At 42.0% G+C, this 60,948-nt stretch overlaps 1 protein-coding gene and 1 non-coding gene across 2 annotated transcripts; one reads left to right on the top strand and one right to left on the bottom strand.

Moving 5' to 3' along the window:
• Positions 1–16,655: 16,655 nt before the first annotated feature.
• On the bottom strand, positions 16,656–16,774 carry LOC136886917 (5S ribosomal RNA). Its single transcript, XR_010861881.2, has one exon. It is a non-coding gene; the product is annotated as a 5S ribosomal RNA (ribosomal RNA).
• Positions 16,775–29,854: 13,080 nt separating this feature from the next.
• On the top strand, positions 29,855–60,593 carry LOC136886202 (macrophage migration inhibitory factor). The gene is given in 4 exon segments (XM_067158935.2): positions 29,855–30,016; positions 58,884–59,030; positions 59,032–59,057; positions 60,401–60,593. Coding segments are annotated over 4 exon segments (378 nt in total). The 5' UTR covers positions 29,855–29,908; the 3' UTR covers positions 60,498–60,593.
• Positions 60,594–60,948: the final 355 nt, after the last annotated feature.

The raw sequence follows: 60,948 nt of genomic DNA on the forward strand, positions 1-60,948 counted from the left end.
ATGCGCTGGCCATGAGACAGGACCTCCCCTTCCAATCGAACGATGAGGGTACGTGTTGTTCAGATGCTCAAAGTGGGCTGCTGCACAGTCGTTTTGAAACCACATCCTTTCGTGGACAATAAGGGGTGCAGTCTCCAGGAACTGTCGCAGCAACACCAGGTAACGTGGACCAGTCAACCGGGGAGGCAGCGAATAAGGAGGACCTATTCGGTGATCTTGGACAATGCCCGCCCATACGGTGACAGAGATTTTTGCGAGAGTGCCGCAGAACTGCTTGCACCGTTGGAATACATGCAACGAGACAGGCGGTCGTCACTTTGAACAATTAGCACGAGCTACGTTATTGTTATGCGGTGTGCGCTGTATATGTCCATAACACAATAAATATGCATTGCCGACCATTGGTCCCCTATCTCAACATAATCGGTAGTGGACCAGACTATCATTTGTTTCAATTTGTGACAGCCAGCCTGTATACTGTACGTAGACACCCGACACGTATAGGGCCTACTCTGCGCAACTAGCTTCGAGGCGACTCTGTACCCAAACAGTGCGCAGTAGACTCCACAATGGGTGGGGGAATTGTATTCAATAAGACCCCTCAGGGCTCCCCTACTTCGATGACATCACAGAGTCGTTAGAGTTCGACGAACGACTTGGGCTTGGACAGGAGATCAGCGGTCCAGAACTTTGTTGCTGATGAAGTGCGAATTGGTTTGCACCCTGATGACAACGCCGTGCACCTTTTGGAGACAAGAGGGGAACGTTACAATTAATCGTTCTCAGCAGAACGTCACCTACAGGCTGGAGGTTCAGCCAGGGCCCGAGACGAGGGGGCGCGGGACCAATTCAATAAAAGTACTTTTTGCACAATTAGCATAGACAACCACTGTACAGTTCCATTACTTTGTGTGCATTCTACAACTCGCATTTCTTTACAAGAAATAGTAAGTTGATGCATTTAAATATCAGATGTGGATTTTCTGAAAATGCTTAAAGTTTAACTTTGTATGTAACATGAAAAATAAATGGAATACAACACAGCTTTGAAAAATTATTTTCGTAATGAACTGTATATCATTGAATCCTGATGTCGCCTATAGGATACATTATTTTTCGGCAACTTCTCCTTGAGGAAACGTAAAATTGAATCTAGTGGCAATTGTGGTGAAAATATCCAAAATTTTGGAAACCTTTTTTTTTTCTCTCGGGACTCTCGTAAACCACGTCCATACGAAGTTTTTGCTTCAAAAAATCGTTCCTGTCACATCCCTGAATATTGTCCATTCCACCTGGACCACTCCTAGAAGATGGTTGCCTATTTGTGCTTCCTCTTAAAACAACCACCACCACTGGTTGCCATGGTTACAATAGATGACGCTATTTGCAGATAGACCACAACTCCAACCACATACCCATGATCCAACAAAATTGCCTTGCACTGTCTCCTTAAAAGGTGCCAACACTTGTCGTGACATAAGGTCAACAGAAGGTTGGCTGAACGTGTTACTGCGACACCGCGGCCTTCCCTATGTCGTATGGAGGTAACCGAGTCACCTTCGAGCATCTAAATAAGGTACCGTGTAACCTTCTAGAGGGCCGAGCGAGGAGCTTCCAGCAGGTCATCCAGGTCTACCGGCATGCTGACCTTGAGAGACTCAGTTCAAGAACAATGATCTAACAAGCTAGAAAAACTGCACAGTGCTTTGTCGAGTACATTATCCGAAACAGGGGCGTAGGCAGGGAAGGTTAATGGGGGTTACACCCACCCCGCACAGAAATTTTACAAAAGAACTGAAACAAACTCAATGTGTTGGCACTTTCTAACATTCACAGAGACGTAAAACCAACAAATCTCTTGTCTCCATTTTTAAGAAGCCTCGAGAGTTGGATTTTAGATTGCAATGTGAACATATCATTCGTAGTAAAACTGTTGACCTTGATCGTATTGTTCTGTATATTAATGTACGATATTGCAATCTGAAGAGCCTCCGTGGCTCAGACGGCAGCGCGTCGGCCTCTCACCGCTGGATACCGTGGTTCAAATCCCGGTGACTCCATGTGAGATTTGTGCTGGACAAAGCGGAGGCGGGACAGGTTTTTCTCCGGGTACTCCGGTTTTCCCTGTCATCTTTCATTCCAGCAACACTCTCCTTTATCATTTCATAGCATTTATCACTCATTAATATAAATCACCTTGGGAGTGGCGACCTCATTGTAATAACAGCCTATATATGTTTCATTCATTACATCCCTGACCCGGTCGATGACTGGAAAACAGGTTGTAGGTTTTCATTTTCATTGCAGTCTGAATAACAACATAATTCACTTGTACCAGGCGACGCTACTGATCCGAAAACATAGAAATAAAAGAAGTTATTCATCATCAGATTCATCCTGGAAAAAAGTGAGGACCTATCTGAAAGAAGGCCCATAAAGAAAAATGACGTTTTGAGATATTTGCTATCAAATATTTAATACAAGTTTTAACGTTTTTTCAAATGTGTGCATATCCGATTTTAATAAGATGTAAGATTTTACGAATATATTACTACATATTTAAAATGAGAAATATAATGATAGTATTAAACTTCCGCATGGGGGCTCTTTATCATAAACCAATAAATAGTAAGTGATTTTAAAATAAGTTAAATATTATTATTTAATTTGTAATTCATTGCAACAATATGGCAGTGCACATATTTGGATGTTACAGTCTCTTACTCACTTGATGATTTGAAAATGAAAATCCTCACCTTTTTCCAGTCAATCAATCAATCAATCAATACTGATCTGCATTTACGGCAGTCGCCCAGGTGGCAGCTTCCCCATCTGCTGTTTTCCCAGCCTTTTCTTAAACGATTTCAAAGAAATTGGAAATGGGTTGAACATCTCCCTTGGTAAGATATTCCAATCCCTAACTCTCCTTCCTATAAACGAATATTTGCCCCAATTTGTCCTCTTGAATTCTAACTTTATCTTCATATTGTGAGCTTTCCTACGTTTAAAGACACCATTCAAACGTATTCGTCATTCCACGCCATCTCTCCACCGACAGCTCGGAACATACCACTTATTCGAGCAGCTCGTCTCCTTTCTCCCAAGTCTTCCCAGCACAAACTTTGCAACATTTTAATAGCGCTACTCTTTCGTCGGATATTACCCAGAACAAATCGAGCTGCTTTTCTTTGGATTTTTTCCAGTTCTTGAATCAAGTAATCCTGTTGAGGGTCCCATACGCTGGAATCATGCTCCAGTTGGGGTCTTACCAGAGACTTATATGCCCTCTCCTTTACATCCTTACTACAACCCCTAAACACCCTCATAACCATGTGCAGAGATTTGTACCCTTTATTTACAATCCCATTTATATGATTACCCCAATGAAGATCTTTCCTTAACACCTAGGTACTTACAGTGATCTCCATAAGGAACTTTCATCCCAGCAATCCAGTAATTAAAACTCAGAGAGCTTTTCCTATTTATGAAACTCACAACCTGACTTTTAACCCAGTTTATCATCATACCATTGCCTGCTGTCCATCTCACAACATTATCGAGGTCATTTTGCAGTTGCTCACAATCTTGTAACTTATTTATTACTCTGTAAAGAATAACGTCATCTGCAAAAAGCGGTTCTGGAATGGAATGAATGAAGCCTCCATCTAGCGGCGACGATAGGCATTGTGCCGGCTGCCGAAGCTTGTCACACTCCTCTGGGGCAATGATTAATGACTGACAGATGAAATTAAATGACATTGGAGAGTGTTGCTGGAATGAAAGATGACAGGGAAAACCGGAGTACCCAGAGAAAAACCTGTCCCACCTCTCTGCTTTGTCCAGCACACATCTCACATGGAGTGACCGAGATTTGAACCACGGAACCCAGCAGTGAGAGGGCGGTTCGCTGTCGCCTGAGCCACGGAAGCTCTTCACTTGACAATTTACTTTCACAAAATATTGTATCCAGTCGGCCTCTGCGGTGTAGTGGTTAGTGTGACTAGCTGCCACCCCCGAAGGCCCGGGTTCAATTCCAGGCTCTGCCACGAAATTTGAAAAGTGGCACGAGGGTTGGAACAGGGTCGACTCAGCCTTGGGAAGTCAGCTGAATAAAGAGGGGTTCCTTTCCCTACTCAGCCTTCCTCGAAGTTGTTTTCCGTGGTTTTCCCACTTCTCCTCCAGGCAAATGCCGGCACGGTACCTAACTTAAGGCCACGGCCACTTCCTTCCCTCTTCCTTGTCTATCCCTTCCGATCTTCCCATCCCCCCCACAAGGCATCTGTTCAGCCTAGAAACTTGGCAATTCCCTGATCGATGGGAACATGTTCTAGTTAAGACTTTTGAAGACTTGTCAAGTACTGCAAGTGACTTGACAAGTAAACTTGTGAAGAATTGAAAATTCTTGTGAAGTCTTGAATTTGAATTCCCCCTCAGGCCAGCAGATTTGTTACGGTGAATGTGATGTGGAAAGCTGCCGTGGCCTATGACAGAAACCGTCCCAGCATTTGCTTTAGTGCAGGAGAATGGAAAACCTGGAAAAAATCATTCTCATGACAGGCGACTGTGGGGACCAGCATCTCCGACTCCCGAATAGGGATGGGTTGTGATTTCACGACCTATGATCTTATCACTGCGATTTGGTTGGAGCTGTGTACACCTGTGACGGAGCTCACGAAATCACCACTCCGAGGACCGACCCGCGACCCTGTGACAAGCGCTACGCGCGCGTACACTCCGAAAGTCGATCATCTATCGCCGCGACTAACACCGCTGCAGTCGCAGCACATTCGCTCGGCGCTTTTCCAATTCCAGTCTGAGTGTGGAAGTGCTGCTGGCGCATGCATATATTGACGAAATATTTTAACACCGTGATTGTTGTGATTACTGTGAATTACTGTTGTAACTCCGCAGTCTACAAGGTAATCCTGAATTAGTGCCGCATGTCTGACGAGAGAAGGAGACTGTTTGGGATTGTTTCACTTCAACAGAGAATGCGATATGTGTAAAGAGACATATTCTTAAAAAACGTTGGTTTCTTTTCAAAAGCTGGAAATCATTTAACTGAACGTCGTAACCGGCTCAATGAAGAAAAATGTCAACAACTGTTATTTCTGAATGTCAAACTGAAGCTTAGTGACACAATCAGTACGTTTACATGTAGCATTTGAGTATCTTATTGAATCCGCCAGGCAATATCGACGTATATGTGTGGTATTCCAATTGTAATTTGTGCAATAGATGGAACGCACATTCCAATTTTACCCCCCACCCCCAACAGAAGGTTATCGTGATTTCTTTAATCGCAAGGGCTGGTCGTCTTATAATATGATGGCGTTCGGCCCCGCGGTGTAGGGGGCAACGCGTCCGCCAGTCACCCGGCGGCCCCGGGTTCGATTCCCGACCGGGTCAGGGGATTTTAATTGTAATGATTAATATCCCTAGCCTGGGGACTGGGCATATAAGTCTCTGGTAAGACCCCATCTAGAGTATGGTTCCAGTGTATGGGGCCCTCACCAGAATTACTTGATTCAAGAACTGGAAAAAAAAATCCAAAGAAAAGCAGCTCGATTTGTTCTGGGTGATTTCCGACAAAAGAGTAGCGTTACAAAAATGTTGCAAGTTTGGGCTGGGAAGACTTGGGAGAAAGGAGACGAGCGTCTCGACTAAATGGTATGTTCCGAGCTGTCAGAGGAGAGATGGCGTGGGAGGACATCAGTCGACGAATAAGTTTGAGTGGTGTTTTTAAAAGTAGGAAAGATCACAATATGAAGATAAAGTTGGAATTCAAGAGGACAAATTGGGGCAAATATTCGTTTATAGGAAGGGGAGTTAGGGATTGGAATAACTTACCAAGGGAAATGTTCAATAATTGTCCAATTTCTTTGCGATCATTTAAGAAAAGGCTAGGAAAACAACAGATAGGTAATCTGCCACCTGGGTGACTGCCCTAAATGCAGATCAGTAGTGATTGATTGATTGATTGATTGATTGATTGATTGATTGATTGATTGATTGATTGATTGATTGATTGATTGATTGATTGATTGATTGATTGATTGATTGATTGATTGATTGATTGATTGATTGATTGATTGATTGATTGATTGATTGATTGATTGATTGATTGATTGATTGATTGATATTTCCTCACATACAACACTACACTTCCGCCATTCCACTTTACACGCAGAGTCATATCATATGGTGCCAGTACGGGCAAAAGATCCACAAGGATCGACGCCCCACACAAACAGCATTAAAAAAATAATAATATGATGGCAGTTGTTGATCATTTATACAGATATATATATAGGCCTACTGGCTTATTATATTTGTTATATCGTCAGAACAAACATGGAGTGTGTGCGCAGTCGTTTTCAATACGATCCGCGTTTACATGGAACTCAATTCGAACCGAGTACGATACGATCCCAGGAGTCCCCGTTTACATGGCGTTTTCAATACGGGAAGTGTACTCAGATCGATCTGAATCCTGCATGTAAACGTACTAATAGACACACAATACTTGAAGTAAGGTTCCTTCCCTATTAACGTTATAGCCCATGCACGTGTGAAAATATGACTGTAAACTAGTTGACTAATTTTGGAGTGGGTGCTGATTACTATATGCTCATATAATTATATAATAGGAACATGAAATCATTATGCATAAAATTCAGGTATCTGTATTCCGATGTAGCCTATAACCCATTTATGTGTAGTTTATATTACATAGAGCCTATAAATAAATACGTTCAAGTTTTTTTTTTTTTTTTTTTTTTTTTTGCTAGTTGCTTTACGTCGCACCGACACAGATAGGTCTTATGGCGACGATGGGACAGGAAAGGGCTAGGAGTGGGAAGGAAGCGGCCGTGGCCTTAATTAAAGTACAGTCCCAGCATTTGCCTGGTATGAAAATGGAAAACCACGGAAAACCATTTTCAGGGCTGCCGACAGTGGGGTTCGAACCTACTATCTCCCGAATACTGGATACTGGCCGTACTTAAGCGACTGCAGCTATCGAGCTCGGTGTTCAAGTTCTTAAACTCTAACCTGAGATTATATATTTTACAGATGTATTTAATGTTTCACGGTCTTCTCTTTGTTTCGTAGATAGATATATAGAACTAGGTGTTTATGAACACGGAACAACGTAAAATAAAATCACAACTGTGACATAAGTACAGCTTCTCGTCACAGTAACTTTCCCGGAGCAGAGTAGTTCGGAATGGTGACTAGAAATCCTTGTCACAACCCATCTCTACTCCCGAATGTAGGAGAGCTTTTCAGCCGAAGATTGCTCTCCTCCGTGTATTTCATCTTTATACCTAACTCAGTACATCACAACAATATTTTACTTCTATTTACAGTACGACTTTACAGTAGATGGATACGTCCATTACTGACCACTATTAAGCTCCATCTTTGGAAGCTAAGGAATTCTGAAAAGAAAAAAAGTAAAAACATGTCACTGTCCCATAGCATGGAACACACAAGCACTCTTCGAGAACAATTTCATATAATAGGCAGTCTTGAAACATTCTGTAAATTCCTCAAGTTTTCTTTTACTCGCACGACATAGCTCATCCCCTCAGGGAACATCCTCAGCTCTTGCTAGGTACGTGCTTAGTTCCTCATGCGTGTGTACATGTGTGTGTAGACAGTTATTTTTTTTCTTTCTTTCACTATAATTACGGCTAAAAACCAACGAGGAAATCCCTGCAGCTACAGTTTCGCTAGAGAAAGTGAACGTCGCCTCCGTGCCTTATGTTTCTGCTTTTTGGGGCCTTAGAAATATGCACGTTACGTGATCAGCTGAAAGACATTCCCAGAACAGGACTTTCTACGAAATACATAATCCCGGATGCTTCGAATGTGTAGTGCTAAAAATATTTGAAGTGTAAGGGTAGGGCGACAGAGAGATTCAAAAGGTTGTCCAGAAACTGACGCAGCCCGTAGAGGGCTCGAAGTACAATATTCACACGATTACGGATGATGTTATTCAGTATAGAGTAACAAATAATTTACAAGATAGTGAGCAACTGGAACATGACCTCGATAATGCTGTGAGGTGGACAGCATGCAGTGATATGATCATAAACGGGGTTAAAAGTCAGGTTGTGAATTTCACATATCGGAAAAGTCCTCTCAGTTTTAATTAGTGCATTGATGGAGTGAAAGTTCCTAATGGGGATTATTGTAAGCACTTGGGAGTTGATATAAGGAAATATCTTCGTAATCACATATTTGGGATTGTATATAAAGGGTACAGATCTCTGCACTTGGTTATGATTATGAGGATATCTAGGGGTTGTAGTAAGGATTTAAAGCAGAGGGCATACAAGTTTCTGGCAAGACCCCATCTAGAGTATGGTTCCAGTGTATGGGACCCTCACCAGGATTACTTGATTCAAGAACTGGAAAAAAAATCCAAAGAAAAGCAGCTCGATTTGTTCTGGGTGATTGCCGACAAAAGAGTAGCGTTACAAAAATGTTGCAAAGTTTGGGCTGGGGAGACCTGGGAGAAAGGAGACGAGCTGCTTGACTATGTGGTATGTTCCGAGCTGTCAGTGGAGAGATGGCGTGGGAGGACATCAGTCGACGAATAAGTTTGAGTGGTGTCTTTAAAAGTAGGAAAGATCATAATATGAAGATAAAGGTGGAATTCAAGAGGACAAATTGGGGCAAATATTCGTTTATAGGGAGGGGAGTTAGAGACTGGAATAACCAAGGGAGATGTTCAATAAATTTCCAATTTCTTTGCAATCATTTAAGAAAAGTATAGGAAACAACAGATAGGGAATCTGCCACCTGGGCGACTGCCCTAAATGAAGATCAATGTTGATTGATTGATTGATTGATTGATTGATTGATTGATTGATTGATTGATTGATTGATTGATTGATTGATTGATTGATTGATTGATTGATTGATTGATTGATTGATTGATTGATTGATTGATTGATTGATTGATTGATTGATTGATTGATTGATTGATCGATCGATCGATCGATCGATTGATTGATTGATAGGTGTAACCTTAAGGTACGGACAATTTCTCGGGACACATCCCGCACGCGAACAAGAAGAAAATATGTTATGCATATGAGTCTAGAAACGCTGCATTTCCATGTTAGAACTCATGTTCTACAACTCTGCATAGTATACATTAATCGTGGGAAACACACGTTGAATCTCGGTATACGATGCAGAGTGTCTTCGTGCCCCTATCCAGGTTCCTTACAAAGATAACATTTTCCCCCATATATTCACTATGTGATGCCTTTGCTGGCGAGATGTAGTGTTTACAGTGCACTATGTCTTCTGGTATGGGCTATATCAAATTTGTTACCTTCATTGACTTGTCTCAGTCTCATCCTTGGCTTTGACAATATGAAAGTGACTGAGGTATGAACGATGTTAGTAATACCATTACTTATGCAGCCAGTCCCTGCTATGAATGGTGTGAAAATATCGCTCATAGGGTCGGGTGGTGCATGCATTTCAGTGGGCTTGGCAGACTGATATGTAATAGCAACGGCTGGCTCGGTGAGGAAAGCAACGGGAAACTACCTCACTCCTCATTTCCCTAGTACGCCTCTTCGGTGACGCCTATGCTATTTATGACAACTGTTGGCGGAGCTGCAGAGGATCAAACCAGCCTTCGGGCTGAATACCCAACATACATCATTGTGTTCCCACGTCGTTCGTGCCTTAATAATTGTCGGTAGTTGACAGTTGCACAACGACTACAATGTCAAACGAAAGTGTAAATTGACGGAGCCGCTTCAAGAAAAGTAAAATCCAGTTTGTGAAAGATAGGTTAGAGATACAGTGTGACGCGGTACGTGAAAAAAAATTCATTTTACCTACCTAAAGCTAGGAATGATAAAGGAAAGCAATTTAAGCAAACCGCGTTGTCTTATCACCTAATTATTTTATTTGTTTAAATATTAAAAGAAATACTTCGCTGAAATTCGCACAAAATGTAATTTGACGCAGCTAACGGATTTGTACATCGCCACAAGTACTGGAGATCCACGGAGCAGTGTCTGGAGAGAAGTCACGGAAGCTTGTGGGTATGGCGCGAGTAACAGATAATGCACTCTAGACTACAAACATTAGTCGTGGAAACCGTGTGAGTTCTCTGAAACAGATGTATGTCCCACCCCAAACTTCTGATTTCCAATCGCCGCTACTGGAGGTACGGACAACGTCTCAAGTAATAAACAAGGGTTGTCACTGTCAAAGAATTGAGATAAGCGAAGATCATTGGTTTGGATAGTTTAGGACATGGCGTGGACAAGACCACTGGTCTGAGGGCAAGCCCAGGTTCTAGCAAGGCCCGGGGTCCTGCTTAAATGCGACAAAAAAAAGTTAGAGTGATACTGGCGCATTCTATGTTCCACAGTGGTGAAAATGTAAATACTCAAGATTGACTTACCTTCATTTCCGCGGGGGATACAGTGTGCTCGCTACGAGTAGAAATTTCACTTCATCACTACTTACTTCGTAGACGTCAAGGATGGAGCAATCGCATCCGGCGCACGCCATAACTATTTAAAACTGTGCAGTTTTCTTATTTTCATCGAAGGTGATGGCAGCCTTGTGGGCACTTCAGGTGCACAGGTTCCATGGCACCATGCTGGCCTTTGGTCACAAGGGTCACGGGTTCGATTCCCGGCACAGTCGGAAATGTTAACCATCATTGGTTATTTCGCTGGCACGGGGGCTGGGTGTATGTGTCGTCATCATCATCATTTCATCCTCATCATGACGCGCAGGTCGCCTACGGGAGTCAAATCAAAAGACCTGCACCTGGCGAGCCGAACATGTCCTCGGACACTCCCGGCACTAAAAGCCATACGCCACTGGCAACTGTTGCCACTCGATTGATTATCAAGTTCAGTGTGAATTATTACTTATGAAAATGTACAACAGTACAAACAGTGAAAACTATTTCTGAAACATTGATGTACTCTTGTTGTAATATAATACAGTATGGATTATTAGAATAATGTCCGACTCGTTGGCTGAATGGTCAGCGTACTGGCCTTCGGTTCAGAAAGTCCTGGGTTCGATTCCTGGTCGGGTCAGGGATTTTAACCTTCATTGGTTAATTCCAATGGCCCGGGGGAGGGGGCTGAGTGTTTGTGCTGTCCCCAACATCCCTGCAACTCGCACACCACACATAACACTTATCCTCCACCACAATAACACGCAGTTACCTACACATGGCAGGCGCCGCCCACCCTCATCGGAGAGTCTGCCTTACAAAGGCTGCAATCGGCTAGAAATAGCCACACGAAATTATTATTCAATTAGAATAATAGCTAGAGGTGCCCATTTTCTCATACGCACTTACGAGCAAGGATAAATTAAGGCGGCCCGCTGTTATAAGTTATGTGTGTTTTAGAACACGTTCTTTACGACACCCGAGAGCACGCCACGTGAAGCTAGCCATCACTGAAGTACGTAAAATGAAATGTGAATTGCAAACCCGGTAAATATCAATCCTAAACCTTCACAATATTAAAAAGATAGAAACACGGAATACACATATAATACGATGATAATGACAATGGCTGAATAAATAAACTAGACCTTAGCAGTACTCAACGGATAAGCACACTTAGCACTCTCAACTGTAGAATCCAAACGCTTTCCGCAGAACGGCCGCTCATACTTCAGCTGGACAGTAAACCAACGAACAAAACCTTAGGTGCGAAATGAACAGTCTATTCATTAGCGAAGGCGACTGCAGCCAAAGACACAACAAAGCTGAACTTTCTAGAAATCCGTTAGAGTTACGAAGAAAATTCATATGACTTTTTTTTAGAAAATGTAATTCCAAGGCCACATCATGAACTCCATTTTTTACTCGTTGTTTTAGTTGATGTAGGGCAAAAATTGCCTCAATTTGTGACATGTCCCTGCACAATCCCCCACTAGATCGAAACGGTGAAATGTATTAACATCAAAAGTACCCCTTGCGAGACTCGGGATTTCAAGCTATAACCTTACCAAATTTCACCTCAATCCGTCCAGTAGTTTTCGAGCCTATCCGGAACAAACAGACATCTCATTGTTATTGTAGTTTTCGAGCCTATCCATAACAAACAGAAATCTCATTGTTATTGTAGTTTTCGAGCCTATCCGGAACAGAAATCTCATTGTTATTGTAGTTTTCCAGCCTATCCGGAACAGACATCTCATTGTTATTCTAGCTTTCGAGCCTATCCAGAACAAACAGAAATCTCATTGTTATTGTAGTTTTCGAGCCTATCCAGAACAAACAGAAATCTCATCGTTATTGTAGTTTTCGAGCCTATCCAGAACAAACAGACATCTCATTGTTATTGTAGTTTTCGAGCCTATCCAGCACAAACAGACATCTCATTGTTATTGTAGTTTTCGAGCCTATCCGGAACAGATATCTCATTGTTATTCTAGCTTTCGAGCCTATCCGGAAGAGACATCTCATTGTTATTCTAGCTTTCGAGCCTATCCGGAACAGACAGACATCTCATTGTTATTGTAGTTTTCGAGCCTATCCATAACAAACAGAAATCTCATTGTTATTGTAGTTTTCGAGCCTATCCGGAACAGAAATCTCATTGTTATTGTAGTTTTCGAGCCTATCCGGAACAGACAGACATCTCATTGTTATTGTAGTTTTCGAGCCTATCCAGAACAAACAGAAATCTCATTGTTATTGTAGTTTTCGAGCCTATCCGGAACAGACACCTCATTGTTATTGTAGTTTTCGAGCCTATCCGGAACAGACATCTCATTGTTATTGTAGTTTTCGAGCCTATCCGGAACAGACACCTCATTGTTATTGTAGTTTTCGAGCCTATCCGGAACAGACATCTCATTGTTATTCTAGCTTTCGAGCCTATCCGGAACAGACATCTCATTGTTATTGTAGTTTTCGAGCCTATCCAGAACAAACAGACATCTCATTGTTATTCTAGCTTTCGAGCCTATCCGGAACAGACATCTCATTGTTATTGTAGTTTTCGAGCCTATCCAGAACAGACAGACATCTCATTGTTATTGTAGCTTTCGAGCCTGTCCGCAACAAACTCAGAGACATCACGATTTATTGTAGATTTGGAGCTTATATGCCAGAAACAGACAGACATCTCATTTGATTGTAGTATTCGAGCTTATATGCAACAAACAGACATCTCATTTTATTGTAGTATTCGAGCTTATATGCAACAAACCGACAGACATCTCATTTTATTGTAGTTTTCGAGCCTGTGCGCAACAAATCGACAGACATCTCATTTTATTGTAGTTTTCGAGCCTGTGCGCAACAAACCGACAGACATCTCATTTCTATCAACAGTATAGAAGAAGTATGCCGCCTCTGTGGTTGGTGTGATTACCTGCAAGCCCACGGAGGCCCGGGTTCGATTCCTACCACAGCCATCCTCGAAGTGGTTTTCCGCGGTTTTCCATTTCTTCTCCAGGCAAATACCGGGATGGTACCTAACTTAAGACCACGGCCGTTTCCTTCCCTCTTCCTTATCCATCCCTTACAATCTTCCCATCCCCTACAAGGCCCCTGTTCAGCATAGCAGGTGAGGTGCTGGTCCTCCTTCCCAGTTTTATCCCCGACCAAATGTCTCACGCTCTAGGACACTGTCCTTGAAGCGGTAGAGGTGGGATCCCTCACTGAGTCCGGGGGGGGGGGGGGAAACTAACCCTGGGGGGTAAATGGATTAAAAAAATAAATTAATAATAGAATAAGTATGTTGAATTAATGAGAAAATTGTTGCGTGGAATAATAATACTACAACTGCGCTTTGCTGACAGATGTGTAGCCTATGATATACAGTATATTCGTTGTAACTAGAGCTCGGAAGTTGAGGTTTTTTTTTTTTTTTTTGTGTGTGTGTGTGTGTGGAAAGAGGAAGCACAATCTAATATATGTTCATTTAGGGTTATTATAGGCCAGAAAATTGTGGGCTTTATTTGTCCTTTTTTGCCTTTTTCGGCGTTTCTTGGCTTTTGTCACGCGCTGTTGGGGGGGGGGGGGGTGTAAGGGAATGGAGGAGTGGAAAGGAACTGGCCACCCTACCGTACGTAAACTCCAGCTCAGACAAACCTCTGCGGAGGTTCGGACTTGCCTTCGGGCAGTATACACCCTTCAGTGAGTGTTGAAGAGGAAGATCTCACTTGCTTCAGTAATGAAATGGCGTATGGCTTTTAGTGCCGGGAGTGTCCGAGGACATGTTCAGCTCGCCAGATGCAGGTCTTTTGATTTGACACCCGTAGGTGACCTGCGCGTCGTGATGAGGATGAAATGATGATGATGACGACACACACACCCAGCCCCCGTGCCAGCGAAATTAACCAATTAAGGTTAAAATTCCCGACCCTGCCGGGAATCGAACCCGGGACCCCTGTGACCAAAGGCCAGCACGCTAACCATTTAGCCATGGAGCCGGACTGCTTCAGTAATGAACACTTAACATCCGTTGATCGGAAGATAAGTTTCTCAACGTAATGTCTGAAAACTGACGATCCTTTACACCTAACAACCTGGGGATGACTATTGTAATATACTGCAAAGCCAACTGAGGTAAGGTTTCCGAATTCCGACTTCTATAACGCTAGTGCGGTTAAGACAAATATGATTCCAGTTATATTAATTTCAATTTCTTTCTCCAGGATGTCTATTGCGGATTCGCTGAATTCATTCTAGGCGGAAAAAGCATGTCATTCTTAATTCTGCAAGTACTTTTTCTTTAACAAACACGGAAACCCTTTCTTTAAATTATGATAGACTAAAAATATGGCATCTGAAAGAAGAGGTAATTTCACTCATATATATTTGCACCAGAATATTGCATATTAAAAAAACACCATATTCCTCCATTAAATAGACTATGTAATTAATACAAAAAATATTAATGATTTTGGATTGCATTTTTATTTTTCCCGATTCCAGGTCCTCTCTTTTTTTTTTTTTTGTTTTTTTTTTTGTATTTTAGGTCATCCTGTAGGTCATTTTTAGACAATTTATATGTCTTGCAACTTCCGAGTCCTACTTATAACACTAGTAACTGCACGTCGCGTGGCATTGCGGGAGGCGTCCCAGTTTTCAGCTTGAGAAATCTGGTAGGCTTGCGTAGAAAATATTTCAGGTGAAGAACTTAGGTGGGCCACTCTGTATCAAAGCTAAAGTGAGTCAAGGTAGCTTCAATATCACACAAGGCTCGTCGTTTAAAATTCACGTCCGATGTTGTAAACCACAGAGGTTTAAAAAACTCTCCCCTCATCGTAACTCTTTCAGGCCACGAGTTTCTCTGTCGTAATCCTGTAGCGCGCTTCCTATTGTGAACCTTGCAGATATCCAGCTACAGTATTACTCCCATTACAATTGTTCATTTAAATGTCTCCTCTGTAATTTCCTCGGGCACATCCTTTGAAGTAGTACTGCACGAACTCTATAATCTTATACTCATTCATTTCATTTGACTCTCTCTCTGAATCAGGTGGGCGGCTTCCTCGGGATCACAATATTATCGACAATCAACTCATTTCTCATTATTACTCCGTAGTGTTATTGTACCAGTCATGTTTGACCCCCTTACGCTTGAGGACCGGTTCTCTGGACAGCTTCCGACATGCACAGTATTGGTGCTGCTATCTCTTGACAAGGCATGGAACTACTAGTGATGCCCGCCATCTAGTGTAGTGGATGACCAATTAGATGTTATCAGCATAGACAGGATGCAATAGGAGGCGTGTCGGTATTTCTTTGATCTTTGTGCACCGGTTTGCATGACCTTGGAAGGTTCTTACCCCAAGTCCGTTACAATTCACGAAGAATAACGTTCTACGTTTAGTAGCTTATCTATATAAATAAATGTATAATTTAGTCTATAAACTTCAAAGTTTTTCCTCACGATTCGTTTTGTGTAAATCTCGAATTAGGTTCTTCTTCTTGTGCCATATCCTCATTGGTATACAGAAGTCAAAAATAGATTGATTGAGCTGGGCTGAGTGGCACAGACGGTTAAGGCGTTAGCTTTCTGAGCTAAAGTTACCAGGTTCGATCCTGGCTCAGTCTAGTGGTATTTGAAGGTGGTCAAATATGTCAGCCCAGTGTCGGCAAATTCACCGGCACGTTAAAAAAACTCCCGCGGGAGAAAATTCCGGTACCTCGGAATCTCCGAAAACCGTAAAAGGTAGTTAGCTGGACGTAAAACATAACAGCATTCAAATGTGTATGTATGTTGGGTATTCAGCCCGAAGGCTGGTTTGATCCTCCACAGCTCCACCAACAGCTGTCATAAATAGCCTAGGCGTCACTGAAGAGGCGTACTAGGGAAAGGAGGAGTGAGATAGTTTCCCGTTGCTTTCCTCGCCGAGCCAGAAATTGCTATTACGTATCAGTCTGCCAAGCCCACTGAAATGCATGCACCACCCGACCCTATGAACGATATTTTCACATCATTCATAACAGGGACTGGCTGCATAAGGAATTGTATTACTAACATCGCTTATACCTCAGTCACTTTCATATTGTCAAAGCCAAGGATGAGACTGAGACAGGTCAGCGAAAGTAACAAATTTGATATAGTCCATACCAGAAGACATAGTGCACTGTAAACAGCGAAGGCATAAGGGAATTGAGCCAACGGCACGTAGTGTTCCCAACCGGTCATCCATCCAAGTACTGACCACGCCCAATGTTGCTTAACTGCGGTGCTCGGACGAGAACCGGTGTATTCAACATGGTATGGCCGTTGGTAGCATTCAAATAAAGAGTTAAATTTCCGTCAGTCTGTCTCATCAGTTTGGGGGGACATCATGGAAAAACGGTATATTTGTTCAGGGATAACCGGTTTGGGCACTAGGCTATAATATGATGAGATGAGAATACAACGATATTAAGGGGATCAAAAGAGAAAATGTGAATTTTCTATCTTAACATACTGCCAGCCAAAACGTGCCTAACCTAAAACTAAACCCCATGGCGCAACAGCCTCGGAGGGCCCTGGACAACCAAGCGACCACTGCTCAACCCGAAGGCCTGCAGATCACGAGGTATCGTGGGGTCGACACGATGAATCCTTTCGACCGTTATTCTTGGCTGCCTAGATGGTGGTGGTGGTGATTATTGTTTGAAGAGAAAGTACAACTAGGGCAACCATCCTCGATTAACAGTAATCAGAGAGAAGAACTGAAGGGGACCGACACTTCGAAAAATGAAGGTATCGCCCAAAGAAAGATGAATAATACTAAGGGCGTGAATTTCTTTTTTTACAACCACGAAAAACCACCTTCAGGGTTTCGAACCCACTATTTCGGGTATGCAAGCTCAGCCGCACGCCCAACTCGCTCGGTGGGCGTAAAAATGAAAGACTCCCTAGCCCTCGCAACTTGACAGCGTCGGGGTCGGAAAAGAGCAAGAGTTGTCCAACGAAGGTCGGACGGGATAGATGAAAGTAAGTGCAAACAATGCCAAGATTCAGCTAAGGGCCACGTTGTCGCCAACCCACGCTCCCAAGTTGAGAACCCATGGGGCCCCGTTTAGTCGCTCCTTACGACAGGCAGGGGATACCGTGGGTGTTATTCTACCTCTCCTACCCACAGAGGATTTGACCAAGGAGGCTGGGATAGGATAGATGAAAGCGAGAAACCTTGCACTAGTAGGCCTAAATGGAAGCAATTCCAGGACTCAGCTAAGGACCCTGTGGTCGCCAACCCACTCTCAAGTTAAAGAGGCCCTGGGGCTGGTTTTCTAGACCGGGGCCGCTATCTCACCGTCAGATAGCTCGTCAATTGTAATCACGTAGGCTGAGTGGACTTCGAACCAGCCCAGGTAAATTAATCCTTGACCTGGCCGGGAATCGATCACGGAGGCTGCGGGAAAGTGGCAGACACGCCACACCTACACTACGGGATCGCCTTAAAATGCGTAACACTAAGGAAAAAGTAAGTCTCTGAAATGTATGTTACAATTAATTTCTTTATTTTTTATTAATTATTATAGTCATTACAATTTATGACCGGATCCTTGGTTGAAATGGTTATCAGTGTTGCCTTCGGTTCACAGGGTCCTGATTTCGATTCCTAGCTGGGTGGGACATTTTAACCTCACCTGGCTAACTCCTCCAACGTGGGGACTGTGTGTTTATGGTAGTCCCTCCACACCCAACATTACCAACAACCACAGAAATAAGCAATATATCCCTCAACACAGAGTTGGTGTCGGGAAGGGCGTCCAGCCGTAAAACAGAGCGAAGACCACTTGTGCTACACAGTTTGCACCCGTAACCCTATCAGGGCATGGGGAAAGCGGCGGAAAAAGATTTATTGTATTTCATAACTTAATTTTGGATTCATTATTTTGAAACATCGAAGTGTTACGCTTTTCTTGGCCGGGAGTGTATTAGCTGTATCGAGAAACTGAACGCAGTTTAAGTTGTATAACAAACGAGTATGATCTAAGAATCAAAGACATTTTAACCACCTATTCAATACCTTTATTTGCCTTTGGCAATTTTATAAAATCATTCGTAGTACAGTACATGTTTCGTATGCTTCGCAGACATCATCAGCTACGTTCACTTATGTTTAGGTACAAAAAGATGAAAGTATACACAATATATAGTTCTCATAACAGCCTTGATCTCTTCTCATGTAAAGCGTATAACTTTGATGGGAGAATGACGATGGAGATGGGGAGAGGGTGTAAAATGTGTAATTAAAAACGTATCCTTAACTAAAATACTATTAAAACATTTGTTCAGCTTCCACTTTAAAAGATTAAAAAAATGTATCTCTGTCGTGCTTCTGCTCGAAAGCGTGTTTGAAAAAACATTGGTTAACTTGTTGCAATCTGATTGCTTAAGGTGGATTCCTTGTTGTGACAATTAAAATGCTCTTGCAACTCAATGTTATGATGTGCTTTGTAAGTTTATTTCACACTTGTCCATGAACTAGGCAATTGGGTAGTTTGTAACATGATCCCTGCTTGTGGGATTACCATCCTTACTTCCCGCTATCTTGGGTATGGTTCTGTGCCTGTGTACTCCGTCCTTGACACCGCTTATTATACGAGATACGAATGATGTTATAAAACTGCCACCAAAGACAAATAAAGGTATCGATTAGGTGGTTAAACAAATCTTTGATTCTTAGATTGGCATATCGATACGGACATGAAGTGGAAAGTCTGTAATACTAGTATAATTTCATATCTTTTATGTTCCATGCCGATAGGCTTAATACTCTCCAACTCCAATTACAACATTTGCCAGCACACATTGTAATCGTTAATAAACTCATCTACCTTGATTCCTTAATTTCTAATCGGGCCAGCTGTGAAGTTGAGATAATTGCCCGAAACGCGGTTGTCAACCTTGTGAAGATATGATCTGATAAGCAGATAAAACACACAGAGAAACATATTATGTAAAATTTGGTGTTCAGCATTGTTCTGTACGGTGTTGAATTGTGCACAATAAAGGTATCAGATAGAGGCTTTTGAAGTATGATGCTGGCGCGTAATGGCACTTATTCCTTGGACTGACAGAAGAACGAATATCTCCATTTTAATTGAGGGAGATATTCAGGCAATCCACAATTTGCCCCAGCATTTGCCTGGTGTGAAAATGGAAAACCACGGAAAACCATCTTCAGGGATGTCGACAGTGGGGTTCGCACCCTATATCTCCCTGATGGAAGCTCACAGCTGCGCGCCCCTAACCGCACGGCCAACTCGCCCGGTAAATGAAATGGCGTATGGCTTTTAGTGCCGGGAGTGTCCGAGGACAAGTTCGGCTCGCCAGATGCAGGTCTTTTGATTTGACGCCCGTAGGCGACCCGCGCGTCGTGATGAGGATGAAATGATGATGAAGACGACACATACACCCAGCCCCCGTGCCAGCGAATTTAACCAATTAAGGTTAAAATTCCCGAAATCGAACCCGAGACCCCTGTGGCCAAAGGCCAACTCGCCCGGTAATGGTATTACTAACATCGCTCATACCGTGGTCACTTTCATATTGTCAAAGCCAGGAATGAAACTGGGACAGGTCAATGAAAGTAACAAATTTTTCAGTTGAAATTATGAGAAAACAAAAATTATTGTTCATAAAATATTAAGCTTGTCAACCAAAATGCGTGTTACGTTAAGGAAGAGGCTACGAAAGAACAAAACATAATAATTTGATGTCAAAAATTCTTCTTATTCTTCTTCTTCTTTATCTGTTTACCCTCCAGGGTCGGTTTTTCACTCGGACTCAGCGAAGGATTCCACCTCTACCGCCTCAAGGGCAGTGTCCTGGAGCTTCAGACTCTGGGTCGGCGTATACAACTGGGGAGGATGTCCGGCTCCATGGCTAAATAGTTAGCGTGCTGGCCTTTAGTCACAGGGGTCCCGGGTTCGATTCCCGGCAGGGTCGGTAATTTTAACCTTAATTGGGTAATTTAGCTGGCACGGGGGCTAAGTATATGTGTCGTCTTCACCATCATTTCATCCTCATCACGACGCGCAGGTCGCCTACGGGAATCAAATCCAAAGGCCTGCATCTGGCGAGCCGAACATGTCCTCGGACACTTCCGGCACTAAAAGCCATACGCCATTTCATTTACTGGGGAGGATGACCAGTACCTCGCCCAGGCTGCCTCACCTGCTATGCTGAACAGGGGCTTTGCGGGGAAATGGGAAGATTGGAAGGGATAGACAAGGAAGAGGGAAGGAAGCGGCCGTGGCCTTAAGTTAGATACCATCCCGGCATTTGCCTGGAGGAGAAGTGGGAAACCACGGAAAACCACTTCCAGGATGGCTGAGGTGGAAATCGAACCCACCTCTACTTAGTTGACCTCCCGAGGCTGAGTGGACCCCGTTCCAGCCTTCGGACCACTTTTCAATTTTCGTGTCAGAGCCGGCAATCGAACCAGGGCCTCCAGGGGTGGCAGCTAATCACACTAACCACTACACCACAGAGGAGGGCCAAAAAGTATTGTTGATGTAATTTTGAACCGTTTGACACAGAAAACTCGTAACAGTAATTTAGTTCATTTTTGTACATAAGGGGGAAATTTAATTGTGCCACGCAGCAGAAAAAATTGACTAATAAACTAAATATTCGAATGTTTCTACATTGGCGAACGTACAACTACTTCTACACAACAATACAACTAGTACAGGTATGCTAATACAGTGCACAAAATATAAATTGCTGGTTTCCTTTTAATTGGTCTTGTTTTCGTGAATCAACAGTCATATAAATTAGGCACTAATGAACGTTGTTACTGATAAACGTAAACAACTTCTCAAATGTTCATAATAGAGCGCGCGCCTGTCTCGCTAGCACAAACTCCTTCCCCAGCATTCTCTTTCCCCACCCTTGCAGCCACGACTCTGTCACACATGTAAGGCACCTGTGCTGACTTACACACTGCGAAGCCGTTTTGGACGCTGCTGAACAAGATATTGCGCAACGCTAAAACAATGTGGCCTAGAAGTGAGATCGATTGATTCCTCGTCACCCTTCATTTCGTCAAGGATTCAGTCAATAAATTGAATTCTGCTAGTCAGCGCCTAAAATATGCTGTACGGTACACAGTACTGTTTACCAAGTTGCTGGTCTCATCTAAAGCAAGGGAATAAGAAAAACGTGGCCCTCTTGTTCTCACGTTTTTCCGGGTGGTATGCTTGAAGGTCGTCAGCCAATTTCTAAAAATGCCTAACACCTTCACATACAGTACAAAATATTACGAGAAAAATCACAGAAACAGCATAAATACCGAGCACACGGTGATGATGATGATGATGATGATGATGATGATGATGATGCTTGTTGTTTAAAGGGGCCTAACATCGAGGTCACCGGCCCCTAATGGTACGAAATGAAATGACAAATTAAAAGTTAAAGATCATCCACTGACCAAAATAAAAAATGTCATGAAGAATGAATGGATGGATATGAATTTAAAACAATCAGTGGATCCGACTCAAAAAAACTATCATAAATAATAGTATTACTGACCAAGGGACCACTTCTAAAGCACAATCCTGAATCGAGGATGCTTCGTGTCTAAAGGGGTCCAAAATCCAGGTCAAAGGCCCCTCAGAATGGTACTTATCGCTAGTAAAGTAGAACCATGGTATGTGTCATGTTGGTGTAATAATCAAAAGTAGCGAAGACTCACGGTGTTCCACACATGATGGTACTACTCACAAGTATTGTACGTTGCACAGGTAACGCAGACCTATGGTGTTTCTCACACAATGGCGCCACTCATAGCCAACGCAAACCGATGGGGTTCCTCACCTAGGTGTACTAGTCATGGGTGCCGCTATTCCCGTGGTGTTCCTCACATAGTGGGTACTAATCACAAGCAACGCAGACCCATGGTGTCGCTCATACAGTGATACTAAGCACAGGCAACGCCCAGACCCATGGTGTTGCTCACATTGGTACGACTCACGGGTACTGGAAACCCACAGTGAACCACTCTGCTGCTACTAAGCACAAGCCTATTGTGTACCTAATATAGAAATAGAAATATATTTATTTAAAGTTAATTACAAGTAGGACCAGAGGTCCCTTTGGCTGTAACTAACTGCCACTTTAACTTAAATGTAACACCTAACGTACAATAATAATAACAATGTTATTTGCTTTACGTCCCACTAACTACTTTTTAAGGTCTTCGGAGACGCCGAGGTACCGGAATTTAGTCCCGCAGGAGTTCTTTTACGTGCCAGTAAATCTACCGACACGGGGCTGTCGTATTTGAGCACCTTCAAATACCACCGGACTGAGCCAGGATCGAACCTGCCAAGTTGGGGTTAGAAGGCCAGCGCCTTAACCGTCTGAGCCACTCAGCCCGGCACCTAACGTACAAAATCTAACAAAAGAATACATAAAAAGCGTAAGATACATTTTCCTACTGAGGATATAAGAATAAGATTAAAAACCAAACATCTAGGAGGTTACAATAATACTTTTAACATTTCATAAACACACACTATACTAACAAGGAAGAGAAGACTTCATAAACATACACTACACTATCAAGGAGCAGAAGACGAAAGAGAAACCTAAGAATTTTAAAGCCGAGGACGAATTAAGAGTAAAACTGAGCATCTAAAATGTATCTAGGGGATTATGATATTTCGTACTATTAAATTAATTTGGTGAAAATTCATTTACATGGCTTAATAAGTGGAAAGGTAGCTGTATTTAAGAGATTTTTTCTGAGTTCCAACACTACTTTGCTGAATTTCATATAGTTTAAGATCGTTGCATAATTGAGAGGCAGTGACAATGAACGACTTACTGCACTTTACCGTACGATGCTGTGGAACCTGAAGGGTGTTAGCTGTAAACTTATTGTCCCGGTCGTGCACTTGACTCATCTGAACAAAGGACTTGGTCAAATATGAGGGAGCATTAGATTTTAAAATTCTCAGAAGTAAACAAGCAGCTGAGTATGATCGTCTAGCCCTGAGTTTCAACCACTCTGCAGCTTTGTAGTAAGATGTTACGTGACAGTCTTTACGAATATTGAAGACGAATCGAACACAGGCATTCTGAATACGCTGGAGTTTGCTATTATATTTCTCAGAGATATCGCTGTAAATTACAGCGCCGTAATCTAAAATAGGAAATACCATAGTTTGGATCAACATCTTTCTCACCGAGAAAGGAAGATACGGCAAGTTTCGTCGAAACTGATGCAATATGCCAGACACTTTCTTGACCAAGTGCTTGGCATGAAAGGTCCAGGACAGAGTGTTATCAATTAGAATACCTAAATTCTTAACACATTCCTGATACTTGACTACAGAACCGTTTACAATTACTGGAGGAATGTCCCTGTTGAAAAGATTTGATAAGTTTCTTCGATATCTTAGAAAAATAGCTAAGGTTTTGTTTTCATTTAATATTTAATATAGTGGTACTACTCGCAAGTAAGGCGACCCATGGTGTTCCCCGTGTGATGGTACTAATCAAAAGTAGTTTCATGGTTCTAAGACAATCATCTCTTGGTCGCCCCTTTTAGTCGCCTCTCACGACAGGTAGGGGACAACGTGGGTATATTTTTCGTCTGCGTCCCCCACCCGCAGTGGGGTAGAGAGAGAGCGAAAAAAGAAGAAAAAATAAGGGATCCGTCACTTCGAAAAATGAAGTAACGGACGAAGAAAGGCAAGGGCCACGAAGTGCGTGAAAGACTCCCTAGGCCTCGAATGCTCTAATATCGTCGGGGTCGTAAAAGAACAAGAGTTGACCAAGGGAGGTCGGACAGGATAGACGAAAGTGAGGAGCCTGGCACAAGTAAGTGGAAGCAATGCCAGTACTCAGCTAAGGGCCCCGTGGTCGCTAATCCACACTCCCAAGTTGAGAGCCCCTTGGGCCCCTTTTAGTCGCCTCTTACGACAGGCAGGGGATACCGCGGGTGTATTCTACATGTGCGTCCCCCACCCGCAGGGGGTCCGACCAGACGGAAAAATTTAGTTCATAACGTATGTTATGTATGAGATTGAGCAAATATTACTGACAAATTTAAAAGATATATATTTTTATGCAGAAAAATCGGTGTATCCAGCCATTCTCCCGTTTCCCTACGTGTTCGAGTATGAAGTGAGATTAGTCTTAGAAACGAGCTTTTACGACCGATTGTCCTTCCTGAGGTCAACTTCCTGAAATGAATGACGTGATATATGATAGTAAGAAACCAGAGGGATGAAACTCGATGCCGGCACATAGCCTACTTCTGTAGAATAGTACCATGGGGTCTGCTCAAGACTTAATGTCTCCATCGGACGGACGAATCACCATCAACATGCCCTCAATCTATATGAACACTGCGGAGATGTTTGGAACTGAATCCAGGCTCTGGCATGCAATCTAGTGATCAGAAATTGTATACCACTACCTCTCTGAACCAAACGGCCAACATTCTGATGGGGAAACTTTTTTCAACCAACAGGATGATAATGATGATGATGCTTGTTGTTCAAAGGGCCCTAACATCTAGGTCATCGGCCCCTAACGGTACGACATGAGACGAAATGTAATGTCAATTTAAAAGTCTACAATCATCCACTGAGCAGAATTCAAAACGTGATGGCGAAGAATGAATGGATGGATGTGAATTTAAAACAATCAGTGGATCCGACCCGCAATGCCCGACGTTCCCAGAAACTATCGTAAAGCAATAGTATTAGTGACCAAGGGGCTGCATCTAAAGCACAATACTGAATCGATGATGCTTGTAGTCTAAAGGGGTCCGCAATCCAAGTCAGCGGACCCTCATAGTGGTACTTATCGCTAGGAAAGTATAACCATGGCATTTGTTATATTGCAGTAATAATCAAAAGTAGCGTAGACTCGCGGTATTCCACACATTATGGAACTACTCACAGGTAATGAAATACGCACATGTAACACAGGCTTATGGTGTTTCTCACATTGCGACGCCATTTACAGGCAACGCAAACCTATGGTGTTCCTCACATAGTGGGTACTAACCATAGGCAAGGCAGATCCATGGTGTCGCTCACCCATGGTATCGCTCATATAGTGGTACTAATCACAGGTATTGTAAAACCCACCCTGATCGCACACTGTTGTTACTAATTACAAACCTACTGTGTACCTAACATAGTGGTGCTACTCGCAAGTAAAGGCGGTCCATAGTGTTTGCCCCTTTTAATCGCTTCTTACGAGGCAAGGGATACCGTGAGTATATTCTTCGCCTGCGTCCCCAACCCACAGGGGTTGTGTGTGTGGTCCGCGAGATATATTTCATTTCGCTCAAGTTCGCCGGAAAGCCGGTTAGGACTCCCCTATCCGCCACCTGGGACGCACCACGTGGGAGTATCACCTCTCCCCCTGCTCCGCCCTGCTGGTCAACCAACCAACAGGACTCGAACCCATCAGAAAAATGTAATTTTAGAAAAAATCATGCTTTTGGCTACATATGCAATTATATTCTAAATACAACATAACTGTTTACAATCTGCTTGATCTGATCTCTTTCTGTGCACTAGTTTCAGATTTATCTAAATAAATAAACAAACAGGAAAATAATCACAACATAATGTACTGTTAGTCAATTCGGCCATCACACAACAGAATAAAAGATAATAATAATGTAGGTAATCACATTAACTTACCACTGACAAGTTCGTGCTGTTATAGTTGTCCGAATACTCGATATCGCCGTGATGACGTCGCAGCCGTAATGCAAAAACACAGTATTCACATGAAGACTTTATTTTACCAACGATACGCTAATGTAAGCTAAACCTAATACATAAAAGGCTTCCAAAGACACGTATACAATCATAATAACAATATTCTACGTATAAACTACTTAAAACAGCACCAAAGTCACCATTAAATCACGACTCAATGTCAACTAACCTCGTTTTCAGCAACATAAACAAACTGTATATTCGCGACAAACAAATGAGAATCACGGCGCACTCACTCTCTATGAATAAATGAAGATTGGTATCTGTCTACCTTAGCGTAGTAGCGCGCTATTGCACTCTCTGTGAACAGCGATGTGAAGAGGATTAAGGACTAATTCACTGACGTATTATGCAGACGACGGGAACTTTTTGTAACCGTTATATGTACACAGTGTGTTTAATAAATAGTAATAGTATAGTAATTGTAATGCAACAGCTATGAGGAAGAGAAGACTAATGTTATATGGTCACATAGTCAAGATGGACAGCCAGAGACTCACTTCAAGGATCTTCAACACTGTATCTAGAGGCAAAGCAATAAATGCCAAATGGACGAATTCAGTTCGGAAAGACCTACAATACATAAACATTGATCACGTTGACATTTACAACCGAGATAAGTTCAGAAAGTTAATCCAGACATCTGACCCTCTCCAGTCAAGAACAGCTAAATCACTGCGTCCAGGAGTAGGAGTGAAATGGACTCAAGAAAGAAAAGACACCCATAGCGCTAGAATGAAGGAATACTTGGCTAACAGGAAGAAAAAAGCTCAACAGAGTTAAGAACCACGTGGTCCATTGTAGGCCTAAACGAAGAAGTAACACGCTTGTGCTCGCCCGGTGTCGAGTCTCTACGGTCACGGTGGTTAGGCGGTTCGAGTCCCGTTGATAGGAAAAAATAGGGTCTAGTTTACATGTACAGAGAGTAGGCATGCTCACTTCCAAAGTTTGTACTTCTTTTTATTGCTTCACCAGGTACGGAGGAAAAAAGGGTTGTTTTGCGTTGTCCTGTCCTGGGCAAGACGAAATAATAATAATAATAATAATAATAATAATAATAATAATAATAATAATAATAATAATAATGCTGCCATACGGCCACATACAAGTTCTATTAGCCTGTTGTAAATGACCAACACATAATTAACATTATTTTAATTTTACAATAATCCATAAGGGATTTTGATAGGACTTAGAATCTATGTTAGACTAAAATTACTCCTCTAGGCAGAATTTCGTTACGGAGGTCCCTCTTTTGGGGCACTTTAGAACATGATATCTCTCACAATTGCTACGGTCACACACCCAGTCCTCATCAGGTGCACGAAAGGTTTTCCTAGCGGGCGAGTTGGCCGTGCGGTTAGGAGCGCACAGCTGTGAGCTCGCATCCGGGAGATAGTGGGTTCGAACCCCACTGTCGGCAGCCCTGAAGATGGTTTTCCGTGGTTTCCCATTTTTACACCAGGCAAATGCTGGGGCTGTGCCTTAATTAAGGCCACGGCCTCTTCCTTCCCATTCCTAGGCCTTTCCTGTCCCGTCGTTGCCATACGACCTATCTGTGTCGGTGCGACGTAAAGCAACTAGCATTCATTCATTCATTCATTCATTCATTCATTCATTCATTCATTCATTCATTCATTCATTCAAAGATTTTCCTTCTGCAAAATCAGTACATTGCCATTCGCAGTTTGCTGCCACCCATCTGCAAGAAGTCATGGTCTCTATGGCGTAGAATTCTGCCCATACATCTGCTCTCTTTTGCTGTAGTTCCTTGAGTAGCTGTTTATTAGGCTGGAGTAGATGGTAGCACCATGCGGCATCGAAGATCTTCAATAAGAAACGTCTCTCTTCTCATCTCGTACACTATCCCCGACGGGACATTGTATTTTTTGGTAGACTTAGCACCTTCTTTAAGTATGTGGCCTTCACCTTCTCGAGCTCTTTCATGTCTCTCACGGTGAGGGGATCCTATTCAAATTTAGACCATAAGTCAAAATTGGTATGATCTTGATCTTGAAGAGTTTAAGCGCCGTTTCTAGAGAAAGCTGCCTTACGTGTGGAATGCCACTCATCGCAATACTTGCAGCTGAAACCTTTTCTTGTACATGTACTTGGAATGTATCCCTCGACTCCGAAAACTGATGCTAAGATATTTGAAATGGTTCACAATTGCAAGCTTTGTCCCATGAAAATATATACCATCAGTTGAGGATATTCGACCGCCCCGTCGAAGCATCATTGTAACTGCCTTCCTTTCATTTACTATCAGGTCGTTCCTGCTCGCCCAATCTATTAATCGATTAAAGGCTTTCTGTAGTTTCCCGTTGTTTGCGATCTCTTAATACTGTTATTTATAGTACAACAGAACCTACAGTAGACTGTACTATTCAAGGAAATAAATATAAAAAAATCAGCTTCTTGGGCTATCATTATTCAATCAATACCGGTATAGCAAGTGTGCTTCGTTTTTTAATTCAAATACAAAGGCCCTGTCCATTTATTTTTTACAACAATTATCACAAAAAGTACATTCGATGTAATAATGACAACAGAAGTAGCTATATAAAGTAGGCGAAGAGATCTCACAACTATATTATTGCATCAATGTTTTGAAGAATCGAAATAAAATATATAAATGTACAAACCATTTTTGGTTATGATATATTTAGTATACGGTATAATTAACCAAACAAGAATATGACTACATAAAAATATTCTCTACTCATTTATTCTGCATATTTGAATAAATATTAATTTATTGTATTGAAAGAAAAATATTAAATATTAAAACGCATTCCAGGTGATAACGATCCAAGTATTTATATAAAGTAAATGCTCATTCGAGCATTCTGGTATGGAAACTTCAGAAAATTGTGTTGGATATGAGCAGTGCACTATTCGTTATATTCTTACAAGTATGCTTGATTAACTAGGGCACCAGTATTAGTGCCTGTCTTGTCTACAATACATTCTAGTGATTTTAGTTTATAGCTGTGGGTCATCTGAAAATTTGTGTCACGAAACGAACGATCCAAAATGTGTGACTCGATGTTTCCTAGGAACCGTGCAGGCTGTGATGTGAAGTATTGATGGATGGCTACGGAAAGACATATAGAAGGCTCTTATCGAACAGGCCTCATTTCATCGAATTCTACGGAACTGATTATTTAATTCCTGGCAGTTGCATAGGCCCTGAGACAGTTCTCCCCTTTCGATCAACTGAATTCTACACCATAATGTAATATTAGTTATATTATCCTTCATGTTTTTTTTAAATGTAACGTGAGTCACTGGACGTAATTTTAAGAATATTCCAGTTAATGCCTTTCTTTTTGTTTACGTCTAAGTTAACAATTGTCGTGAACATTGTAATTGGGATTCGTGATCTGTTATGTTCACAATAAAAATGCAGAAAGGCCCCACCCTACGACTCCCACTTCCATTGTGTCACTCCATCAGATTGAGACGTGCCATATGGAGACTTATCAGCTCGTTTCACTGAAGTACAAGATAGTAGACTTTATCTAATGAGATAAGAGTGCCAAAATTCGTCTCTTCATTCTCTTTTATCAATTTTGTATCTACCCGTTATCGTGTTATGTAAGTTAAACAACCACTCTCCACTCCAGTCCGACAGCCATCATCATCCAGAAGACTCTAACAATGCCAGTGTTCCATCTACAAACCAATGTTCCGAAGAACAAAATACCAGCAGATTTTCTCAAGCAGACGACGGCTCTCATGTCTCAGATATTGGGTAAACCACAGTCCGTGAGTACACTTCAGTACTATCGTGTACGGGTTAACCTGCCTGTGGTTTAGAGGCTAGGGGAATTGGATTCATCATAGCCAGGATTACCAGATCCCCGTGTTCAGCTGGATATCACCCGGTTTCTACTGTTCTTTCTTCAAACCCCGGTTAAATATTCAGAAACAGATAATTACCTCAGTTTTTGTACTAGTGAGTCATCTGACGAGGCGCACTTGAAAGTGGTCGGTCAGTATCGGTTGGCGACGGTCGGTAATCGATTTAGCAGTTTGTTTAGACACGGCCGACTTGATGCGTCGCTCTAGCTAGCTCCTTACCGGCCTTGACAATCGGGTCTACGCACTGTAATCGGAGTAGTTACACAACTCGACACGTGGCGCTGGCGGCCGACCTATTTGCGGTAGAAATGCATACTTCTTTATGGAAAATATATTGACTTTGGTTGCCGATTTATCGTAATTTAGAGCTATGGGGAATATTATATGGGTTAATACTGTTAAAATGATTAATCTTAAAGGTTACTTTCGTTGATATTTGCCAAAATGATGTCGTGAAATGAAACTGCGGGGAGATAACTTAGTCCAGCTGACGTTCTGATATTGACTCTGATTGCCGATGTATCTTAATTTAGGGAATAAAATAGTATGTTACATTGACTAATATTGTTAAAATGATTAATCTTAAAGGCTACTTTCATTGATATGTGCCAAAACAACGTCGTGAAATGAAACTGCGGATGATGGAGTAGTCCAACTGACGTTCCTTAATTGTGAGGAATAATAGTAATCGTTTTTATTATCATGGCATTTAGATACATAGCAGAACTTACCACAATGCTTTTGTCTTCTGATGTTAATATTGAGATTAAGATTCATTTTCAATTTGAGTTTTAAAATTCTTCAAGCGCTGCTCTTAGGAAGGGGGCTGGACAAAATATAAAAGTCTTACTTTTTCCATATTCGTTGTATGCAGAACATAAATATTTTGACTCAAACATGTTTAAATGTTAATTTCAATATATATATAGTTTCAGATTACATTTCATTCATACCATTCACTAGAATATTAAATACCGGGCAAGCTGGCCATGCTAAATTCGAAAATAAATTTTACTTGAAATGCAGTAGGGTGGAACAAGTTGGCCGCGCGGCGTGGAGCTGTGAGTTGTGAGCTTGCATCCAGGAGATAGTGGGTTCGAACCCCACTGTCGGCAGCTCTGGAGATGGTTTTTCGTGGTTTCCCATTTTCACATCAGGCTGTACCTTAATTATGGCCACGGCCAGTTCCTTCCCACTGCTAGCCCTTTCCTATTCCACCGGCGTCATAAGACCTATCTGTGCCAGTGCGACGTAAAACAAATAGCGAAATAAGAAGAATAATTTTAAATAAAAATTCAGTGAGAGAAAAGTATTTTGAGTAAATAAAATGTAAACTGTTCTCTGCTCGATGATGATGATGCTTGTTGTCTAAAGGGGCCTAACATCTAGGTCATCGGCCCCATTGCTCAGGTAACAACATTTCATACGTTGACCTTACCGTCATAGCAGTAGTGATTCTTACTTGTCAATGTTTAAATGTTAAAGTTCAGATTATCTTGAACAAAAATGTGTTGTGTTGCTCTCATATGGCAAATACGACACCGCCTAAAGGATTATTCTATGAAAGAAAATTCATGGGTAAAAATACCTGATTAGCGTGATTAGCGGCCACTCACGGAGGCCCGGGTTCGATTCCTGGCCCTGCCACGAAATTTCAAAAGTGGTACGAAGGCTGAAACGGGGTCCACTCAGCCTTGGGAGGTCAACTGTGTAGAGGATGGTATCGATTCCCACATCACACATCCTCGAAGTGGTTTTCCATAGTTTCCCACTTCTCCTCCAAGCAAATGCCGGGATGGTAACTAACTTAAGGCCACGGCTGCTTCCTTCCCTCTTCCTTGGATATGCCTTCCAATCTTCCCATCCCCAACACAAGGCCCCTGTTCAGCATAGAAGTTGCGGCCGCCTGGGCGAGGTACTGGTCATCCTTCCCAGTTGTATCCCCCGACCCGCAGTCTCACGCTCCAAGATATTGCCCTTGAGGTGGTAGAGGTGGAATCCGTCACTGAGTCAGAGAGAAAAGCCAACGCTGGAGGGATAAACAGAGTAAGAAAAGAGAAAGAAAGAACGAAGGTAAAAACCCGACATAGAAACGGAAAACTAAGACGAGAGTGTTACCTGCTTTTAGCCACTCCGTAGTTTTGTCCTGGTCTACAGAGAATTCGTGAAATGATAGTGTCCCTTTGATTTTTTTTTCCTGTTCGGGATACAAAAAAGGCACACAGCAATATATATTCGAATATTCCTAACACAGTTAAAGAAAAGCAAATCAACACACCATTAAAAAACGAACTAGCACATAAATTAAAATCCTTGTTCAGGACGAAGTTACAGCGAGAAATCACTTTGTTCTTGTTTCCATAAAATTTCTGCTCGAAGTACGAAAAGGTGCACAATAATGTCTCAAATTCCAAGATTTGTAAACACAATTTAAAAAATATAATCACCACACTACACAATAAAAAATAAACTCACTAGCGCATAACTATCAGATCTCATTATCAAGCCAACAAGCACCTCATTGCGAACACATTGCCAACATTTACGACAGCAAAACCAAAAAATAAAACTGGAAATGAGGCAATTTGCGGTATACAGCTTCCTGTCAGTGGGTAGTAGGCCAGCGCTCCAGCGGCATTATGGTGAAACTTTCCAATTACAGCTTTATGATGGGCTTCACAAGCGATTGTCAAGGCCGGTATAAGGAGCGCAGCGAGGTATCCAGTCGGCCGTGGTTTAGAGAGCATCGGTAGTTTGTTGGCACGGCCGGACTACACTAAGGTCATGACACTGAAACTTGTCAACACTGTATTCCTTGCAGCAGTAATGGGTCGAACTAGCTCTTTTGGGGGAACTAGCACATTCATCGTTCGTTCGTTCGTTCGTTCGTTCGTTCGTTCGTTCGTTCGTTCGTTCACCCTGTTTAGGGGAGCCGACTCCAAGTGACTTTCGGTCATATTTGAACGAACGAGATAGCGCAAGATAATTTGCGTTTCCCATAACAGATGGCAACACAATGTCTAGTTCGGTAAGTTAGGCCCCATTCACAATGCAAACGTAACGTAACGCAAACTTAAAATTAACGTTAACTTAGAAGTTAGCAGCCATCTTATCTAATGGAACCATTCACAATGCGCCGACGTAAACTTAACTGCGAGTCCGTAAAATTAAGGGATTGCAAACTCCAAGCTCTTGCGGTTAATTTTACGTTAACTTTAAGAGCCAGGCAATCAGAGCAGAGGTAAACATTGTGTTTTGTGCACGATATAATGACGAAACATTTTCAATTCTCTTTCAAAATAATCTTTGTGTATATGTATGATAAAATGAAAAAGAATTACAAAGACGCTGTACCGAAAAATAATAGGTGGAAATAAATATCCTGTAGCAATGAAATCTGACGGTAAATGGCGGGAGACAAGCTCGCAGCGCTGGCGAACGGACGAGAGACAATCCCTGTCATCATAAATAAAAGTCTCCCTATATATTTCTTAACATTATGACGGACTACTAGTTTACGAAGACGATATCATCCAAACAAATAGATCCTAACATCTCATCGGGGTGTGATAGATAGGGGCATAGATTTCGGTAATGGAGACTTTACATTTCTTTTTATTAGAAAAGGGGAAGTAAATCGTAAGAAAGGCAAACAGTTCAGGTTTCATCCGCATATCCAAAACGAACTGTTGAGGGTCATTTCTTAGAGTAGATTACCGAAATCGCACTGAGATAACCTTCTTTGATTCAAGGGATGAACCCATTTTCTGCACCGTTTTTTAGATCGCCTTTTCAGGTAGTCCTACACAGCTCCCAGAAGCCAAGCAATAGATGTTTGAAGTAATATGAATTCCGCTATCACGTTGTTTGATTTCATCGAGGTACTGAAATATAAAACTGCGAGATACCCCAAAACCCGACTTCCGTGCTAAATAGCATGGCAGTGTTTTGATTGGCTGCTGTGTACTCTTTGCGTCAATGTTATGTTCCTCCATTGTGAATACCACAAATTTTACGTTAATTTTACGGTTACGTTACGTCGTTAAGTTTACGGTTGCGTTTGCATTGTGAATGGACCCTTATTCTTGGTATAAAACGAATGAACAACTTATCTATGCACTGCTGGCAACATTTGCAAATAATCAAATAATACCGTTTTATTTACAAAACGAAGAAACGTACCACAAATATGCAATATTAATGTATGACATCTAATATTACTTTGCCTAAATTCCATTCTCTTCTCTCTTTATGTCTTTCAAGACTGAATGCACCGTACGAGACGTATGTTGGATATATTGGCACTACTTACATGTTAATAAGCAATTATTTTAAAGATATACTGCGGTGTAAATTACTACGGTATATAAAGTACTATGGCATGAGTTATTTATTCATTAAATCCCAAAATAGTGTTATATTACATTTTTCCAGACTACATATGGCTCCAGTTCTTATTTGAAGGTAGTTTATGTTCTCACAACAGATGGCAACAGAATGTCCAGTTCGGTCGAGGCACTGCACTCTTGAAATAGAACCATAGCCGACTACAAGTACAAGCCGGAGTGTTGTAAGTTTGGCAACGTCCAGTGGAGGCCAAGGTGAAAGCGCGGGATCTATCCGTGTATGTTGATGTGTAGTGAACTTCGTCTCGTGTTTCGTTTATTTTTTCACGGAGATAGGTTCGAGTATATATAACAAGATAAGTGATAGAATAAGCATATGCAGAGCCTATTATCGAAATAATGTGAAGGCTAACCAGGGGTGAATAGCTTGATATTTGAAGGTGCTCAAATACGTCAGTCTCCTGTCGGTAGATTTACTGGCACGTTAAAGAACTCCTCCGGGAAAAATTCCGGCATCTCGGCGCCGCCCAAAAGCCGTAAAAGTAGTTGGTGCGACGTTAAATCAATAACGTTATTATTTGTGATGGTGCGGACTGAATTTGCCTTATTAATAAAATGTTTCGTGTATTTGCAAATGCCCAGAAAATGTTGTGTTCCCATGTATCGTAACAACTATAGCATTAAAAAGTGTTTTGTTACCTCGTTTAGTTTTCCTTAAGACGAGGAAATAAAAGAAAAATGGATTTGTCATTTTAAACGGGATAGTTGGGAACCTGGGCAGGATTCAGTCGTATGCATAAAACATGTCACACATGTAATTCTTTCAACAGGTGATAAAATTTGTGACAGTAAAGTCAACGTAACTATACTATCATCTAAACCTAATGAGCTTCTCCCTGATGCATGTCCAATTATATCCCAAAATTTTCCAAAATATTTATCATCGAAAAGTGTTAAAAGAAAAGATCCTCGTGTCGGCAGATTTACTGGCACGTAAAATAACTCCCGAGGGACTAAATTCCGGCACCTTGGCGTCTCCAAAAACCGTAAAGCAAATAACATTATTATTATTATTTGCACTAAAAGGAGAAAGAGTTAGGCCCTACTCAAAAAGTTTCGTTTGTAACTGTGAAAGCAAATTATTACTGTCAAGAAACTTTCAAAGTGATAACTTAGAAAGAAGGTTTAGTCAGCTAATTGGTTGTAACTACAATGTTACTGCACTTCAGGTCCTAGAAAGTGAGATGAAAATTAGGATTAAGGGGGTTCTAGGGTTGAGGTGGTGGTGGTATGGAAAAGTGAGGTTTGGCTGTAGCCAATTAGAAATGTCTGATTCCATCAAGACAGGTGTTATTGGGCTCAATATGGAACTAATAAACAAGTTAGACTCACATTTATCATGTGAATTTATTTTGTGGGCATTTTGAGATGTCAGGGGTAATATTCTGTACATTTCTGGGTATACAATAAGGATAGTATCCAGAAGGATAAGCTGTGACACTTGTTTAGGTCTCCTGCAGAGTAATGAAACAGGTGATCACTATTTTGAAGAACTTCAGAGAGGTGGGTTAGTGGTGCCATCACATTGTATTGTGTGTATCTGCAGAACAGTGGTATACGAAGACCATCTGGGTTGAGAAAATTATAAAGAATGATTTCTGTTCTCTCTATCCTGAGCTGCTTTAGGAAGAGATGACAATCAACAGTTCTGGTTTGAACGCCATCATTGTGGGCGTGACAATAATGGTGCGATAGATTGTTTAGTGTCTACATTTTCCAGTGTCGTGTTCAATAAGTGCTGAAAGCAAATGAAGAACACGGGTTATGTCAGCAGTGAGGATAAAAACACTAAGCGGAGGAAGTTATCGACGCTCCACAATAATCGAGCTTGTGAATACTGTCCGTAAAGTGTTTTGTTTTTATTCATGTTAAACGTGTATTTCTAACATCAGTGAATGCATTTAAGTAGTATAATTGGACAGTTCTGGCGCCTCCGCCGCATCCTCCGCCGCCCGCCTCCTCCGCCGCCGCCTCCTCCGCCGCCTCCTCCGCCGCCGCCGCCGCCCGCGGGAAATTTGAATTTTGGCGGGAAATTTGAATTTTGGCGGGAGATTTGAATTTGTAAACAAAGCCACGTGCTTTTTGACAGCTGTCATCGACAACAACGCATCGCTAACCTCACTGCTGCCATCTTGACGGGCCTAAACCTCACTAGTGCCAACTTAACCTCACTAGCATGAGGTAAACAAAGCCACGTGTTTTTTGACAGCCACGTGCTTTTTGACAGACAACAACGCATCGCTAACCTCAGTACTGCCATCTTGACGGGCCTAAACCTTAGTGGTACCAACTTAACCTCACTAGCGCGAGGTAAACAAAGCCACGTGCTTTTTGACAGCCACGTGCTTTTTGACAGATTTGTAAACAAAGCCACGTGCTTTTTGACAGACAACAACGCATCGCTAACCTCAGTACTGCCATCTTGACGGGCCTAAACCTTAGTGGTACCAACTTAACCTAACTAGCGCGAGGTAAACAAAGCCACGTGTTTTTTTGACAGCCATGTGCTTTTTGACAGATTTGTAAACAAAGCCACGTGCTTTTTGACAGCTGTCATCGACAACAACGCATCGCTAACCTCAGTACTGCCATCTTGACGGGCCTAAACCTCAGTAGTGCCAACTTAACCTAACTAGCGCGAGGTAAACAAAGCCACGTGCTTTTTGACAGCCACGTGCTTTTTTGACAGCTGTCATCCGCCATCTTTAAACCACAGAGCACTGTGCTGCCCTCTTGCGTCACCTGTCATCGGCAGTGCTGCCATCTTGACGGGCCTAAACCTTAGTGCTACCAACTTAACCTCACTAGCTCGAGATAAACAAATCCACGTGCTTTTTGACAGCCACGTGCTTTTTTGATAGCTGTCATCCGCCATCTTTAATCTATAGAGCACAGTGCTGCCCTCTTTAGCTACTTACCTTTGAAATGTGGTGGCGGATAATTTGAAAAATGCTTTTCGACAAGCAGCCATCTTTAATCCAGAGAGAACAGTGCTGCCCTCTATGCGGTGACGGCAAATTGAAAAATTCCACGTGCTCTTGTTTGAAAACAAACTCACGTGCTTTTTTGACAGCTGTCATCTGCCATCTTTAATCTATAGAGCACAGTGCTGCCCTCTATGTGGTGGCGGTAAATTCCACGTGCTCTTGTTTGGAAACAAAGCCATGTGCTTTTTTGACAGCTGTCATCCGCCATCTTTAATCAACAGAGCACCGTGCTGCTATCATGCGGGCAATTTCATCACCTATCACCCGCCATCTTTAATCTACAGAACACCGTGCTGCCCTCTTTATGGCTACTACCTTAAGCATGTAGTAGCGGGCAATTTGAAAAGTTCTGTTAGCTATCATCCACCATCTTTGAGCACCGTGCTGCCATCTTTAGCTAGATACCTTTGAAATGTGGTGGCGGCAAATTGAAAAATTCCACGTGCTCTTGTTTGGAAACAAACTCACGTGCTTTTTTGACAGCTACCATCCGCCATCTTTAATCAACAGAGCATAGTGCTGCCCTCTTTAGTTTGAAATGTGGTGGCGGTAAATTCCACATGCTCTTGTTTGGTAAACATAGCCACGTGCTTTTTTGATAGCTGTCATCCACCATCTTTAATCTATAGAGCACAGTGCTGCCCTCTTTATCGTAGTAGATGTAAATTCGTCACAGCTGTCATCCGCAGTGCTGCCATCTTGACGGGCCTAAACCTTTGTGCTACCAACTTAACCTCACTAGCGTGAGATAAACAAATCCACGTGCTTTTTTGACAGCTGTCATCCACCATCTTTAATCTATAGAGCACAGTGGTGCCCTCTTTAGCTACTTACCTTTGAAATGTGATGGCGGATAATTTGAAAAATGCTTTTTGATAGCGGCCATCTTTGAGCACCGTGCTGCCCTCTTTGTGGTGGCAGGCAATTCCACGTGACAGCAGCCATCTTTAATCATGAGAGCACCGTGCTGCCCTCTATGTGGTGGCGGCAATTTGAAAAATTCTACATGCCCTTGTTCGGAAACAAACTCACGTGCTTTTTTCTGACAGCTGTCATCCGCCATCTTGCATCACAAACCTCAGTGCTGCGCTCTTTAGCTAGATACCTTTGAAATGTGGTGGCGGCAATTTGAAAAAATCTATGTGCTCTTGTTTAGTAAACAAAGCCACGTGCTTTTTATGACAGCTGTCATCCACCATCTTTAATCAATAGAGCACTGTGCTGCTATCATGCGGGCAATTTCATCACCTGTCATCCACCATCTTTAATCTACAGAGCACCGTGCTGTCCTCTATGTAGTAGCGGGCAATTTGAAAAGTTCTGTTAGCCGTCATCCGCCATCTTTAATCAAGAGAGCACCGTGCTGCCATCTATGTGGTGGCAGCAAATTCCATGTGCTCTTGTTTAGTAAACAAACTCACGCGCTTTTTTGTCAGCTGTCATCCGCCATCTTACATCGCAAACCTCAGTGCTACACTCTATGTGGTGGCGGATAATTTAAAAAGAAAAATTCTACATCAGTCCTCTCTCGACGCTAATTGCACAAGATGGTGACTATACATGACTCCTTAAAGGTGCTTATGCAAGATGATCGCTATACATAGACGCCCTTGGGATGCTTGCGCAAGATGGCGGTTATACATGGCTCCTTTTGAAATATGGTGGCGGATAATTTAAAAAGAAAAATTCTACATCAGCTATCTCTCGACGCTAATTGCACAAGATGGTGGCTATACATGACTCCTTAAAGGTGCTTATGCAAGATAACCGCTATACATAGACTCCCTTGGGATGCTTGCGCAAGATGGCGGTTATACATGGCTCCTTATGAGACGCCCTAGAGATGCTTGCGCAAGATGGCGGTTGCTCTTATGAGGTGGCTTAAGGGTCCTTGCACAAGATGACTAGAGACGCCCCTAAGGATGCTTGCGCAAGATGGCGGACACAAGATGGCGGCTATACACAACTCCTTTTGAGACGCTTTAAGGGTGCTTGCGCAAGATGGCTGCTGCTCTTAGCTTAGAGGCTAACGTGTCATGCTAGTTCGATTCATTAAATTTGGGGCTTAAATGCAAAATGTTAAATATCTCGAAAGCAGTGCATCGTAGAGCAAAACGGACAAAATTTTTCTGACCAATGATTTAACAGCTGCTGTTATGCATGCGGTGGAGGGCAATTTGAAATTCTATGTGCTTAATCAACAGAGCACCCTGCTGCCCTCTTTAGCTGAAATGTGGTGGTGGATAATTTGAAAAATTCTTTTGACAGCTATCATCTTTAAAACAATGGCGACTATACATAGGCTGTTAAGGCCTTATCATGCTCCTCCTCCTCCTCCTCCCCCTCCTCCTCCTCCTCCTTCTCTACCTCCTCCTCCGCCTCTTATGTCAAGGCATAGCTTTATATCGAACAAGTTTAAACCTGCATCGCGAAGGCAAGCGTGTGCAGCGATAACATTATTGTGCATGTTTAGACTTTCGGAACATAAGAAGAGTAGAATCAAACGCTGTACTCGATACGACATGTGATCAGAACATTGATTGATGCGTTCAGAAAACAAAATAAGTGATCAAGACTAGAATCGAACACTGTGCTCAATACATCATGTGTTTAGAATATGTCATGGGATACCCTTGTTCTAAGAAGATCAGATTGAAACATAACAAGACTAGAATAGAACACTGTAATCGATGTTGTTAACTTCAACATGTGATCAGAACATTGATTGATGTGTTCAGAACACAAAATAAGTGATCATGACTAGAATCGAACACTGTACTCGATACAACATGTGATCAGAACATTGATCGATGTGTTCAGAACACAAAATAAGTGATCAAGACTAGAATCGAACACTGTACTCAATACAACATGTGTTTAGAACATGTTAGGGGGTACCACAACCTCATCGATCGCTATCAGCAAGAACGCTTGTACTTTGTTAAGTGTAGAAAATTAATCTTTATTGGTAAATGGTTTTATGTTCAGAACAAGGAATGGAACCTAGGGGTTACGTCTTACCTAATAAAATCCCTGAGGTGCGATGAGTTACGTTTTTTCGAACTAGTGTTTGGAACACTGAACTTTTCAAGATGGCAAGAGTGAGGTTAGCAATGTTCTGTTGTTGGATTTTAAATTCCGCGCTATAACATGCATAAGGTGGTAGCCTTGAGGTTTACCGCCGTAAAGATGGTAAGAGTGAGGTTAGCAATGTTCCGTTGTTGGATTTTAAATTCCTCCGCTCTAACATGCATAAGGTGGCAGCCTTGAGGTTTACCGCCGTAAAGATGGCAGCAGTGAGGTTAGCGACGCTCTATTGTCCTCCAAAGTGAGGTTAGGGTTCGTCAAGAAGACAGCTGTCAGAAAAAAGCACGTGGCTATGTTTACCAAACAAGAGCACGTGGCCGTGACGTCACGGTCACGTAGTATGTTGCCTCAGCATGCAAAGTTCAATGTCTACACCTACGTAGTAAACATTCTGCTATGTTCACAAGATTTTTTACACATAACTATTCTTTATTCTTTAAGTTCATGCACATAGGCTATGCTAAGATAGCAGCACAAACACATGCGAACTTTGTACATTCTAATGGAATAAGTTTAGTACTGTGTGCATCATGGATACATGATGTGTGCACGCATTTAAACTTGACTATACGTAATGCTGCTGCTTTGTTTACAAGATTTTTATACATTGCTATTCTTTATGCTTTAAGTTCATGCACACACAAGCGATAGTCGTACGCTCTGGCAGGAGAAGTTTAGTACGATAGTCGATGCATACATTATCGATAGGTGATGTGTACACGCTTTAGAACATAGCTCTTCTTTGTGCATTAAGTCGATGCATGTAAAATCGATAGGTTATGCTATGATAGCAGCACACTAACACGATTTTAGCACAATCTAGTGGAAAAAGTTTAGTATGATAGTCGTTTCATGCAAAATCATTAGGTAATGTGTACACGCTTTGAAACAAGGCTATTCTTTGTACTTTAAGTTAATGCGTCTTAGTTATGCTAAGATAGCAGCACAATTTACCTGAAGAAGTTTTGTACGAGAGTCGATACATGCAAAATCGATAGTTGATGCGTACACGCTTTGAAACATGACTATTCATTGTACTTTAAGTTCATGGGTATATATAGGTTATGCTAAGATAGCACCACAATCTAGCGGAAGAAATTTAGTACGATATTTGATGCATGCAAAATCAATTAGTAATGTGTACACACTTTGAAACATGGCTATTCTTAGTACTTTAAGTTCATGTGTATAAGTTATGCTAAGATAGCAGCACAATCTAGCGGAAGAAGTTTAGTACGATATTTGTTGCATGCAAAGTCGATAGTTAATGTGTACACACTTTGAAACATGGCTATTCTTTTTACTTTAAGGTCATGCGTATAGGTTATGCTAAGATAGCAGCACAATCTAGCGGAAGGAGTTTAGTACGAGAGTCAATGCATGCAAAATCGATAGGTAATGTGTACATGCTTTGAAACATGGCTATTCTTTGTTCTTTTAAGTTCATGTGTATAAGTTATGCTAAGATGCCAGCACAATCTAGCGAAGAAGTTCAGTACGAGATTCGATGAATGTAAAATCAATAAGTAATGTGTACACGCTTTGAAACATAGCTATTCTTTGTACTTTAAGTTCATGTGTATAAGTTATGCTAAGATAGCAGCGCGACCTAGCGGAAGAAGTTTAGTACGATATTTGTTGCATGCAAAGTCGATAGGTAATGTGTACGCGCTTTGAAACATGGCTATTCTTTGTACCTTAAGGTCATGTGTATAGGTTATGCTAAGATAGCAGCACAATCTAGTGGAAGAAGTTTAGTACGAGAGTCAATGCTTGCAAAATCGATAGGTAATGTGTACACGCTTTGAGACATAGCTATTCTTTGTACTTTAAGTTCATGTGTCTTAGTTATGCTAAGATAGCAGCACAATCTACCTGCTGAAGTTTAGTACGAGAGTCGATACATGCAAATTCGATAGTTGATGTGTACACGCTTTGAAACATGACTATTCATTGTACTTTAAGTTGATTGGTATAGGTTATGCTAAGATAGCAGCACAATCTAGCGGAATAAATTTAGTACGAGATTCGATGAATGCAAAATCAATAAGTAATGTGTACACGCTTTGACACATGGCTATTCTTTGTACTTTAAATTCATGTGTATAAGTTATGCTAAGATAGCAGCACAACCTAGCGGAAGAAGTTTAGTACGATATTTGATGCATGCAAAGTCGATAGTTAATGTGTACACGCTTTGAAACATGGCTATTCATTGTACTTTAAGGTCATGCGTATAGGTTATGCTAAGATAGCAGCACAATCTAGCGGAAGAAGTTTAGTACGAGAGTCGATGCATGCAAAAACGATAGGTAATGTGTACACGCTTTAAAACATGGCTATTCTTTGTACCTTAAGGTCATGCGTATAGGTTATGCTAAGATAGCAGCACAATCTAGTGGAAGAAGTTTAGTACGAGAGTCAATGCTTGCAAAATCGATAGGTAATGTGTACACGCTTTGAGACATAGCTATTCTTTGTACTTTAAGTTCATGCGTCTTAGTTATGCTAAGATAGCAGCACAATCTACCTGAAGAAGTTTTGTACGAGAGTCGATACATGCAAATTCGATAGTTGATGTGTACACGCTTTGAAACATGACTATTCATTGTACTTTAAGATCATTGGTATAGGTTATGCTAAGATAGCAGCACAATCTAGCGGAATAAATTTAGTACGAGATTCGATGAATGCAGAATCAATAAGTAATGTGTACACGCTTTGAAACATAGCTATTCTTTGTACTTTAAGTTCATGTGTATAAGTTATGCTAAGATAGCAGCACGACCTAGCGGAAGAAGTTTAGTACGATATTTGTTGTATGCAAAGTCGATAGTTAATGTGTACACGCTTTGAAACATGGCTATTCTTTGTACCTTAAGGTCATGCGTATAGGTTATGCTAAGATAGCAGCACAATCTAGTGGAAGAAGTTTAGTACGAGAGTCAATGCTTGCAAAATCGATAGGTAATGTGTACACGCTTTGAGACATAGCTATTCTTTGTACTTTAAGTTCATGCGTCTTAGTTATGCTAAGATAGCATGGGTATAGGTTATGCTAAGATTGCAGCACGATCTAGCGGATGAAGTTTAGTTCGATGGTCGATGCATGTAAAATCGATAGGTGATGTGTACACGCTTTGAAACAAGACAATTCATACTGCTGCTCTGTTCCCAAGACTTTTAAGCATAGCTCATCCTAATGCTGCTCTTAACGACGTCGAGCTAAGGATTGATTACGTGACCGTGACGTCACGGCCACGTGCTCTTGTTTGGTAAACATAGCCACGTGCTTTTTTCTGACAGCTGTCTTCTTGACGAACCCTAACCTCACTTTGGAGGACAATAGAGCGTCGCTAACCTCACTGCTGCCATCTTTACGGCGGTAAACCTCAAGGCTGCCACCTTATGCATGTTAGAGCGGAGGAATTTAAAATCCAACAACGGAACATTGCTAACCTCACTCTTACCATCTTTACGGCGGTAAACCTCAAGGCTACCACCTTACGCATGTTATAGCGCGGAATTTAAAATCCAACAACAGAACATTGCTAACCTCACTCTTGCCATCTTGAAAAGTTCAGTGTTCCAAACACTAGTTCGAAAAAACGTAACTCATCGCACCTCAGGGATTTTATTAGGTAAGACGTAACCCCTAGGTTCCATTCCTTGTTCTGAACATAAAACCATTTACCAATAAAGATTAATTTTCTACACTTAACAAAGTACAAGCGTTCTTGCTGATAGCGATCGATGAGGTTGTGGTACCCCCTAACATGTTCTAAACACATGTTGTATTGAGTACAGTGTTCGATTCTAGTCTTGATCACTTATTTTGTGTTCTGAACACATCGATCAATGTTCTGATCACATGTTGTATCGAGTACAGTGTTCGATTCTAGTCATGATCACTTATTTTGTGTTCTGAACACATCAATCAATGTTCTGATCACATGTTGAAGTTAACAACATCGATTACAGTGTTCTATTCTAGTCTTGTTATGTTTCAATCTGATCTTCTTAGAACAAGGGTATCCCATGACATATTCTAAACACATGATGTATTGAGCACAGTGTTCGATTCTAGTCTTGATCACTTATTTTGTTTTCTGAACGCATCAATCAATGTTCTGATCACATGTCGTATCGAGTACAGCGTTTGATTCTACTCTTCTTATGTTCCGAAAGTCTAAACATGCACAATAATGTTATCGCTGCACACGCTTGCCTTCGCGATGCAGGTTTAAACTTGTTCGATATAAAGCTATGCCTTGACATAAGAGGCGGAGGAGGAGGTAGAGAAGGAGGAGGAGGAGGAGGGGGAGGAGGAGGAGGAGGAGCATGATAAGGCCTTAACAGCCTATGTATAGTCGCCATTGTTTTAAAGATGATAGCTGTCAAAAGAATTTTTCAAATTATCCACCACCACATTTCAGCTAAAGAGGGCAGCAGGGTGCTCTGTTGATTAAGCACATAGAATTTCAAATTGCCCTCCACCGCATGCATAACAGCAGCTGTTAAATCATTGGTCAGAAAAATTTTGTCCGTTTTGCTCTACGATGCACTGCTTTCGAGATATTTAACATTTTGCATTTAAGCCCCAAATTTAATGAATCGAACTAGCATGACACGTTAGCCTCTAAGCTAAGAGCAGCAGCCATCTTGCGCAAGCACCCTTAAAGCGTCTCAAAAGGAGTTGTGTATAGCCGCCATCTTGTGTCCGCCATCTTGCGCAAGCATCCTTAGGGGCGTCTCTAGTCATCTTGTGCAAGGACCCTTAAGCCACCTCATAAGAGCAACCGCCATCTTGCGCAAACATCTCTAGGGCGTCTCATAAGGAGCCATGTATAACCGCCATCTTGCGCAAGCATCCCAAGGGAGTCTATGTATAGCGGTTATCTTGCATAAGCACCTTTAAGGAGTCATGTATAGCCACCATCTTGTGCAATTAGCGTCGAGAGATAGCTGATGTAGAATTTTTCTTTTTAAATTATCCGCCACCATATTTCAAAAGGAGCCATGTATAACCGCCATCTTGCGCAAGCATCCCAAGGGCGTCTATGTATAGCGATCATCTTGCATAAGCACCTTTAAGGAGTCATGTATAGTCACCATCTTGTGCAATTAGCGTCGAGAGAGGACTGATGTAGAATTTTTCTTTTTAAATTATCCGCCACCACATAGAGTGTAGCACTGAGGTTTGCGATGTAAGATGGCGGATGACAGCTGACAAAAAAGCGCGTGAGTTTGTTTACTAAACAAGAGCACATGGAATTTGCTGCCACCACATAGATGGCAGCACGGTGCTCTCTTGATTAAAGATGGCGGATGACGGCTAACAGAACTTTTCAAATTGCCCGCTACTACATAGAGGACAGCACGGTCCTCTGTAGATTAAAGATGGTGGATGACAGGTGATGAAATTGCCCGCATGATAGCAGCACAGTGCTCTATTGATTAAAGATGGTGGATGACAGCTGTCATAAAAAGCACGTGGCTTTGTTTACTAAACAAGAGCACATAGATTTTTTCAAATTGCCGCCACCACATTTCAAAGGTATCTAGCTAAAGAGCGCAGCACTGAGGTTTGTGATGCAAGATGGCGGATGACAGCTGTCAGAAAAAAGCACGTGAGTTTGTTTCCGAACAAGGGCATGTAGAATTTTTCAAATTGCCGCCACCACATAGAGGGCAGCACGGTGCTCTCATGATTAAAGATGGCTGCTGTCACGTGGAATTGCCTGCCACCACAAAAGAGGGTAGCACGGTGCTCAAGGATGGCCGCTATCAAAAAGCATTTTTCAAATTATCCGCCACCACATTTCAAAGGTAAGTAGCTAAAGAGGGCACCACTGTGCTCTATAGATTAAAGATGGTGGATGACAGCTGTCAAAAAAGCACGTGGATTTGTTTATCTCACGCTAGTGAGGTTAAGTTGGTAGCACTAAGGTTTAAGCCCATTAAGATGGCAGCACTGCGGATGACAGCTGTGACGAATTTACATCTACTACGATAAAGAGGGCAGCACTGTGCTCTATAGATTAAAGATGGTGGATGACAGCTATCAAAAAAGCACGTGGCTATGTTTACCAAACAAGAGCACGTGGAATTTACCGCCACCACATTTCAAACTAAAGAGGGCAGCACTATGCTCTGTTGATTAATGATGGCGGATGGTAGCTGTCAAAAAAGCACGTGAGTTTGTTTCCAAACAAGAGCACGTGGAATTTTTCAATTTGCCGCCACCACATTTCAAAGGTATCTAGCTAAAGATGGCAGCACGGTGCTCAAAGATGGTGGATGATAGCTAACAGAACTTTTCAAATTGCCCGCTACTACATGCTTAAGGTAGTAGCCATAAAGAGGGCAGCACGGTGTTCTGTAGATTAAAGATGGCGGGTGATAGGTGATGAAATTGCCCGCATGATAGCAGCACGGTGCTCTGTTGATTAAAGATGGCGGATGACAGCTGTCAAAAAAGCACATGGCTTTGTTTCCAAACAAGAGCACGTGGAATTTACCGCCACCACATAGAGGGCAGCACTGTGCTCTATAGATTAAAGATGGCAGATGACAGCTGTCAAAAAAGCACGTGAGTTTGTTTTCAAACAAGAGCACGTGGAATTTTTCAATTTGCCGTCACCACATAGAGGGCAGCACTGTTCTCTCTGGATTAAAGATGGCTGCTTGTCGAAAAGCATTTTTCAAATTATCCGCCACCACATTTCAAAGGTAAGTAGCTAAAGAGGGCAGCACTGTGCTCTATAGATTAAAGATGGCGGATGACAGCTATCAAAAAAGCACGTGGCTGTCAAAAAGCACGTGGATTTGTTTATCTCGAGCTAGTGAGGTTAAGTTGGTAGCACTAAGGTTTAGGCCCGTCAAGATGGCAGCAATGCCGATGACAGGTGACGCAAGAGGGCAGCACAGTGCTCTGTGGTTTAAAGATGGCGGATGACAGCTGTCAAAAAAGCACGTGGCTTTGTTTACCTCGCGCTAGTTAGGTTAAGTTGGCACTACTGAGGTTTAGGCCCGTCAAGATGGCAGTACTGAGGTTAGCGATGCGTTGTTGTCGATGACAGCTGTCAAAAAGCACGTGGCTTTGTTTACAAATCTGTCAAAAAGCACATGGCTGTCAAAAAAACACGTGGCTTTGTTTACCTCGCGCTAGTTAGGTTAAGTTGGTACCACTAAGGTTTAGGCCCGTCAAGATGGCAGTACTGAGGTTAGCGATGCGTTGTTGTCTGTCAAAAAGCACGTGGCTTTGTTTACAAATCTGTCAAAAAGCACGTGGCTGTCAAAAAGCACGTGGCTTTGTTTACCTCGCGCTAGTGAGGTTAAGTTGGTACCACTAAGGTTTAGGCCCGTCAAGATGGCAGTACTGAGGTTAGCGATGCGTTGTTGTCTGTCAAAAAGCACGTGGCTGTCAAAAAACACGTGGCTTTGTTTACCTCATGCTAGTGAGGTTAAGTTGGCACTAGTGAGGTTTAGGCCCGTCAAGATGGCAGCAGTGAGGTTAGCGATGCGTTGTTGTCGATGACAGCTGTCAAAAAGCACGTGGCTTTGTTTACAAATTCAAATCTCCCGCCAAAATTCAAATTTCCCGCCAAAATTCAAATTTCCCGCGGGCGGCGGCGGAGGAGGCGGCGGCGGAGGAGGCGGCGGAGGAGGCGGGCGGCGGAGGATGCGGCGGAGGCGCCAGAACTGTCCAATTATACTACTCATTTACTGGCGAGTGTGTTTCTTAGTACCATTTTACGAAGAGAGTGCATTTATCACAATCATCGTGTTGGTCTAAATGTAGTGAATATGGGTGAAGTAATTCAAAATCGGACACGTCCCCTTTTCTCTCGGCCTCCGCTTGACAGATAGATACAGCGTTGCCAAGAGCACCTTCCGGCTTTAACTGTAGATGGCTCTGAATAGAACGAATGAACGACCGGCACATGCACTGTTGGCAACATTGGCAACTAATTAAAGGATATACCTTTATATACAATACCGAAGAACCGTATGCACAATAGTAATGTATATTATCTAACACTACTTCGCCTAAGTCCCATTCTCTTAAAATGTTGTCTTTCAAGACAATGCACCGAACAACACGTACGTTCGACATATTGACACTCCACCTGGCCAGAGAGAAGACGTTACCTTCTAGGTGGCCCGCCCCTTCCCTTGAATGAAAACATCCCCTAGGTCCTGGCACTCCTTACACGACTACACGATAATAAATAATTATTTGAAAATATACTGCGGTAGGTATATACTATGGCATGGGTAATTTATATGTTAAAGCCAAAACTAGCGTTATTTTATTTCTCCTTAATGTCGATGTTAAACTACGGTATATCATTTTATCCATTGCACCGTAAAACCGAATGATATCAATATAATGATTCAGAACTATGACCGCATTTACAGCTGGGCCCACGAGAGTTGAAGTCTGGCAGGAGAGCGGCGAAAGCAGTAACTACGAAAAACGCTGCGTTGTCATAGTTACCTAAATCTGCAGCATATCACTCTTTCGTACAGGCTGAATATTTAATCAACTATGTTGGCCTAATGCAATTCAATAAACTTTGACCCGTCCCTAAGCTCGTGTTAATAATTCCGGCATTTATAACAGAACACGTCATTGCCAATAAATACTAAGTAGATTTCATATTCACCAATATGACTATAACCTCAACAAATGTACATATCAAATAGAGAATAGAACTGTACAACTAGCCACCGATTAACTTACAAAAAAGAAAATAACGAAAATAATATTCAGAAAACAAACATGTCAGTAATTACATAAAGCAGCAACAACTAACACAGTACCACTCCGAATAATATCACAAAAGTGACTGCGAACACGCCAACCCACGTGGCGATAGCATTCTTAAATGTGGCATCTCTGTTATTGTTGCCATAGCAACATAACATTTTCGAGCAGCGTTAGTCTACTTTTTCTCGCCGGTGGCGCTAAACGTTAGACTTCAACTCTCGTAAGAAATACGTAAGGATTGTCAGAGTATTTCTTAATTATTTCAGAGAGAATAAAAGTACGCCGTTTCTACTTGTCGGGTGGTATACTGGATCTACAGTACATCTCTCATAGATTTTAAGTGCATACAGGAAGTGAACTGGTAAGTATTGCTCAATAACATGTTGTTTATTTCAGTTTATTGTTTCGTTAGGTAGCAGGGTGCCAAGATCATGGCACAAATAACCAGTGGCGTGAGGTGAACATATTCATTGCCGTAGCTGCAAAAAATAGGTTTTTTTTTTAAATATAACCAATCGTAGCCCCTCTACACTCTCTAAAGTCAACCTTACCATTTTATAAGGCTGCATTTTTCGTGGAAAGGTCTACCTGAAAAAGATCTTTCAAGAATATTTTCAATCACAGGCTCGCATATACTTCCAAGTTGATATTCACGGCAGTGCGACACCATCATAACTTACTCTATAGCAGATTTTAAACAATGTACTTACACTTTCATCCGGTGAAGCTTCGTGATAATACAGTCATGATTTTCACAAAAATACACTGGGAATAACTATTTGCTTTTTACTTAAAAAGCCTAATCTAAACTAATCAGCAAAATTTAACTGGTATTTTACCGCTATTGAAGTTTTATAGTTCCACTCGCGTACTGAATGTACGCGCATCAACGACAAACGAGGGGAAATATTTGTCACGACGTATAACAGACGTTATATTCATGAAGAATGCCACAGAACTCATGAAATCTTCACCTATAATCCAGGAACACTACAAAAATTCACTATATACCACCATCACAGACAACCATTCGCGCTTAACTCTGTGTTCATACTAGGCAACCTAAATATTTTTCTGCGGCTATCGGAACACATACTCTACACGTGCCATCAATGAATTGCTCGAAAAAACTGTATACATGCCGAAACCCAAGACTAAAATATATTCTTCTGTATTACAATTGATTTCATATACTGGCTCTATTTTAATTAGCAAGTGGCTGTACTGTTAAGATGTTGATATTTTTCTTGCAGTCTCTAGTGTGTGGCGCTGAAGACTTCGAGTGTCAAGTATTAAAACTAACACCCCTTACCTAAGCTAGGTGGCCTGTCGCCGTAAATTGCTGTGGGGGGAGGGAGCACAGCTCCGCCTCGAGGAAGCTTCAAGTGCATGCGTCATCCAAGCGATCTTAAATTTCGCTGGGGGTGGCTTTCTTTTGCGCCGGCAAGGAAACCCAGCTCGCTGGAGAATCTGAATTGCGGTAGTGCGAGCGGACTGTCGAGACAGCTGTACTTCGCTTGGCTTAGATGTTCGCAATTTTTTAAACATTATAAAAAGCGTTCTAAGGAATAAGTAGAAAATGTTAATACAAAGTTCTTTACCCCAGCAGTGTACGCCACTGCAAAAAACATACATGACAGACAGACCACAACCACCACACAGAGTGCGGTATGAGTAGTGGGTAGCCTATTAAAATAAAAGCGACCGGGTGAGTTGGCCGTGCGGTTAGGAGCGCGCAGCTGTGAGCTCGCATCCGGCACTGTCGGCATTGAATAATATTTAATGCTGTACAACGGGGGTACGTAAACGAAATCTAACCCCATTCCTCGCGAGTTGAAATAAGGATTGGTTACCTTCTTTCTTTTTAATAAATTGCAAGAGGATTATGTGCCAACAATTAGGGGGAGTTTTACAGTAACTAGTGCTTTAGATGTTCAAGAGCATCATGCAAAATATCACTGCACCTACTCGACAATTCGGGTGGCTTTTGGAGAGTTGAAATTTTGTTACAGAAATGCATTTGTTTCCATGATTTGCATAATGAGCTGTAGTTACTGATGGTGTTGTACGGTATTTCTGTAAGGCAAATACTGTTATTCGTTGACATCTATTTATCTTATTTGCTGTCAGGAGTTTCATTATGCGCAATAATTTTGTAGTTTGTGCGTTTCAACCTGACGTTGATAAAATAATTCTCCCCTCGTTATTTTTCCACTCAAATTACAATTAGATTTACAGTAGAATCACATGATAACGTTGTTCTGATGTATAATTACTCATATTTTGAGTTAATTAGTTGCATTTTATGACGTTCGGCTTGTGATGTTTTTTAGGTGACTCAGAATAAACGCGCTTAATATTCCCCATAACCTCTCATTTCGCCCACCGATGTACGCCATGTTTCTTCTGGGTTACGGTTTGATGTAGTAATATTGTAGTTGGTCTTGATTAAACCATGTCGTCAACCTGTTCACAAATTCTCCAAGAAACTGTAATCTGATGTAATCTCTTGATGTGAATGGAAAAGCATCCACTTCTTTTCTTTTCTTTTCTTTCCTTTTATTTTCTTTTCTTTTCTTTTCTTTTTTTTCTTTTCTTTTTTTGCCTTGGTCTCATGGTCATAAATTTCCTCCATCAAGTTAAAAAAATATTCTACTTCAGAATAGTTCCTTGTAGGGACTGCTGTAATTGTCTCGTTACAAAAAATATTGCAAGCAGGACCCATGTTCTGCCTCTCTCTCTATGACTGATGGAAACACTGCTTTGTACTTACAGTAAGTCTAGAGGCACACTTCACTAACTTCTTGGACTAATTTTCTCAACACTGAAAACTTGGCTTTAAAAACTGAACAACCATGACTAACGATAGGATCAAATTTGGAATAGAAGAAGGTTTTAACTGCATCACACAGATTTAACCAATTAATTCTGACAGACTTAAGAAGATGAACAGTATGATGTAAAAAGTAAATAAAAGAATCACAGTTTGGGTTGGCCATCTTATAATTTAAACTTCCACCTAGAAGAGAAAACATGTTGCGATTTATCCTGTGTAAAGCGGACGGCATATAAGTGTCTGTTAATACCCCAATTAGAGTATGGTTCCAGCGTATGGAACCCTCACGAGGATTACTAGATACGAGAACTGGAAAAGGTACAAAGGTAGGCAACAAGATTTGTTCTGGGTCACATCTGACAAAGGAGTGGTGCTGCAAACTTTGAGCTGGAAAAATTTGGGAGTAAGGAGGTGAGCTACTCCGCTTAATGATATGTTCCGAGCTATCGGTGGAGAGATGGCGTGGAATGAAATAAGTATACAAGTAAGGTTGAATGGAGTTTTTAAATGTGGGAAATATCATAATATAAAGAAAAAGTAAAAATTCAAGAGGACAAAATTGGGCAAATATTTGTTTATAGGAAGAGTAAATAAGGATTGGAATTATTTACCAAGGGAAATGCTCGATAAATTTCCAACTTCTTTGAAATCATTTAAGGATCGGCTGGGTAATCGACTGATGGGTGTTGTATGTCCGGCGCTCCCTTCTCGCTCCGCCAGCCAGCTACACGCGCGCCAGTGTGTCATTATTCTAGCCTCGACGCGCAGCCCTCAGTGCGCGTGCCTGGACCGTCGTGTGTGTACTATAAAGAGGAACTCCCAGCCTGTCCAGTGCCCCACTTACCCCGGTGCCCAGCTCCAGAATACACCTTACGTCGAGCACGGAAGCTACTCCTCTTGAAAATGTGCTTCGGCCAGGTGGACTGAATTTCTGGCAGTACGAGGTCTCACCTCTGGCCACCGCTCCTCTTATTCCGCTGCCCATATCCAGTCATACTGTTACATGCCGTATATTCCCTAATTAATGCAAGCTCCCTTGGTTTCGCTAAGTAAGAATTCTTCCAACATGGAACTTGCTTTTATGAACTCAGCAAGGAAGGACTTTCAAAGACAGTTATGTCAGTGCTTCTGATAGTTCTCGACTATCAACTTTTCATATCAAAAAGACTATCTTTTCGAGATAGTAGTGTATGTAAATACTGCAAACTTGTATATAGTGTACAAAAGATAGATTCTTTCTCAAGATTCCTAATTCATTTGCTTCAAGTTAAATTTCAGTTTTATTTGTGTAAATAGTGTATTTGCATTTTGAAGCTTATAATAAAGTTGTGTTTTGTAAATCTCAACCTGGGTTACAACACAACTCTATGGCGACGAGGTAAAAAAAAAAAAAAAAAACGAACGCAACAAACACTCCACTTCATCGGCCCAAGTCACCAACTCTGTGGCGACAGGCTAATAACTTGCAATTCATCCACTCCTTCACACCGCGGTACAGCAAACTCAGTGCCCTCATACACTTAGACATTGGCGACGAAGTCAATCAGTGCTCAGTGTGTCGCCCACTCAACAGACATTCCACAGCTCTCTGTCGAGCGCTCCACCTGTGTGGCACGCTCCAGCGTGTTTGCTTGCTCTCTCTCTCACTCCCAGCATATACCGGCCCAGGTCGCGCCTACAACCAGTTCTGACACACAGCTCTCCTTGCTCTTTATTGCACGCATCTCGCAATGGCTACAGCTGAGCAACTCGCTACGGTATTCCAAGCCTTACAGCAGCAACAACAACAGTTTATGCAACAACAACAGGCAGCATTAATTCAGGCTATCCAAGCTATTTCGGTCTCTACACAGCCATCAGCTATTCCTCCGTTCTCTGCTTTTGATCCGGCTAAGGAAGAATGGTCAGTTTATTTAGCACGCTTACAACAGCATTTCATCTGCCATTCTGTCACAGATGATCAACGCCGCCGAGCACTATTTCTTAGTTCCGTTGGCAATGCTACGTGTGAATTACTACGTAAATTAGGTCCAGAAGAAACCCTTTCTGAGGTACCATTTGCACAGCTCCTGGCCCGTCTCACTGAACATTATGCCAAAGCTCCTCACATAGTGGCTGCTCGCTATAAATTTTTTCAGAGCAGAAAGCAACCCCATCAGACACATACTGAATGGATAACTGAATTGCGTGGTCTAGCTAAACCCTGCCAGTTCATATGCTCCAAGGACGGTTGTGGTTCACCCTACACTGATTCTCTCATTCGGGACATGGTAATTTTACATACTCCTGAGGACAAGATACGTTTTGACGCTGTCAAGCAGAGTAACCCTTCTTTAGAAGACGTCCAGCGTATTGCTACGGTTTATGAGCTTACTACCAAGACTGCCGCAACCATAGCTTCTCCACACGACGTTGCTCAAGTCTCGACTCAGGCCCGCAAGTCCTCTACTACAGTGAACCGCCCAGATAAGGCGCTCTCTACCAAGCATTCTCGCCAGGTTCCCTCTCGTAATGCTACAAGGAAGCCCAATTCTAAAAGCACCTCGAAACTCCTGCCTTCCTGCCGAGGCTGTTTCAAGCATCATGAACGTCGTGACTGTCGTTGTTTCAAAGCCACTTGTGAACGATGTAATAAACTTGGACACATTAAGACTGTCTGTCGGAGTTCGTTCCGCCCTGCTAAGACTCCTGCCGCACGCCCGAAGCATATACAGCCCCGCCAAGACATGGAAGTTGATCAGATCAATCTTATTCTTCCCACAAAGAATTCTCACAAGATCATCGTTCCTCTCGCATTCTCTACTCGATCTGTCAATTTTCAATTAGACACTGGATCACCTGTCTCTATTATTAACCTGGCTACCTACCACGACTTAGGTTCCCCTTCATGCTCTCCAGCTGACATCCAGCTTGTGACGTTTAACAAAAGGAAAATTGACATTAAAGGTCAAATCCAGCTTAAGGCTAGTTATAAAGGAATTCAGAAGGCCATTCCTCTTCTCGTAGTTAACAACTACACTGCATCCAACATTATGGGCATGGATCTCTTTAACTTATTTGGTTTCCAGATACATGACAACATTAACGTTGTATCTACATTGCATCCTACTTCTGACGTTACCGATCTCCTAAAGCAGTTTCCTGAAGTCTTCGACTCTCAGCTCGGAACAGCAAAAGACTATACAGCTCACATACAGCTGAAATCCGGAGCTAAGCCTCGCTTCCTCAAAGCACGTCCAGTACCCCTAGCACTTCAAGACCCGGTCACGAAAGAATTAGAAAGATGGATACAAACTGGCATTGTGGTACCAGTTACTTCTAGTCAATGGGCTACTCCACTAGTGGTAATCAAGAAACCTGATGGTAATGTTCGACTTTGTGGCGATTTTCGATCTACAGTCAACGCACAACTCGACACAGATATCTTTCCTATTCCACGTCCAGAAGACTTATTCCGTCGTCTCGCTGGTGGACAATTCTTCTCTCGAGTTGATCTTAAAGAAGCATATCTCCAGCTACTTTTAGATGAAGACTCTAAGAAATTTCTCACACTCAACACTCCTCTCGGACTGCTCCAGCTCCAGCGGCTCCCATTCGGTGTTTCATCCTCAGCGGCTATTTTTCAGCGCTATTTAGCTCACCTCACTGCCTCCATTCCCGGTTGTGCTAACTACCTAGATGATATTATTGTTACTGGAAAAGATCATCAGGAACATCTAAACAATCTACGCCTCCTTCTACAGAAATTGAAAGACAATGGCCTACGAGCGAATCTCGCTAAATGTACATTCTTTCAGCCTCAAGTTCACTACCTAGGACATATACTTGATAAGACTGGAATTCGCCCTAGTGCACAGAATGTCTCAGCTATCGTCAACATGCCACCACCTCAGAACCTCAAGCAGCTCCTGTCATTCATAGGCAAAGCCAACTACTATAATAAGTTCATTCCCCGCTTCGCTACAGTGGCAGCTCCATTAAACGCTCTACGTAAAAAAGGTGTTAAATTTCAACGGACTCCGCAATGCCAACAGGCATGGAACACCATCAACAACGCCTTAATCCAAGCTATACAACTCACTCATTTTCAGCCCGACAAGCTCATCACGCTAGCTACTGACGCTTCAGACTACGGTGTAGGTGCCGTTCTCTCCCAGAAGGATCGTCATGGACAGGAACGCCCCATCGCCTTCGCTTCGAAAACACTTAATGACCATCAACGTCGATACTCCCAGATAGAGAAAGAAGCTTTAGCCATCATCTTTGGTATTCGCCGTTTCAATGAATATCTCTATGGCAACCATTTCCTGATCATTACTGATCATAAGCCTCTCGTACACTTATTCCATCCTGGTAATAAAATCCCTGAGAATTCCCTCAGAAAGCTTCAAAGATGGTCCATGTTCTTTTCTGATTATTCCTATCAGATTGTCTATCGAGCCACATCCCAGCATTGTAATGCTGATGCCCTCTCACGCTTACCAGTTGGTCCTGATACTGCCTTCGATTCTCAAGAATCTGAATGTCTTCAGTTGGACATAGAACTTGAAGATACTGTATCCAGTTTTCCTATTGATGCTACCTGCATAGCTAAAGCTACGGATAAGGACAGTACACTTGCTACTGTGCGTACTTACATCCGCAACGGTTGGCCTCTTCAGAGCAATCTTCCTGCCCACCTTGCACCTTATCATCGTATACAGCATCGTCTCACGACTCGTGCTGGAGTCGTACTCCTAGAAGCAGGCACCATCTTCCGAGTGGTTCTCCCACTTAGCCTACGGAAACAAGTTCTCGAATTATTACACCAAAGCCATTGGGGTATCTCCCGAACGAAGCAACTAGCACGTCAACACTGCTACTGGCCCGGTATTGATGCCGCCATCGAAAAGCTCATCCGTCATTGTGAACAATGTCACCTGAATCAGAACGCCCCGTCTTCTGATCTAGTCTCATGGCCTCCTGCTACTACTCCATGGGAACGAGTTCACATCGATTTCGCAGGTCCTTTCCTCAATTCCATGTGGTTAATAGTCATCGATTCACTATCGCACTTTCCATATGTCGTGGATATGCATTCAACTACTACGACCGAAGCTACCATTCGTGCTCTACAGAAAATATTTACTACAGAAGGCTTACCTCAAGTACTCATTTCGGACAACGGACCTCAATTTACAGCTACTGCTTTTAAGAAATTTTGTACATATAATGACATTCGTCATATCCTAGCACCGCCTTTTCACCCTCAATCTAATGGTGAAGCTGAACGCTTTGTACAAACATTTAAGAGAAGTATGAAAAAAGCTGTCTCTTCAGGCTTAACTAAAGACCAAGCATTGCTCCAACTCTTAAGCAACTACAGAACTCTGGCCGGCGCTGATAATATCACTCCTGCACAGAAGCTCCATGGACGACCTCACAGAACTTTACTTTCTCTGTTGCAGCCTCTTCCGGCCCAGTCTCAGACCTCACCAACGAAGTTCTCAGTCAACGACAAGGTCTACACCCGGACATTCAGGTCCAACCCACTCTGGATACCTGGAGTCATCTGCAGATCTTTGGGTCATCGTCTCTACGAAATACAGACTACGGAGAAAAGTATCTGCCGCCATCAAGACCAGATACGTCTGCGCTACCGCCCATGTCCAGCTATTGATTCTATTGCTCAGCCAGATAAATCTATTGCTGAACGAGCTTTAGACCATTTAATAACCATGGGTTCCTTTCAGGACGAGCCAGCGCCACTCCGCCCGGTCCCAGCTCCGGACAATCCAACAGAGACATCAGCAGCTCCGGCCCAGCATCGCAGCCGCCGCCAGCGCCGCCGCCGTTTCACGCCGTACCGGCGTATTTAGGAGGGGAGGGTGTTGTATGTCCGGCGCTCCCTTCTCGCTCCGCCAGCCAGCTACACGCGCGCCAGTGTGTCATTATTCTAGCCTCGACGCGCAGCCCTCAGTGCGCGTGCCTGGACCGTCGTGTGTGTACTATAAAGAGGAACTCCCAGCCTGTCCAGTGCCCCACTTACCCCGGTGCCCAGCTCCAGAATACACCTTACGTCGAGCACGGAGGCTACTCCTCTTGAAAATGTGCTTCGGCCAGGTGGACTGAATTTCTGGCAGTACGGGGTCTCACCTCTGGCCACCGCTCCTCTTATTCCGCTGCCCATATCCAGTCATACTGTTACATGCCGTATATTCCCTAATTAATGCAAGCTCCCTTGGTTTCGCTAAGTAAGAATTCTTCCAACATGGAACTTGCTTTTATGAACTCAGCAAGGAAGGACTTTCAAAGACAGTTATGTCAGTGCTTCTGATAGTTCTCGACTATCAACTTTTCATATCAAAAAGACTATCTTTTCGAGATAGTAGTGGATGTAAATACTGCAAACTTGTATATAGTGTACAAAAGATAGATTCTTTCTCAAGATTCCTAATTCATTTGCTTCAAGTTAAATTTCAGTTTTATTTGTGTAAATAGTGTATTTGCATTTTGAAGCTTATAATAAAGTTGTGTTTTGTAAATCTCAACCTGGGTTACAACAATGGGGAATATAACACCTGTACGAAAGCCCTAACTGTAGATCAGTGGTTACTCATTGATTGTGTATTTGAATCAAAACTTTTGTTTATTTGCAAAACCGAATAGTTTTTATTAATATTTTCCACTTTTGTTCCAGTATTGTGTCGCTGTCGTGGTACCAGACACGCTCATGATGCATGGTACGAGTTCAGAGCCTTGTGGAATCCTCCGATTCGGTTGTATTGGCAGAATGGGAGTAGAGGAGAACAAGAAACTATCAGCTGCCTTGTTCCAACATGTGGAAAAAAAACATTGGTATAGCAAAAGACAAGTACGTATATCGTCTACGGTGATCTAGTTGTAAATATTAGTATTTGGAGCAAACTACGTTGTTCTTTCCTTGGTAATGTTTTAACAATGTACCAACTCAGGTAGGTTTTTGGCGACGATGGAATAGGCAAGAGGAAGTACAACTTTCTTAACCAAATGTAAAGAAACAAAAAATACTTAGCACTCATACATTTTCTCCGCCTCACGCAAAGCATAGAATCACGGATATGTTTTTGGGCTTACAAGACGAGAGATTGAGTCAAGATTCTGTGGTCATGGGGAGGGAAATGGAAAGTTTTGGGCATAGCACACTGCTCGGGAAGAGAGGAGGAGCGTGTAGAACGTTGTGGATTCTTCTTTCATCACTGCAGAGGGGAGAGAAGGTCATTAACCTTCTTCATGTCATAATGTACTTTTATATAATATGGATGAATGACCACAGTCATGAAATAGTGTTCAAATCAAATCAAAATCTCTTTATTTGTAAATGAGGTGTCTACCTCGGTGGCAAATGGTACACTAAAATACATCATTATCAAGCACTAAATTTTAAATTAACAAGAGAAGAAGAGAATTTTGCTAGAATACAATATTATACAATTTACGCTAACAATTTTTTCTAATAAACACACAGCTCATCTTTAATAAATTTGTATTCTTTACAAAATTCTACTTATAATATCTCCTGTACTTACAAACATAGTCAACTCATATACAGTATGTGGAATTACTTCAAATAATACTATACAACTGGTATAAGATTAACATTTACATTGCATTTATTTATTTATTTATTTATTTATTTATTTATTTATTTATTTATTTACCCATTTTGGAACCTAAGTAGCATAACGACCTGCTGCGTCTTAACCAGAGCCCCTTTTGTCACCACTTTTCAGAGTTCCTGTTTGGTGACAACGGACTTAGAAACGGCAGTCTAGATAACTACAGAAGTTTTTTCATTATGGTAATACCTGTAAATTCATTTTTGTCAATGCTTGTTCATATTATCACGTAACTCTCTATCATTGACAAGTTTACGCAACGTAAACAATAATGTTCATATATAATCATGTTTTAAGTGATTTGATAGAATCTGAGGATGTTCTTGTAGAATGAAACATGTCTTTCTTTGTATAACAGTGTGTAGTTTTACTGGTATGTCTATAATGTTATAATTTATATTGAATTTGCTGTGTGTTTCACAGACTGGAAAGTTTTTTGTTACATTTTACTAAGTTGACACTGAAAAGTATGGCCTCATTTTTAACAAATCATAGATAAGTAATATGGCGTTATATTCAAACAGCAAATAACTTACACATGCATCTCTTCTTTTTTTAGGATGTACATCACATTCTCCGATTCTAACCCTGCAAACGTTGGCTACAAGGGAACCACCTTCCACGAGATATTCAAGACAGACACTTCCGCCAAGTGATATATGTCTAATTTCAGTTCATTACAAGTAATACATCTTCCAAGTGTTCAACCGTGTATTTTTCAGAAAAAGGATAAATAAAAACATTTTAAACCATTCTGATAAAAATTCTGTACAGAAATAAAATAGTTAGACCTATAATGCTAAGTGTTTTTATGTTCCTTTTAATGCGAATACTGGAGTTTATGCATGGGCTGCAAGCACCCAGACCCACGATAGAGAGTTATTAAATAGAACAGTAGAGACTGAAGATAACCCAAGTATGGACAGTGGGGAAGTCTCTGTAGTAGCGAGATGTAAATTTACAGATGAGTTATTATTCTCCTACGGGATGTGACCAGTCTCCTGCAATACGGTGATCAATAATGGAGAGTACTCTTCGACCTTCATCAGCAACACAATATAGTTTTTCAATCCATTTAGTATTAAATCTATTTAGCGCACGTTTGCC

This window comes from Anabrus simplex, chromosome X, assembly GCF_040414725.1.
Source record: "Anabrus simplex isolate iqAnaSimp1 chromosome X, ASM4041472v1, whole genome shotgun sequence".
Lineage (NCBI taxonomy): Eukaryota > Metazoa > Arthropoda > Insecta > Orthoptera > Tettigoniidae > Anabrus > Anabrus simplex.